This window comes from Capra hircus, chromosome 15, assembly GCF_001704415.2.
Source record: "Capra hircus breed San Clemente chromosome 15, ASM170441v1, whole genome shotgun sequence".
NCBI classification, from domain to species: domain Eukaryota; kingdom Metazoa; phylum Chordata; class Mammalia; order Artiodactyla; family Bovidae; genus Capra; species Capra hircus.
Genome location: NC_030822.1, coordinates 34,265,686 through 34,337,774, shown reverse-complemented (window position 1 = coordinate 34,337,774; position 72,089 = coordinate 34,265,686). Strand labels below are relative to the sequence as shown.

The 72,089-nt window shown below is 39.2% G+C and overlaps 7 protein-coding genes across 7 annotated transcripts; 1 reads left to right on the top strand and 6 right to left on the bottom strand.

Annotated features, from left to right (window-relative positions):
* Positions 3,573–4,521, top strand: LOC102180409 (olfactory receptor 51I2-like). The gene is given in 2 exon segments (XM_013969666.1): positions 3,573–4,300; positions 4,302–4,521. Coding segments are annotated over 2 exon segments (948 nt in total).
* Positions 13,055–13,999, bottom strand: LOC102180689 (olfactory receptor 51Q1-like). Its single transcript, XM_005689903.3, has one exon. It carries the CDS (start codon positions 13,997–13,999, stop codon positions 13,055–13,057), a length of 945 nt encoding a protein of 314 aa, XP_005689960.3.
* On the bottom strand, positions 23,767–24,720 carry LOC102180954 (olfactory receptor 51J1-like). The gene has a single exon (XM_005689904.3). It carries the CDS (start codon positions 24,718–24,720, stop codon positions 23,767–23,769), a length of 954 nt encoding a protein of 317 aa, XP_005689961.3.
* LOC102173673 (olfactory receptor 51I1-like) lies at positions 32,414–33,328 on the bottom strand. The gene has a single exon (XM_013969716.2). It carries the CDS (start codon positions 33,326–33,328, stop codon positions 32,414–32,416), a length of 915 nt encoding a protein of 304 aa, XP_013825170.2.
* LOC102181226 (olfactory receptor 51L1-like) lies at positions 43,249–44,783 on the bottom strand. Its single transcript, XM_013969667.2, is given in 3 exon segments — positions 43,249–44,020; positions 44,022–44,142; positions 44,702–44,783. Coding segments are annotated over 3 exon segments (975 nt in total).
* LOC102173953 (olfactory receptor 51M1-like) lies at positions 46,831–47,793 on the bottom strand. The gene has a single exon (XM_005689810.2). It carries the CDS (start codon positions 47,791–47,793, stop codon positions 46,831–46,833), a length of 963 nt encoding a protein of 320 aa, XP_005689867.2.
* On the bottom strand, positions 57,618–58,604 carry LOC102181521 (olfactory receptor 51M1-like). The gene has a single exon (XM_013969702.2). It carries the CDS (start codon positions 58,602–58,604, stop codon positions 57,618–57,620), a length of 987 nt encoding a protein of 328 aa, XP_013825156.2.

The following is a 72,089-nucleotide window of genomic DNA, read 5'->3' as shown; positions in this document are numbered from 1 at the left end:
AAGTCTACCTCTCTGAGGCTAGTACCTGCTTGAGGTTCATTCTGGAAACATTGTGAGCTCAGGTTCTTTGTCTTTCAAGCCAACTCTCCCTTCACTGAGCTCTTTCAGGTGAGTCTGAAATCTATTTGTATGAGCACAAGAAGTGTATTTCAGTCTATAATTCTCTCTGTGCCCCTGTGTGGTTCCCTCAGCCTCTCTCAAGTCCCTGTGTCTTTGAGTGAATTTCTGTCCATGCTTTTATATTTTCTATCATTTGTTTGGCTTATGATGGAAGGGTTTAAAACAAATAAAAATAAAATTCCCTTTTGTCGGATTATTCTGTTGGATCAGTTGAGATGATCTTGGTTGCTTTCCTTCATTCTATTAAGATGACATATCAGATTGATTGAGTTTTGTCTGTTGACTCATTCTCAAATTCCAAGAGTGGATCCCACTTGGTCATAATGTATAACTCTTTCAATGGAAAAAAAATTAAAAAAAAAAATTCCAAAATCTTAGTTTCATGTATATTTTCCTAAAAAAGAAGAAAAAAAAAAAAGAGTAATATACCTTCCAGCACCAGGTGTCCTCCAGGACAGCACTTTTAGATAAGGCTACAAAGAGGGCTCTATCAGTGAAGGACACATGGCAATCCCATGACAGGGACTGAGAGTTTGCCTGTTCTATTCTACACAGAACTGAAGTCATGATATTGTCAGCATCACAGACCAGGAGAGATTTTTACCTCCTGGAACATCAGGCCCAAGGGCAGAAGGAGACTTGAAAGTGCCTTTAATCCCAGTTCAGCAGCTGCTGGAATGCTAGCCCCAGCATTTCCATCAATGGTTACACAATTGTGATGATTTTTGCTTGAACATGCTCACTGATAAAAATTTATTGTCTCATCTTGTAGCTTTGACTCAGAAAAATCTTCCGTACCTGGACCCTAAATTGTCATCTTCATCTCTATCTGTCACTCACTACCTCTTATACCCATCCCCAACCATCTCTGCTGCAGTCTCTTCTTCTCAGAAAAAAAAAAAAAAAGCATCACTGGTTCCTTCAATGCTCTTTATATGACTTGGTCCCCTCTATCTCTGTGTGTGTCCCGTTGGTTTAACTTTTATCTAGAGAATGGAACGGAGAACTGAATGTACTTCAGTTATGACCCTGAACAATGTGCTCATCATGCTTTTATTAATTCATGAATTATTGAGCATGTCTTTGTGTTAGAAATATGAAGCAGTGGGAGGCAAGAATGAACCAGACACAAGTTTACCTAAGATTCCAAGGGAGAGCAGAGGTGTAAAGGCACGTCTCATAAAATAAAAAGTATGTATAAAATATTTTAAAGTCATAGATGAGGCTATTATTTCCACTTAAGTAGTAATAGGAAAAGCTGCAGAAAAAATAAAGGTGTTGACTATGAATGGCAGTGAGAGTTCAAAAACAAGGAAGAGGAGGATAAAGCAAGTAAATCTCCTAGTCTGCTTAGGAGGCAGGAAAAATAAATCTGTCTGCCATTCTCTACTTTGCTCTGCCTGTGAAGGTGAAGATGACCAACTTCCCAATATCTCTACCTTCTTCTTACTTCAGTTCAGTTCAGTTGCTCAGTCATGTCTGACTCTTTGCGACCCCATGAATTACAGCATGCCAGGCCTTCCTGTCCATCACCAACACCTGGAGTTCACTCAAACTCAAGTCCATCAAGTCGATGATGCCATCCAGCCATCTCATCCTCTGTCATCCCCTTCTCCTCCTGCCCCCAATCCCTCCCAGCATCAGAGTCTTTTTCAATGAGTCAACTCTTTGCATGAGGTGGCCAAAGTACTGGAGCTTAAGCTTCAGCATTATTCCTTCCAAAGAACACCCAGGGTTGATCTCCTTTAGAATGGACTGGTTGGATCTCCTTGCAGTCCAAGGGACTCTCAAGAGTCTTCTCCAACACCACAGTTCAAAAGCATCAATTCTTCGGTGCTCAGCCTTCTTCACAGTCCAATTCTCACATCCATACATGACCACTGGAAAAACCATAGCCTTGACTAGACAGAACTTGTTGGCAAAGTAATGTCTCTGCTTTTGAATATGCTATCTAGGTTGGTCATAACTTTCCTTCCAAGGAGTAAGTGTATTTTAATTTCATGGCTGCAATCACCATCTGCATTGGTTTTGGAGCCCAAAAAATAAAGTCTGACACTATTTCCGCTGTTTCCCCATCTATCTCCCATGAAGTGATGGGACCAGATGCCATGATCTTCATTTTCTGAATGTTGAGATATGAGCCAACTTTTTCTCTCCTCTTTCACTTTCATCAAGAGGGCTTGATGTCATATGGTGTCATCTGCATATCTGAGGTTATTGATATTTCTCCCGGCAATCTCGATTCCAGCTTGTGCTTCTTCCAGGCAAGCGTTTCTCATGATGTACTCTGCATATAAGTTAAATAAGCAAGGTGAAGATATACAGCCTTGATGTATTCCTTTTCCTATTTGGAACCAGTCTGTTGTTCCATGTCCAGTTCTAACTGTTGCTTCCTGACCTTCATACAGGTTTCTCAAGAGGCAGGTCAGGTGGTCTGGTATTCCCATCTCTTGAAGAATTTTCCACAGTTTATTGTGATCCACACAGTCTTCTTACTTAGGTGGCTGCAATTTCAGAAGGCTGGCAGCTGGGTTTCATAGGAAGGACCACAGGACTTAAAGTTGAAAGAATTAGATTCTAGTCCCAATTTAGCCACTTAATGCCTTAAGGACAGTCACTTAACATGGTTTTTATGGGTCTGAAATAAGGCAGATTGGTAGAGAAACAGTTGCCCATCTGGTTATCCTTTCTAGCACACAAAGACTGAATTATTTCCCTGAAGATTTGTGCTCCTGGGTGCTGTTCTTACTCTTCACCATCATTCATGTTCCTCCTCCATGCCATGGGTCAGGGGTAGTGTTTATAAGCCTTCATTTTTACTCTTTGTGACAAATGAGGTTTGTCCATACATACCATATAATATCGTTTACTTTTACAATGTCCATATGCAATAGATATATTTTATTTTTCTATTTTAGATGTAGAAACACAGAGGCCTCGAAAAGTTAAGTTACCTGTTCAAGGTCACACTGTACGTAAACTGTAAATTGAGCTCCAAACTGAGGTCTGTGAGAATCCATTTGCAGAGCTCTGAAACACTAAACATATGAAGCCATTTTTTTCATTTATTTCTTATATCCAAGTAAGAGAATATTATTATTTTCACAAGTTAAATCATGTATTAACTGATTGAGTATTGATTTTGACCCATTTCTGATTTATTCCTGTGCTTCTCAATTTTTAAATAATGCTATCTTTCATAAGATTGGGTAGTCTCAAATATCTCTTTTATGCATTAGAGTTTAGGGCTCTCACTGTCAGGGGAATAGCAGGTGAGAATATTTTTACAAGGAATAATGTAGATGACTCCAATTTCCTCCATGTCTTTCCATCTGTCTCTTCTTCATTCTTTGAGGTAGGCTACTAAGGCAGAAGGCTTCAAGGGTGGGAGTTAACTGATTTTTTTTTTTTTTTCAAGTGGCAGGTAAAGACTGATCACTGCTGTTGGTGGCATGAAAGCTGAGAGCAATGAAAATCTTGACCTCCTATCTGTCTTCCTGACTGGCATTCCAGGATTGGAGGCCCAACATGGCTGGCTGTCCATCCCCTTCTTCACCATGTACACTGTAGCTATTGTGGGCAACAGCCTAATCATTGCAGCGGTGCAAGCAGATCCTGCCTTACACGAGCCCATGTACCTGTTTCTCTCCATGTTGGCTGTCACTGAGGTGGGTGTCTCTGTGTCCACACTGCCTACTGTCATGGGCGTCCTTTGGTTTGATGCCTGCCGGATTGACTTTGATGGCTGCCTTGCCCAGATGTTCTTCATCCACACCTTCTCCTGCATGGAGTCAGGGGTCCTGCTGGCTATGAGTTATGATCGCTTTGTAGCCATCTACAATCCACTGTGCTACACAGCCATCCTCACCCTGCCCCGTATTGTCTCCACTGGTCTGGTCATTACACTAAAGAGTGTGATACTCATGGCTCCCCTTCCAGTCCTCTTGAGGTTACTGCCCTATTGCCACCCTAACATCCTCTCCCACTCTTACTGCCTCCACTCAGACTTGATCCAGCTGCCTTGTGCTGACATTAAGCTCAATAGCATCCTGGGTTTGGCCATTGTCTTGGCCACTTTTGGACTGGACTCACTGCTGATTGTGGTCTCCTATATGTTGATTCTTTACACAGTGCTGGGCATTGCTTCTGGGGAGGGACGGTGGAAGGCCCTCAACACGTGTGTCACACATCTGTGCAGTACTTGTATACTACGTGCCTATGATTGGTGTGTCTGTGATGCATCGTACTGCCAAGCATGCCTCACCTCTGGCCCACACACTCCTGTCCAGCATCTACCTCTTTGTCCCTCCTGTGCTCAATCCCATCATCTACAGTGTCAAGACCAAACCAATCCAATGGGGAATTGTCACCTTGTTTTTCTGCAAGAGAGCATTACTTTGAGTCATTCCAAGGGGGGAGGGACTTTGAATCAGTCCATAAATTCTGGTGGTGTTTCTTCTGTGGGCTAAGCTCCACACCAGGATTTCTGGGGAAGAATAGGAGTGAGAAACATTGCCTCGGGCTTGAAACTGGATCACAGGAGTTACCTTGACCCCTTGCCATCTCACGTGTTATCCACATAGGTATGTCTGTATGTGCCCACACACATGCCCTCTCTGACAGTTATGGTCAACTTGAGATCTTGAATGCCCTTTGCCAGTTTTCCTCAAGGCTCACACCAAACCGTCTGATAAATAGGAAGTTACCTGTAGAGGCTTGAGACTTAATGATATTTGAATTGAAATATAACAAGTTCTTGCTTTGATGGGTCAGACAGATATTAAAAATCTACTCCCAGTAAAAGACCATCCTAGTAAGATGACTTTGAGCAAGATAAGTGTACTTTTTGGATTGTCCCAGATAGTCGTGATTTACACATTTTTCTCAGCATCGTTATTAACAGCAATCCTTCTTCCTCTCAAAAGTATCCTTGTTTAAACAGTAAATTTATGGTAAAACTACGTATAAAACAACTTCCTTAGTGTTCTATATGGAATCAGACTCTTCCCCCCAGCTTACTATCCAGTGGTGTCTACTCTCAGACTATTCAGTCTGTTTACAATAGTGGCTACCAACATTTTATATGCCAGGAGATTCTGAGGATGAAGAACAGCTGAGTAAATGGCCTTAACTTAGGTATCGAGTAAAATATGGACAACCTTACCCACCAGGTTTCAGATCTGAAAAATCCCAACAGAAACACCAACAGAATTCTGTTTTGGTAGAGCCTTGGGTCCTGTTTTTCTGGTGTCTGGATATTTGCATTCCCGGCTCTTATCCTCACCATGCCCTGAAGCAGGTATGCTTGGATCTTTCCTTCTGCTCCACCTCTTCTCTTTTACTGTCAGCAGAGTTCTAGTTGGCACTTCTTGCTTCTGCCTGTGGTTGTCTATGGTTTCCTGGAAACCTTCGGTCGAATGAGAGAGTATGTCTTCACACATCCTAAATAATAGAGGTCTGTGTATGGTGGATTGATAGGCTTGTGCTGCTTGATTAGTAACTGGCCTTGGATCTAAGCCTCTTACACTTTAGGGCTTACAAATGCAAGGGGAAATTTTTTTTTTCACCGTATGCTATTCTTCCTGAGCTCATTCACGTCATCAGGGTTACCTTTAATCAGTGAACTTTTTGAAATGCTTGGTCTGTTTAAAATAGTGGTTACCAAATTTTTACATTGTCTATATAAATAATTAATAGGTAAAAACTAGGTATCCTTTTAGGCATTTTCAGGTTAAAACCTAAAATTTTATCATAGATTTACATAGTTGTCGAGCACACATTTTGGATATATTGTAAACATACTGAGGCTTCCCTGGTGACTCAGATGATAAAGAATCTGCCTGCATCCCAGAGACCCAGGTTTGATCCTTGGGTTGGGAAGATCCCCTGGAGAAGGGAATGGCAACCCACTTCAGGATTCTTGACTGAAGAATTCCATGAACAGAGGAGCCTGGCAGGCTGCTATAGTCCATGGGTTCACAAAGACTTGGGCATGACTGAGAGACTAATGCTTCACTTTCATAAATATATCAAGTTTAAAATAAATTGTTATATCACAGTTTAAAATAACTAATGTAAACTAAACGCATATTTTGATACCAGACCTTATGAAGTTAAATATGCATGAACATATTCTTTAACATTCCATTCACATGTTTTTATGTTAGTCCATTTTCTCCTCAAACTCAAATTTGTATTTTACCTCCACCATAGAGTTTGTAATACATATAATATATTTTTCTGTTTGGAAAAATTTTAGTGGTTTATCTTTCACAATATTTTCCAAGAAATATATAGATATATATTTAAATTTTATGTTTAAAATTTGGTCACACATAGAGTATTGTTCTAAAAATGTATTGAGTTATTTTTCTGATGTTAATACTTAATTGATAAAAACAACATGAGCATAATACAAATTTTTATATATTAAAAGTAAAATTTGATTTCAATCCATCTCAATGAGCTGCATGATTTTATTTTTCTTGTATCTGGAAAATATTTATTATTTATTAATAGAATGAGACATAGGTCAATAACAATTCTGTTCCTACTTACTTTTTTCTTTTCTGTAAATGTGAAAGCTGTTAAGTTTGGTAACATAAATGAGAAAATTGCATTGGTACCATTCATCATTGCACAATATCATTTTTAATGCCTTTGGAATTAAATGATGAAAATGATATGAAAATCATGAAAATTATCTTAATGATATAATAAATGATATTTCCATTGGATCACTTTTTATTTTTGTTGATAGCAGTAAAATTGATACCATTTGTCTTAGACTAGAATATGCTATCATTGGTGTCATTCACTTCCTCAAAATCCATGTCAATATTTCCAGTAGTCCTTTCGATTGATATCTCAGAAATGTTTACTATTTGGGATATACGATGGAAATATTAAATGGCTTTAAGAACTATGTCTATTCATATTTTTTCCTTTTTAAAAATTAAAATTTATTATTATTACTATTTCATTTTTGTAAAGTGAGGAAATAAGATTGTAGAAAGGAAAAAAAATAGTGTAACAGAGGCACAGTCAAACCTCCTACATTCCCAGACAAAGCAATTTCAGTAAAGAAACTATATGGGTGTTTGACATCTAAAAATTTATCTTACAAAAATATTTGTGTTCAGGCATTCCCCAAAATATCTTCTTATTTCTCTAGAGGCACAGGTAATCAATTTGAAGGCCGTTAGGTTAGATATGCACATGAGTTTGGGTGGACTCCTGGAGTTGGTGATGGACAGGGAGGCCCGGTTTGCTGCAGTTCATGGGGTTGCAAAGAGCTGGACACGACTGAGCAAATGAGCTGAACTGAACTGAACTGAGGTTAGATATCCACCAATGACAGTGTCTATAAACTGTCTAAGAAGGTGAAATTCAAGGTGAATTTCTTAGATATTGATCAAATTTCACAGTCAATCATCAAGGAAAATTACTGCTTCTGGAGAGATACCCAAAGATTTGGGATTATAAATAATATGTATATCTTTCATTAATAAATGACTAATCATTTTCTTCATTTATCCAAATATATTTTTGAGTATCTACTATGTATAAAGGGTAGATATGTAATAATATTTTATTTTTGGATGCAGCATTGAAAATAAAATCTAAAAATTTAGCAAAGATGTTGCAATAATTCTTGGGACAAGTCAGATATTCCCTTCTAGGTTTTAGATGTCATCAGCAGATGAATCTACCAGTAAGCTGCAAGTCTAAAGGATGAATGCACTTCAACACACTTTAGATATGTAATCAAATCTCATTTTTAGTCACAGTTACTTTCAGAGTCACTTCTTTTGTCATAGAAACTATCACTTCAGAGGGCATGATTGACTAGCAGCAACACTCCAAATGATGTTCAGATTATTCTTTTTAACTAATCAATTTATTTTAGTTGGAGGATAGTTACTTTACAATATTGTGATGGTTTTTGCCATACATCAATGCAAATCAGCCAGAGGCATACATGTGTTCCCTCCATCCTGAACACCTTCTCTCCCAATTACCTCCCCAACCCATCCCTCCAGGTAGTCACAGAGCACCAGCTTTGGGTGCCCTACGTCATTCATCCAACTTGTACTGGTTAGCTAGTTACTTATGGTAATGTATATGTTTCAGTGCTATTCTATCAAATCATCCCACCTTCTTCTTCTCCCACTGAGTCCAAAACTCTGTTCTTTATGTCTGTTGTCTCCTTTGCTGCCCTGCACATAGGATGGTCAGTACCATCTTTCTAGATTCCATATAGATGCAGATTATTCTTTTTTATTATTTTATTATTTATTATTGATTTTTTTCACAGTGGTTCAGGAATCCAAATCTTAGAAAAATCCGAAGTGATAGTTATACAATTTATTTAAAGCATTATTTTATAACATTATCTAGTATATCTGACTCTCTCAATGGTTGTAACTTTAAATAACAACCTCCAAATTGCAAAATGCTTTGCAGTCTTGGTTATTGAGCTCTTGAAAAATGGCTAATTTGAATTGATATTTGTTGTAATGACATGCGGCCAGACTTTGGAGACTTAACATTTAAAAAAAACAAAGAGGGTAAATATCTTTTAATTTTTTTAAACATAGGTTACATGTTTAAATGATTACATTTTAGATATATTGGGTTAAATGATGTATACTTTGAAAATACTTTAACTTATTTCTGTTTACTTTTTTAATATAGCTACTAGAAAATTGTAACTAACATATGCTTGTCTTATGGATCTACTGGGCAGAACTAGGTTTGAAGCTAAATTGTGTAAATTAATAAATTAAGTAGAGCGATACAGTTCAACTAGCAATCAGAATTTCTTTGTTTAATGAATCACATAGGTTCAGGTTCACGAAATTTCCAACATGAATGGTAGAGAAAATGTCTTAGATTTAGATAACTTTACATACATTTATATGTATATAATACATTATACATATTTTTCTAATATTTATTTCTTTCACCTACAAATTGTGAAACATGATCAGCTTTATTATGGAGACAGGTATTCCTCTATATTTTAAATAATTTAAGCATGTATAAAGGAAGAGCATATTAGAAAGGGAAAATACATGCTTAAATTGTATTTAATTAAAGTAGGTTACCATTTTCTTCTCTTGGGGAATCTTCTCAAACCAGGAGTAGAATCCACATCTCCTTCATTGGCAGGTGGACTCTTTACTACCGAGCCACCAGGGAAGCCCCTGCAATAACTTAGCCAGCTTTTAATACCCATGATGATGCTACCTTTTTCTGCTAATTTATAGGGTAAAAGTTGTTACTGGAGCTTTTAGTTTTGCAAATATTACCTGGTATTTAATACACAGATACTATACCCACTTAAAATATTTATATACATATATTTATATATTTACTGAAGACAGTCAAGCCGTGACAAAAACCTAGCTTCTAAGATGAGAGGCAAAGAAATACAAATAGATAATAAGTTTTAAAAATCCATAGTCATAATAACACAATGACAGAATATGCTCATATTGACATAAATGTTGTGTAAAATGTTTTAATAGTTTATAAATAAATTCAGAAGGGTTGTACAAGTATTCAAATTTGCTTAGTATTGCTTGTAAGACAAGTTAGTTTGGCATTTTTACAAAAAAGTTTAAGTCTCTTGTTTTTCTGATATCATTTCAGCATGGAAAATAATGCTAGAATAACTTTAATTTATACAAGTTTTCAGTTAATTTTCTCCCTGGAAATCTAACAAATTTCAGCTTCAATATTTCCTGTACAGATTCCAAAAATTTTGAATTGTATGTGATATATGCAATTGTTGCTACTAGCTTGTCATTTCTTCTTGGTCCTCCCAGTTAAGAGAGCAAGAAAATATATGTCTGTATACTGACCTATTTATATACAAATATTTATAAATATGTTTTACTTAATCATCTGTATCTACATTAAGCGAAACACGACTTCATACTGATGTCTCCAACTCCAGTCCATGGATCATTCATGTTGCTCCCCTTGCTTTTCCATAACATCCCAGCCAAGCAGGGAGAAACTTGGTTCCCAGGTGGCACTAGTGGTAAAGAATCCAACTGCAGGAGACATAAAATATGCGGGTTTGATCCCTGGGTGAAGCATTTACTATATTTCATTTTGCCTTTAGTACAGATCCCACCCAATTCCAAAGGTCAGCATCATTTCCCTCCATCTTTTCCAGTGCAGTTGCTTCTTATATTCATAACAGAACTACATCTTAGCATATTGTGTCTTCCATCCTGAGTAATTTAAATATATATATATAATAAATATATATATAAATTATATACATTAATGATCACTCTGTGCTGCTATAAATTTCTATGAGTTTTAGCAAATGCCTAATGTCATCTGTGTACCATCACAGTATTACAGAATGATTTCCACAGTCTACAAAACCCTCTGTGCTTCACTAATTTCATACTCCACTCCCTTAAATTCTTAGTTACCACCAGTAAGTTTACTCTCTATGAAGTTTTGCCTTTTTCAGAGTTTTGTCTGTATGAAATCATAAATTTTTTTAAAGACCTGTTAGACTACCTTCCTTCATTTAGCAATGAACATTTAGGATTCATCCATGTCTTTATGTATCTTGATAATTCTCAGAAGTTGCTGTAAAGACGTTATGCAGAGGCTTGGCTGATGCTTTCTGTCAAACATTCTTTGTCTTTAATTGCTTAGCTTGTATTTTGCAATCATTCATTGGTCTTTGACCCCTGGAGAAGGAAATGGCAACCCAATCCAGTATGCTTGTCTGGGGAATCCCATGGAGAGAGAAGCCTGGCAGGCCACAGCCTATGGGGTCACAAGAGTAGGACACTACTTAGTGACTAAACTACCACCACTGGTCATTGAGCAACTTATTTTGTCCCCAAATCCCCCTTCATGTTTCTAAGCTCTAGTCCCTTTATAACCTAAATATTATTTTTTCTCCTATAGCTGACCTTTATTTCACAGTTTCAGAAATATAGTCTATAGGTCTTTGGTTGTATTAGTTTGCTAGGATGACCATAAAATGGGTGGCTTAAACAATAGAAATTTACTTTCTTCAAATTATGGAGGCCTCTAACAATTTCTCACATTTCTGGTTTCTTTGGGGCCTCTTCCCTGGCTTGCAGGTGGTTTTCTTCTCCCTGTGTCATCATTCTGGTCTTCCTTCTGTGCTTGTGTCCTAATAGTCTCTTCATATAGGGACATGAGTCACACGGGATTAGAGTCCACCCTAAGGACCTCATTTTAACTCAGTTATGTCTCTAAAGTCCCTACCTCCAAATGCAGTCGCATGCTAAGATACTGGGGTTAGAATTTCAAAGTAGGCATGTGTGGAGAATTCAGCCCAAGTCACTGTTAGATTGAATTGTCCTGAAGCTAATTTTGTTCTGTCTCCTCTACCTTCGGAAACCCCTTTTTGTCCTGGGATGTGTTTAGAGGGCAATTGGGAGCAGCTGCGTATGTGGATGATTCCCACTCGGCCACCCTAATTCCCGTTCCCACAATGGCTGCAAACATAAATGTCCTCATAGATGTTCTTATCCATAATCTGGAGCGTAAATTGTGGAATGAAGGAGAAAATAATTCACATAAGCTGAGCACCTATGAGGCTATTAGTAATGCAAGACTGTATCTTTTACATGGACTTCCCAGGTGGTGCTAGTAGTAAAGAACCCACCTGCTAATGCAGGAGACAGAAGAGATGTGGGTTTGATCCCTGGGTCAGGAAGACCCCCTGAAGGAGGGCACGGCAACCCATTGCAGTATTGTTGCTTGGAGAACCACATAAACAGAGGAGTCTGGCTGGACCACCAAAGAAATTCCATGGCTGCCCTTCAAATTGATATTTCTGAGAGAGGCTACCTGGTTTCCATAAAATAATTTTTTATGATCATTAAAGCCACATCTATTTTGTTTGTTTGTTTTGGCTGTGCAGGGTCTTCACTGCATCACACAGGCTTCTCTAGTTGTGGTGCAAGGGCTTAGTTGCCCTGCAGCTGGTGGTATCTTTGTTCCCTGACCAGGGATTGAATCTGTGTCCCCTGCATTAGAGGGCAGATTCTTTACCAGGGACCACCAGGGAAGTCCAAAAGCCACATCCTTTCTATCATAACATTTTCTAGTACAAAGTCCAGAATGCCAAAGGGAAACTGCCTCTAAGAATTTAAACCACATTAAGAACATTAAGGTTAAACAAAAAGAAGCCTATCATAGTGAGAAAAATAAATTTATATTCCCACAAATGTTACCTGCAGACATACTTGAAGTTTTGATCCCAAATACTAAGACCCTCTAGCAATGCAGGAGAGTTAGTCCAACGCTGGGGACTCTATACCCACCTCCATCTTTAGGCTCTTTGCTCATTGTGTGTGTGCTTAAATCATGCTGAGTATAGATTAGGTAATCTCAGTTGAATAGCTGAGAAATATCTTGATCAATATCCATACAGCCTGGATCAATATCCAAACAACTTGATCAATATCCATCTTCCCTCAAATATTTACTATTCTTTTGCAAGAGAAACTCAGAGCACACCTATCCATTATATGAACCAGAAAAGTGGAGTTTACCTGGAGTAAGTGGAGCTGCCTAGGAGAATATGTGGTGGGGGCAACAACAAAGGTTTTCATTCACATTTACTTAACTAAGCCCACTGGAGAGAACAATATTCAGAAAGGAAGAAAAAATTTAAACAGACCTTTACTCAGTCAATGATGCTTATTTCATTGGCAGATAAATGTGCTAGAATCAGATCACATTGGATCCACAACTCTTTTGGATAGAATGTTTGCTGCTAGTTTCTCCCAGAACAAAAATCTGATTAAATGCAAGATCATGTGGGATTTTTTTTACACTGTCCATTTAAAAAATTTGACTATACTCTCCCTGTAGATCTATGACTGCAATTTCTGTGTAATTAAGAGCATTCACTCCTTCACCTTAAATACATGCTTCTTTGAGAAATGAGGCGAAAAATTCCCTGGCGGATCTGCTTAGTCTTTACACTGTAAATGATGGGGTTCATCACTGGAGGTGCCAACAGGTAAATATTGGCCACAATAACATGAACTAGAGGAGGGGCATGCTTGGCAAATCGATGGGTCATAGATACCCCAACCATGGGCACATAGAGGACCAGAACAGCCAGCATATGGGACAGACAGTTATTGAGGGCCCGCAGTCGCTCAGTCCATGAGGCTGTGCACAAGATACTTTTCAGGATGAATGTGTAGGAGAGTGCAATGAGCAGAGGGTCCATCACAATAATGAGCAAAACCACAGCAAAGGCATACCAGTTGTTGACTCGGATGTCAGCATAGACCAGGCGAATCATATCCTGGTGGAGGCAGTAGGAGTGAGAGAGAAGGTGGGAGCGGCAGAAGGGCAGGCGCTTGAGTAGGAAAAGGGAGGGAAGAACAGCCAGAACACAGCGGCAAAGGATGGCTAACCCTATCCTGCCAACGACACTGTTGGTGAGGGTGGTGGCATAATGAAGGGGGCGGCAGATGGCCACGTAGCGGTCAAAGGACATGGCCAGTAGGACTGAAGATTCCATAAAAGAGAACGTATGGAGGAAGAACAACTGGGCAAAACAGCCCTCAAAACTGATGATCTGATTGTTAAACCAGAGGAGCTGCATGACTGTGGGCAGGGTGCTGAGGGTGAGACCCAGGTCAGTGAGGGCCAGCATGGAGAGGAACAGGTACATGGGCTGGACGAGGGATGGCTCTGTGCAGATGACAGTGAGAATGGTGGTATTTCCCATGATGGAGATGGTGTAGAGACAGCAGAAAGGGATGGAGATCCAGATGTGGTGGGCCTCAAATCCAGGGATGCCCGTGAGGATGAAGTAGAAGGTGTCTTGGGTGGTGTTAGCCATGCTTGATGAAGGCAAAACCAGCATCTGTGTGTTCCGCATAAGAATTCCATCAGCGTGTTGCTGCCATAGAGACATCTTCTATTTAATCCAGGCCCCAAATATGTGTCTAGGATTGTTCTAACACCATGGAGCAATATACCAGTCAGAGCACTAACAACAGAACTGTGGTTCTTACTGCCCTACATTCTTTTTTATTTTTTCCCAAACTTTTAAGAGTATTTTTTTCTTTTTTTTTTTAAATTTAAGTTCATTTATTTTAATTGGAGGCTAGTTACTTTACAATATTGTATTGGCTTTGCCATACATCAACATGAATTGCCACGGGTGAACACATGTTCCCAATCCTGAACCCCCCTCCCACCTCCCTCCCCATACCATCCCTCTGGGTCATCCCAGCGCATCAGCACCAAGCATCCTGTATCCTGCATTGAATCTAGACTGGCTATTCGTTTCTTGCATGATATTATACATGTTTCAATGCCATTCTCCCAAATCATCCCACCCTCTTCCTCTCCCACAGAGTCCAAAAGACTGTCCTACATTTTTATTTACAGGGACCTTTGGGGGACTTCCCTGGTGGTTCAGGGGCTACGACTTCATGATCCCAATGTGGGAGACCGGGCTTTGACCCCTGGCCAGGGAAGTAGATCCCGCTTGCTGCAACTAAGTGTTTGTATGTTGCAACTAAAGATCCACATGCTAAAATGAAGATCTAGTATGCCACAACTAAGACCTAGTGCAGCCAAATAAATAAACATTTTTTAAATAAATATATTTTAAAAATAAAATCACCTGTTTTTTCAACTTTCATGCCTGACCCTATACACTAAAATTTAGCATTACTCTTCCTGTAGATCTTGTTACACACTTCCCACTTACTTGTGTGTAAATATATATGTACATACAAAACTTACATGGGCTTCCCAAGTAACGTTAGCAGTAAAGAACCTGCCTGCCAATGCTGGAGACATAAGAGATGCAGGTTCAATCCCTGGATCGGGAAGATTCCCTGGAGGAGGGAACGGTAACCCACTCCAGTATTCTTGCCTGGAGAATCCCATGGACAGAGGAGCCTGGTGGGTTAAGGTCCACAAGGTCACAAAGAGTCAGGCACAACTGTAGTGACTTACCATGCTCACACATAAACTTAAGCATTTTCTAACTGAAACTTCTCTCATCAATATTTCAAATAACTTTCAGTTCAGTTCAGTTCAGTCGCTCAGTCGTGTCCGACTCTTTGCGACCCCATGAATCGCAGCACGCCAGGCCTCCCTGTCCATCACCAACTCCCGGAGTTCACTCAGATTCACATCCATCGAGTCAGTGATGCCATCCAGAGACTTATTTCAGTTAATCTTGTACTTGACACACAGAAAAATAAACTTCTGCTAACTACTTCCTTCTTTTCAGTTGAATGGAACTATTATTGAGAAAATAAATTATGACCATATCACAGTATTTTGTTTGAGCAACTGTATGGTTGCAAGAGTCAGATACGACTTAGCGACTAAACTACCACCATATGGATTATAGTCCCAATTACTTTTATTTGGTGCAGTAGAAGACGAGACGGGGGAAAGATTAATGGCTTGATTTGTACATGTTGAGTTTGATGTTCGTAGGAGCTATCTAAGAGAAATGACAAGTAGGCAGATGAATATAAGGCCTAAGAACAGAAAAGTTCTGTTGAGCATTTTCAGTCTTTGGCATATTGGTAGTAGCCAAGAACCTGGAAGTTGATGTGATTATATTGGCAAGAGATAGAAAAATGAAGGTTGAGGCGAGATCTAGATAAAAATGCAAGATTTAGCAATACAGTAGATGTAAAAGGTTGGAGAAGGTAGTGGCACCTCACTCCGTACTCTTGCCTGGAAAATCCCATGGATGGAGGAGCCTGTTGGGCTGCAGTCCATGGGGTTGCTAAGAGTCGGACACGACTGAGCGACTTCACTTTCACGTTTCACTTTCATGCATTGGAGAAGGAAATGGCAACCCACTCCAGTATTCTTGGCTGGAGAATCCCAGGGATGCAGGAGCCTGGTTGACTGCCGTCTATGGGGTCGCACAGCGTCGGACACGACTGAAGCGACTTAGCAGCAGCAGCAGCAGCAGCAGATGTAAAAGATAAACTGAAGGAAACTGTGAAAGACTGCCAGGGGAAGTAAGTAAAATACAAGGGAAATGGTAGTCACAGAGGCCAAGCAGGTAAAGAGTGTGGTCCATAGTCTAGCGCTTTGTAGATATTCAGTAAAATACCTACTAGAAATTGTCTATATAATTTAGGGATGTAAATGCTAGTAGTAATCTTTTCGAAAGACATTTCTGTAGAGAAATGGGACAAGAAGCTAAATTAAAGTGGTTTGAGAACTGAATTAATATGAAGGATTGGAGACAGTTTCCATATGTTTTGTATTCTAAAGGGGAAGCTATATTGTCCCTAGAAGATTAATAGAGACTTTTATTCTTTAAATACAAGGGTGAATGTAACTTGAGGGAATGAATGACAACTCGTGTTTGAAGTACACTGAGAAGGAAAGCTGTGAACCTTCTTGTGAGGAGATACATATAGCATTTAATGGGTTCCTGGTATTTGTGGTATCTGCTCAAACTCCCCGTAAAGTGCCCATAAATGCCAAACTAAGAATCCTTCAAAAATCATTATACTTATGAATTTAGAAAATAATTCAGAATAAAATTAGGGGATAAGGGGAAATAAAGATGAGTAAAATGAAGGAATTTTTCGATTAGGAAAGCAACGGGGAGGGAGGAGGGAGGGGGGTTCAGGATGGGGAACATGTGTATACCTGTGGTGGATTCATGTTGATGTATGGCAAAACCAATACAATATTGTAAAGTAAAAAAAAATAAAAATAAAAAATAAATAAAAATGAAAAAAAATTATGTGGTTGAAAGGATCTATGCAATCTGAATCCCTCTAACAAATCTGATAAAGAAAATGAAACATAGGCAAACATTTAGAAATGAAATGCAATGAAAGAAGTAAAACTGTTGAAGAATTGTGGAGGTCAATGAGAGGTCACCAATAAAATTTTAAATAATAAGAAATATTTGTAGGACTTAAACTGTAAACCAAAAGACAGGAGGTCAGGACAAAGGTTTTTTAAACAGCACCGAGTACTAATGGACTTGATTAACATAGTTGAGGTATTGGAAACACTTTTTAAGATATTCTAAGTAAAGAACATGCTAATCAGAGAGATGCATGGTCTTTATGGAAGCATAAGGGAAAGAACATTGTAGGTACAAATGGTGATGGTACCTATTCAAATACTCATGTCCAGACTCACTTTTGCACTTTTCTGTTCCTTCAGTGTTTCTGTGGCCTTTATTCTCTCCTCTGGCTGAGTGTGGTTTTATGCTCCTGAAGATTCCAGGCTAGATTGTAAGAGGTGGATGAAGAAACTTCTGAAAGAATCTTATAGGAATACGAGGACTGTGCTCTGAGACTTAAGGCCCCAAGGGACAGAACCAGGAAAAAATGACAGTAAATAGAATAGCTCACTTTTACTGAGTGCTCAACATATACCAACCACTGAGCTAGCTAACCCATGGAAATGTGTAGATTTTGTGAGGTGATGTGGAAAAGACATAGCCTGTGCTCTGGCAGATTTATTTATTTATTTATTTTCTCCTCAGCTATCAGTTCCCTTCTGCTTACTACAGTAAGAGAGGGACTATTATATTGGAATAGAGCTGCCCTTCGATGTTGTCATCTTGAATGTGATGAAACTCAGTTTTGATACAGCTAGATGATTTGGGGAAAGATATCCCAGATCTCTTGATAGATTCAGAAGTCAGACAGGCAAAATAGATTTTTTTTTTTCCTCTCGGGGTCTTACAGATATTAACCTAACATACATTGTATTTTACTTCTTCCCTAAGAAGAAATATCTAGAGATAACTGACCTAGGGTTTTATGTGTGAGTTTATTTAGAGTATGCTTTTCTTCAGACAGTGGAAATCAGCAACTGTTTAGGTATTCACTGTGAAATCTATTGTTTTCTACAACCAAAGGCAGTGTTTCCTGCAAATGTGGCTTATCTTTGTGATTTTTCCCGTACCTGGCTTACTTGACTTTTGAGACTTTTTTGGTTCCAGGGAAGACCCCTCCCACAGAAGACAGGGATTCGATCACTGGGTCAGGAAGATCCTCTGGGGAAGGGAATGGCTACCCACTCCAGTATTCTTGCCTTTAGAATTTCATGGACAGAAGAGCCTAGTGGGCTACAGTCTATGGGGTCACAAAGAGTCAGACATGACTGAGTGACAAACACTATTGAGTATTTAATTTTATTTATTTGTAATTTTAGTATTCCTATTTTATTTTTAATAGCTTGCAATTGAATTGCTTAAGTTCTACATCTCGAAACTTAAGTCCTAGACTATATTAATCAAAAATATTTTAATGTCTGTGTATGCTAACCCCAATACCTGGATCACTGTGGATCTAATCCTTTGTTTTCTTTTTAATCTCTTAATTTATGTTCAAATTTTGTACTTTGCATTCCTGTTTAGGTTTTAATGAATGTCATGAAAAATTATGAGAATAATTTGAAGTGTCGATTAATAACTTCCTGCTGAGAGTATTTAATTTTCCTTTTGGTTAGAGTGACCAATCACCCTAATTTGTGGCTAAGGATTTCCTAGGATATGGTACTATCTGAGATACAGTTAGGGAAGTTCTGAAAAACTAAATTGGTTGGTTACCCTAATTGTTACAGACAGAAGAGTAAAATTAGGTAGTGAGTTGACTTTATAAAGAAAACTATGTATTTCCCTGGTGGTCCAGTAGTTAAGACTTCACCTTCCTATGCAAGGGGTGTGGGTTTGATCCCTGGTTGGGGAGCAAAGATCCCATATGCCTTTCAGACAAAAATCCAAAACATAAAATAGTAGGAATTTTGTAACAAATTCAAAAAAGACTTTAAAAATAAAATAAAGAGAAAAGAAAATGTTTTTTATTTATTTATATAAAGTAAACTATTTGTTAGTCTAGCTTGTTTCTAAATTTCTCTATTCTAAGGTGAGAATTTTCTGAGATAAAAATAAATGCCTGGGCATTTATTAGTCCCCTCGTTCTTGGAGATAGTTGTATTTTTTTTCCCCTTTGCAATACAGCCCTTTGAGGATGCTGTAAGTGTTTCTGATTTTAAGTTATTACTTTTGAATTGACAGATTTCTTAAGTGGGAGAACTGCACAAAAACAGCCTCACTCTTTTATGTCTCCCTTGTATTTGGAATCTCATCCTTTACATCTTCCTGGCACTGGATGCTCTCTGAAGTCATTTACAAAGCATTTCTTTAACTTTTCTAATTATTCTTTATTTTGTATTAAAATTTTGTAATATAAATTTATTTATTTTAATTGGAGGTTAATTACTTTACAATATTGTACTGGTTTTGCCAGAAGTTAACATGAATCCACCACAGGTATACACGTGTTCCCCATCCTGAACCCCCCTCCCTCCTCCCTCCCCGTACCATCCCTCTTGGTCATCTCAGTGCACCAGCCCCAAGCATCCAGTATTATGCGTCGACCCTGAACTGACGATTCATTTCATATATGATATTATACATGTTTCAATGCCATCCTCCCAAATCATCCCACCCTCTCCCTCTCCCACAGAGTCCAAAAGACTGTTCTATACATCTGTGTCTCTTTTGCTGTCTCACATACAGGGTTATCATTACCATCTTTCTAAATTCCATATATATGCATTAGTATACTGTATTGGTGTTTTTCTTTCTGGCTTGCTTCACTCTGTGTAATAGACTCCAGTTTCATCCACCTCATTAGAACTGATTCAAATGTATTCTTTTTAATGGCTAATACTCCATTGTGTATATGTACCACAGCTTTCTTATCCATTCATCTGCTGATGGACATCTAGGTTGTTTCCATGTCCTGGCTATTATAAACAGTGCTGCGATGAGCATTGGGGTACATGTGCCTTTTTCAATTCTGGTTTCCTTGGTGTGTATGCCCAGCAAGTGGGATTCCTGGGTTGTATGGCAGTTCTATTTCCAGTTTTTTAAGGAATCTCCACACTGTTGTCCATAGTGGCTGTACTAGTTTGCATTCCCACCAACAGTGTAAGAGGGTTCCCTTTTCTCCACACCCTTTCCAGCATTTATTGCTAATAGACTTTTGGATAGCAGCCATTCTGACTGGCATGAAATGGTACCTCATTGTAGTTTTGATTTTCATTTCTCTGATAATGAGTGATGTTGAGCATCTTTTCATGTGTTTGTTAGCCATCTGTATGTCTTCTTTGGAGAAATGTGTATTTAGTTCTTTGGCCCATTTTTTGATTGGGTTGTTTATTTTTTTGGAGTTGAGTTGCAGGCATTGCTTGTATATTTTTGAGATTAATTGTTTGTCAGTTGCTTCATTTGCTATTATTTTCTCCCATTCTGAAGGCTGTCTTTTCACCTTGCTTATAGTTTCCTTTGCTGTGCAGAAGCTTTTAAGTTTAATTAGGTCCCATTTATTTATTTTTTATTTTTATTTTTCCAATATTCTGGGAGGTGGGTCATAGAGGATCCTGCTGTGATGTATGTCAGAGAGTGTTTTGCCTATTTTTTCCTCTAGGAGTTTTATAGTTTCTGGTCTTACATTTAGATCTTTAATCCATTCTGAGTTTATTTTTGTGTATGGTTTTAGAAAGTGTTCTAGTTTCATTCTTTTACAAGTGGTTGACCAGTTTTCCCAGCACCACTTGATAAAGAGATTGTCTTTAATCCATTGTATGTTCTTGCCTCCTTTGTCAAAGATAAGGTGTCCATAGGTGCATGGATTTATCTCTGGGCTTTCTATTTTGTTCCATTGATCTGTATTTCTGTCTTTGTGCAAGTACCTTACTGTCTTGATGACTGTGGCTTTGTAGTAGAGCCTGAAATCAGGCAGGTTGATTCCTCCAGTCCCATTCTTCTTTCTCAAGATTGCTTTGGCTATTTGAGTTTTTTTGTATTTCCATACAAATTGTGAAAATATTTGTTCTAGCTCTGTGAAAAATACCATTGGTAGCTTGATAAGGATAGCATTGAATCTATAGATTGCTTTGGGTAGTATACTCATTCACTATATTGATTCTTCCAATCCATGATTATTCTTGACAAAAGGATTGGTCAGAAACAAATCAATGTTCCCTTGATGAATGTAAAAATGCCTATATTTCATTCGGTTTTTGAAGTGTTCTGATTAGTAATTTAGCTTATGCCTACTTGAATATGAGGACACAATTTTGTCCTGCTGTGAGAATAAACAATCAAGGTGGTGTCAAAGGTCTAAAATTTAAGTTAAGATAGTAAACATAAAGGAAGAAAAATATAACAACAAACAATATTTTTTCATAGTCACATTGGATTCTACTTATTATTCAATTTTATAGACACCCGAAGACTTCCCATATGGATATGGTAAAGAATCTGCCTGTCAGTGAAGAAGATGCAGGTTCAGTCTCTGGGTAGGTGAGATCCCTTGGAGAGGAGAATGGCATCCACTTTAGTATTCTTGCCTGGAAAATACCATGGACAGAAGAGCCTGGTGGGCTACACTCCATGGGATCTCAAAGTGTCAGATATGACTAAGCATACACAGCACAGATACAGAGACTTCTAAATTATTTTCACTGTGTGATTTTCTAGAATTTTGTCTGATCTTAAAGTTGTGTTTAAGTCTGGACCTTAGGAAGATAGAAGGATTCAGACTGGAAAGATTGGAGCTAGCTAGACAAGGCATGGTGTACAGAGTTCTTTCTAGTATAGAGCTAAATTAACCATGATCTGATAACTAATGATAAACTCTAGCTATAACAGAATATAACTGTCTTTGATGGCCTTGAATATAGAATTAATAATATTCTAGAAGTCTGAGGATTCATCATGTAATCTGAGAGAGAAAATGGAAGTGAGCACATAAGATCTTCATTTTACGTCAAGCCACCTGACAACCTGGTCCCATCATCTCTTACTGAAACTTTTAGCTATAGAATATCTTTCTCCAGACACTCTAGTGATATCCTGGATTCCTTTCTCCTCCCAGGGAATCACCATTCGCTCACTTCTCTGATTATCTATGGGATGCCCCTTCCTGTGAGTTTACCTGCTTGGTTTCATTTGATGTTTCTAACTCATAATTCTCTTCAGCGTTCTACCATCCATCAGCAGGCTGTGAATCTAGGATATAGTTGCACACAACTGAAGACCCCTAGGTCAGAGTATATGGAAAAAGAGTATCTAGAAACCTGGTGGAAGAGTTACAGAATTAACTTTAAAAAAATCTTTGGATTTTTTTGGCATCTCTACAACATACAACACAAACAAAGATTTTAAAAATTTAATTCATATTCAAAAACTTTATTTATTTTATTCAAAAGTATTACAAGGTTTATTTAAAATTGGTTCTAAGCACCATTTTGGGAAGCATAAACTTGAACCCTGTAGTGGCAGAAAAAAAGTTTCTAAGCTCCCTGAGGAGCTTAGTTTCTTTTGTCCTCACATTGTACCTAGGGTCTAGATTTGTGGAATAAGTAAGCAAAGATAAATTTCTTTCTGACCCATTGAGTTTGTTCAATTAATGATATCTGACTGACTACTGAGAGGATTCAAAGAGCTTCAGTTCTTGCTTAGTTGACAGTATAGTTTAAGCTTTTATGCTGGAGTTTGATCCAACTGGATTCCACTGCTAATTTTTAGATGTATAGGCTTCAGTAAGACACTATATCTAAGCATCAGTTTTCACCTGAAAAATAATAATTGTATTGAATATAACTCATAGGATTTTTGTGGGGAGTAATTGAGATAATAAATATAAACTTCCTAGTGTACATTTTCATCTCAAAAGTCTGTTACTTTCCATAAAATATAAATGTTAAATGTTTACATTAGTCCAAATATCTGCAAAGAAATATCAAATCAGATAGAGCATATTAATACCCACAAAGGGAATTTTGCTTTTTTGAAAGATCATGTGTTATGTGTGGGAGACCTTCAGACTTTGCATCATGAGCAAGATTTGTAATCTTCAGACTCCCAACTTGGGAGTCTTGGTAAGAATGAGTGAATGCTACGTTGGAGCCAGTACTGAAAGTCTACTCAGAGTGAACTCTTAGTATGTCCTTCTGTTATGGAGCTTGTGTACAAACAACTCAAGAAAATGTAAATCCTTGCACTTTCTCTTTGCCTAGAACAGTTGACTCAATAATTTCCCAGGACATCTTCCAATTTCTGATTACTTTTTTTCCTTATGTGGAGTTCTATGTCTTCATAAACAATCCTTCTGGCATTCTTGTTCCATCTATGCAAGGTATTGCACACAACATGTTTTAAAATGACATCAGTTCTTTACACTGTTCTGTCATACATAACCCCTTTCCACTTGCACCCCAGCTCCTGTTCACTGCCATATTATGGATAACCTCCTCTTGTGCTCAGTCACTTCAGTTATATCCGGCTCTTTGCTACCCTGTGGACTGTAGCGAGCCAGGCTCTTCTGTCCATCCGATTCTCCAGGCAAGACTACTGGAGTGGGTTGTCATTTCCTCCTCCAGGGGAGCTTCCCAACCCAAGGATCAAACACACATCTCCTGAGGCTCCTGCATTGCAGGAGGATTCTTTACTATTGAGCCACTAGGGAAGCCCAACCTCCTGTTAGATACCATATTTTAAGGTAACATCATTTGTATAACATGCAAGTTGGACCACTTGTGACTATAGAAAAAGTCTCTTTCTACTTTGTCCTTTGTCTAAACTCTGGCTTTCTTCTCTGATAATATCCAGGAAATGCCACGACGGATTTCCTTGGTCTTAATGCTGTAGACAATGGGATTGACAACAGGTGGTAAGAAGAGGTAAGCATTGGCCATCATAGCATGGAGCAAAGGGGACACATGATATCCAAGGCGGTGCACCATGGACAAGCCAATCATAGGCACATAGTAAGAGAATACAGCACAGACATGTGAGCTACATGTGCTGAGTGCTTTCCTCCGCCCCTCCCCAGTGGCAATGCTTAGTACAGTGTGGAGTATGAACCCATAGGAGACCACAATGAGGAGTGAATCAAGCCCAAAGGTGGAAGTAACGATGAAAAGCCCATAGATATTGTTGATAGTAGTGTCCCCACAAGGCAGGTGGATAAGGTTGGGGTGAAGACAATAGGAATGGGAGAGGATATTATGACCGCAGAAGGTCAGGTGCCTTAGGAGAATGGTCAGTGGGGCCATGAGCACAATGCTTTTCAACCCAATACTAGCTGCCATGCCAAAAATGCGGGGCACAGTTAAAATGGCTGTATAGCGCAGTGGGTTGTAGATGGCCACAAATCGGTCAACAGACATGGAGAGCAACACAGCAGACTCCATAATGGAGAAAGAATGGATGGAGAACATCTGGAGAAGGCATGCACTGAAACTAATCTCGGTGATACCAAAAAGGAAAACACCTAGCACCGTAGGCAGAGTGGATGCAGAGACACCGACTTCAACCAGTGCCAGCATGGCAAGGAAAAGGTACATGGGCTGGTGTAGGGCAGTGTCTGTCCTGATGACATGAAGAATGGTGCCATTCCCAAGGAAGATGATAGTGTACATCAAGCAGAAGGGGATGGATATCCAGATGTGCTCTGCCTCCAGTCCTGGGATGCCAACCAGAATGAACGTTGTAGGTAGGGCCTCCAAAGTACTACTGGAGTTCCTCATGTTGAAATCTCATTCAGTAAAGTCAGTGCTTCCTTGATAATTAAAGGCAAACTAGTGAGATGACATTATAGTGGAGACTGACTCCTGGACACTAAGGAAAGGGAAGAACAAGACAAAGTCACAGATTAATGTGGTTAAATGTCTCATGCTTGAAAACTGATGATCATTATCTGGGAATTCCCACTTACAAAGAGGTGATAGTATCCAACAGAAGGAAGTTCAAGGTTAGTAGAAAATTTTCCCTATAAATGGTAGTGCCCCTTGAATCTGCTAAGGGAGAAATGGCTGTCAAGTCGGTATGAAAATGCCTGAGCCTGGAAAGCTGCTGGAGAGAAGGCATGTGTAGGCAATCTCAGCATACTGTCTGCTGTGCTTAGTCACTCAGTCCTATATGACTCTTTTCTGTCCATGAGGATTCTACAGGCAAGAATACTGAAGTGGGTTGCCATGCCCTCCTCTAGGGAATCTTCCCAATCCGGAGATTGGACCCAGGTTTCCATTGCAGGTGGATTCTTTACCAACTGAGCTACTAGGGAAGCCCAGCATAAGATATGGGATAATGTTAGTAATAGATGAATACAGATATTTTTGGAAAGTATCTAGATATAAGGCAAAAGGTCACTATATAAAAAAAGTGAAAAATACCTGATAAACATATATAGATATATAAATAATTGAGTTCCAAAGCAAGCCTGAGAAGTGGTGATGACCAGAGCCTGGAGCCAGAGTCCAAAAAAGTTAAACTAGAAAAGAATAGAACTTGGACACTCGCTGGTGTTAGCTGTTTTGGGCTTTGAAAGGACTAGGAAGCACCATCATAGATTATGCGTAAAGGACAGAATAAGGTAGGAACAAAAGTTGGTGTATTAGTATGGAGACGTTCTGGTTCATGAAAAGACTGCTATGATGGTCTTCACAATCTTTCAAATCACGGTTCTCAGAGACAACTGATCTGACCCACTGGGACTTCTTTCTGGTTCAGACAAATCTCTGAATATATTGCAACAAAAATGGAAACCTAAGCAGACTGTCAAGGAAGGTTTTCTTGGGCAGGAGAGGAAGGCAAGATAAAATGACTTCTCTAAATTGAGTCCGTTGAAGCTGAGCACTGTCTAGATCAGAAATAACAATAGAGTTCTAGACTGGCAGGGTAGGAGAGGCTCTACAGGCATTTTTCAACTCATTCACCCAACACACAGACACATACCCACACACATATCTACTCACATGTTTGCACATGCACATATTTCCACCCTTACTGAAATCCTGTCTGAACTTCCATGATGTGAACTATTATCCAGCCACTGCTGAATAAAGGACCATGGCAACACAGATTCCTGGAGAGATCTTCCCAGAAAATCTCGGCAACTTTCAACTGCAGGTCAAAAAACATACTTTCCCCTATAAGTAGTCAAATGCAATCACCAAATGCCCTGGTCTTCTCTCTAAGCTAGTTAAATTATGTTAAGTGTTGCAAAAGGAAAGTTCATAATACAATGAGAAGGAACTAGAAGGAAAAAACCTACTTTATTCTAAGAGTCAGGGAAACCTATCTCAGAAAGTAACATTTCAGCTATTTCTCGAGGAATTAACGGACATTTTTCAGGCTAAATGAAGAATTTAACTGTAACAAAATATAGAAAAAATTACCACACTGTGAGTACATAAGGCCCTACATTGTCAAAGACTAAAATAATTGAGGAAGTGAAAACTATTGATGTAATATGATAACAAAATTGTTGATTTTCCCATAATTTTACTTTCATGAAAATATGAGAAGAAAAAATGAAATAAAAGACCATTGTCTGCCTAAATCCAGGATCCTTGTGCACCTGTCTTGGTCTGATGCAGTTTACCTCATTAAGTATTAGCTTGGGTAAAACTCTGTGTCATGGGTTGTACTAAAATTTAAGGCATGGAATTTCAGGAACACATTATTGACCTCAAGAAATTATCATTCTTATCAGAACTTCCTTTGGTTGAGAAACTTGAGAGATACTTCTGAACCCTACTTGTAATGATCTTTTCCCTGTTCTCTCCTCACCTCCAGATGGCTAACATAACTTTCTTTACCCTTTCAAGGACCAAATATAGGTCTGTCTCTGGATAGAATCTGCCTGTCAATGCAGGAGACACAAGAGACTCATGTTCGATCCCTGGGTAGGAAAGATCCCCTGGAGAAAGGCAAGCGATCCACTCTGATATTCTTGCCTGGGAAATCCCAAGGACTGAAGAGTCGGATGCAACTGAGCACATACCACCGAGAAAAGCGGTTCTTCTACGTGTAGCCTCACTGTACTCTTAATCCTACTGCACCCTATTTCTTGCCTATCTCACTCCCAGTGACCAGATATTTGGAAGGGACAGTCTTGAAGGATACTTGAATCTAGGATTTCCCCTCCCCTGTTAGAAGCTGTCTTCTCTGCTTCTTCATGCTCTCTTTTGTTTTCTTTCTTTTTTCCCTTACCTTTATTTATTATTATTAGTATTGCTGTTTTTCATTCTTCCTATCTTCAAGAATCTTCTCAGACAAAATTCAGGTCTTTTTAAAGAAGATATTAAGAGGCAATGATTCCCCTGAGTTTAGGATTTGTATGACAGGAGTGTTTCAGTTTTAGAGAGGTTAAAAGGCATAATTTAGTCTATTGCACCAGAGAAGGAGAAGGCAATGGCACCCCACTCCAGTGTTCTTGACAGGAGCCTGGTAGGCTGCTGTCTATGGGGTCGCACAGAGTCGGACACGACTGAAGCGACTTAGCAGCAGCAGCAGCAGCAGCAGCAGCAGCAGCAGCAGCAGCAGCAGTCTATTGCACACATAAGAAACAACAAATCCTTAGAAAGAAAAGTATGCAATCCAGTTCATACTACATCTCTGAAAGTGAACAGAATTAGAAATGAATGCTATGTGCAGAGTACCTTTATTTACTTAAGCATCTGTAAAGCTTTATTTCTTTATGTTTAAAGAGAGAGATATTAATACCTACATCTCAGGGTGGCTCTAGGTGTTTAATGTGAGCTTTGAGGAGTCACTGAATGTTATTACCCCTTGCTCTTTCTATCTCCACCCTCAGGCGTTATCAGAAGGAGTCATCCAAAGTCAGTTTGTCCCCACATATCTATTAATATTGATATATTTTTGTCTTTGTCTCACTCATACTCAGACTATATCTGTGAGGGAAACAAGGACACAAGGACTTTCCACTTAACAGATGAGAATATAAAGAAGACATATACATTGCATGGCCAACTGAAGATAGTACGATGACTAAACTCTTTCTGAAATCCATGACAGTTGGATGTTTTTATTTTGTTCTTCATCTGCTACCAAGTTTAGAAAAATCTCATCCTGTCACACAGGCTCAGGAAGCTAGAAAAATGGCCACTGACTATGGAAATATATAGAGGGCAAATTGCGAGGTAGAGTTGAGACTCTTGGCAACTGCTTCTGAAAGCTGCTTCAGGAGGCAGGGCTGGAGATTATGGGCTTGAGTACTCACCGCAAACAGACCTGACCTCTGAACATCAAGTAGGACTAGGGAGCTCAGTTTACCAAGTCCCAGCCATCTTGGCTTTAATACTTCCCTCATCCTAGGGTGATGCTGTGCCCTTCTTTGTAAGCTGATCAGCTCTGGTGAGTGGAGGAAGAGAGAGGGACTTGGGTTCCCTGAGGAGAAATTGCTTAGGTAATTACATCACTTCTTTTCAATGTCCAGGGATCCTTGAAAGAAACAAGTAAGTGTACTGAGTCAGTACCTCTGTGAAATGAGTATAATAATAGTAGTAATAATTGAATGCATCCTGTATGAAAATGAGATAATTCATATATACGGATTGCTTAGAAAAGTGTCTAGATTATCAGAAGTACATCATAAGGGCTAGCTATTATTATAACTATTATAAGAAAATTATATCCCAGAGAAAGTATATATTCCTCTACTATGATCATTGACTATGGCTTTCACAAATATATATTTGATATATAAGGACCAAGGTACAAAAATGTTGATATCCATAAATATCAAGGATGTTTAATATCAGGAGATGACAGGATCCAAGGGGTTATATTATTGTGAGAAAAAGTTCCAGATTGAGTTAGGGTCAAGGGAAGGGGAGATTGGTCAGAAAGGTATGATGAATAGGGCTTCCCAGCATAAAATGACAGTGGAAGAGCTAGTAGAAAGTGAGCATTTCCAGAATCCAATGTTAAAATGATTTAAAATTGCTGAGCAAAATGAGTTTTGATTATATGTAGATGGCTGCTTCATTTGCTAATTTTCTGACTGACAAGAGGGAAAAAAAGAGTTGGCTTAGAAATTCTACCTTTTATAGAACCTTTTTAAAATTATTGAGGTATAGTTGGTTTACAATGTTGTGTTAGTTTCTGCTTTACAGCAAAGTGGAATATATATATGTGTATATATAGAGAGACCGCAGCCTGCCAAGCTCCTCTATCAGCGGGATTCTCCAGTCATGAATACTGAGGATTACTGCTGAGGACAAAAAAAAAAAAATGAGTGTGACTGCTCATTGTTAATGTACCTGGTCAATATAGTGCTATAATTGCAATATATAGTGATTCCTCTAATGGTTCTGGGAAAAGGAAATTGAAAAAAAATTTTCTGGAAATTATTCACCTTTTGAGATGCCATTAAGAACATTTTTAATTCATGGGAAGAGGTCAAAATGTAAACATTAACAAGAATCTGAAAGAAGTATTAACCCTGAGTAATTTGGAGGGGTTCAGGACTTCAGTGGAGAAAGTAAGTCCTGTTAAGGTCGATTTAGCAAGAGAGCTAGAATTAGAAGTGCAGCCTGCAGATGTGACCAAACTGCTGCAACCTCAAGATGAAAATTTAATGGATGAGGTGCCACTTCTTAGAGATGAGCAAAGAAAGTTATTTCTCAAAATGAAATCTACTCCTGGTGAAGGTGCTTTGAAACTAAAACAAAGAATTTAGAATATTACATAAACTTAATTGATAAAGCAGTGGCAAGGTTTGAGATTGACTCCAATTTTGAAAGCAGGTATACTTTGGGTAAATTACTATCAGAAATCAAACATACTATAGAGAACTGCTTCATAAAAGGAACAGTAGACTGATGCACGTTAATGTACTTTACAAAAATTGCCACAGCCTCCCCAAACTTCAGCGACCACCACCCCGATCAATCTGCAGCCATCAACATGGGGGCAAACCCCTCCAGCAGCAAAAAAATCAAGACTCACTGAAGGTTTAGCTAATAATTAGCATTTTTTTAGTAATAAAATATTTTTATTAAGCTATGTACATTGTTCTTTAGACCTAGTTCTATTGCACACTTAGTAGACTATGGTATAGTATAAACATAACTTTTTGTACATTGAGAAACCAAAGAAAAAATGTGTGACTTTTTTTTATTGTGATATTTACTTTACTGTTGTCTGGAACCAAACCCACAATATCAGCAAGATATGCCTATATATTGTATTATGAAATCATGTATTGACCTTTTTATTTTAGTAGTAGACAAATCTGTTAAGAGAAAAATAACCTTGATTAGAAACAAAATTCAGATACAGCCTAATTAAGTAAAAAATAAAAATTATCCATATCTTTCTTTGGCTGATATAAACATAAGAGATAAGGAAATATGTGTAGACCTGTATTCATTCATTCAATAATTAATTTATTCATCCACCAAATATTTACCAAGTAGCTAGTATATTTCAGGCATGTCTGGAATCACTGGAGGTACCTAATGAGAAGAGAAGACACAGTCCATGCCTTAATAAAATTAAAGTATAGTGGACCAGAGAGGCATTTAAAAGGTAAAGCAATATAAAAATAATTACTTGATTACAACTGTGATGTGTGGGATGAGACAAACAGTAAGAAGTAACAAATATGACTAGTCTTCATAGCCACGAATGCTACTATGGGAAAGATAGAAACAGGCCAGTAGGAATCCAAGAAAAATAAGGTATCAGAAAAATTTCCCTTCCCATATTACCTTGCTAACATTCAGTCTACAATGACTCAGACTCAGTCAGCTTCTTGGGGCTGGTGCATGGGGATGATCCAGAGAGATAATATGGGGTGGGAGGTGGGAGAGGGGATTCAGGATTGGGAGCTTGTATACACCCGTGGTGGATTCATGTCATGTATGGCAAAACCAATACAGTATTGTAAAGTAAAATAAAGTAAAAAAAAAAAAAACCCTCACATTTCAAAATCTCAAGTGGACAAAGGATATCCTAGCATTAACAAACATCTCCTCTGCTTTCCATGTCATCATCTTCATAAGACATTTTCCAATAAGGTCTTAGCAGGAGAATTGTGGAGGAGCTGGAAGGCTTTAAGCAATACTGAGAACGTATTTGCTCCACTCATGATGAAGGTTGGAAGCTGAACGAGCATAACAAAGGGTTATGAGCGTTCACCGAGTACCTGAGGCTGGGAACGGATAACAAAGTGTTATACGCCCGGCCTTGAGCCGTTCGAAGGCTTCCTTCTGACCACCTGTTTCTGGGAGCAAGGACTGTTGTTTCATGATGAGACTCCCTTTAGAGTTTCACCAAAGCTATGTTATGGCTTGGGCGGTAGGAACTGTATTTTATGCTTGAATGCTTTGATGTTTTATCGAGAAAGGCTACGTGCAAGTCTGCTTTATGCTCTGTTCCCTGAGACCATATATTTGCAAAAGCTGGATAATAAAATTTGTCAGTCCACTAGAGGCTGTCCCTGAGTGTCCCCTTCAGAGTGCGGCCCTCCGAGCTTTACGGAGAATTAGTCTTATTCCCCAAAGTCAGTATTCCTCAAGAAGTTTGCAGACTCCTGATTCACAAAACTCTTCCCTCTAGGCTTATTCTCAGTTATAGGACTTTGGTTTTAGTACCTAGCTTGATTCTAATTGTCCCAAAGTTTGAGCAGGTTTCCAGTATAAACACAGATATAGGAACTGCCCACACTATGAAATATTCTCAGGAAAAAAATCCAGATATATAAGCAAGAAAATAAAGTAAAAAAAAAAAAAAAAGAAATAACAAATCACACACACACACACATACGTTTGATAATACTTTTTGTACAACAATTTGACCACATAAAAATAGCAATTTGTTGGTATATGTAATAACACATACTAAATTGATAACAGTAATAAATCTTTTGAAGGAGTCAAAAGGAATTCTCTATGTGTATTGTTTATAAAATTTAAAGAATATAACATTCAACACTCTCTTTTGTTATAAACATAATAAAATCCTCCTGTTGCAGACAGATTCTTTACCATCTGAGCCACCAAGAAAGCCTTGTGTACATACATAATAGATACATTATATATATATGTGTGCATATATATATAATGCATATATATATATATATACAACAAAATAGAAAAAGCATGAAAGTATGAATCTAGGGCTGTGCTAAGATTTGGAATTTCTGTCTTAAAGATTAGGTGCCTTTTAAGTTGACATATAAATAGTTGACAAAACACTAAACAGTACTATTTTAGATGACAGCATGGAGTACAGGACAATGAACAGTCTCTCTAATACATATTCATCAACATGCAGTTTTATCAAGCTTTCCAACTTTGAAGGTGATGAGTACCCCCTCCCTCCCTGAACCCCTTGGATGATGACACTGAATGCTTTGAGGGTAACCCTCTCATTGCCCCAACTCCGTTCTTATTTTCTTTGAAGAAAGAGTCAGATTAGCCCCTGGCGAATCTGCTTGGTTTTAACACTGTAGATGATGGGATTGAGCACAGGAGGCACCAGAAGATAGACGTTGGCCAGGAACAGACGGACAGCAGGGGCAGCCTGCTTCACAAAGCGGTGCACCAGGGCCACACTGATCATGGGCACGTAGTACACGAGGACCGCACAGATATGTGAGGCACACGTGCCAAGGGCCTTCCGTCGTCCCTCCCCTGAAGAAATGCCCAGCACTGTGTGCAGGATCAGCATATAAGAGATGACAATGAGCAATGAGTCCAGTCCAAAGGTAGAAGTCACAATGCAGAGCCCCAGAATGCTGTTGGTGCCAGTGTTCCCACAAGGCAGCTGGATTAGGTCTGAGTGAAGACAATAGGAGTGGGAGAGGACATTGTGGCCACAGAAGGGCAGATGTTTCAGGAGCAAAGGCAATGGAAACATGAGCATCACACCTTTTAGTCCGAGAACAGCAGCAGAACCAGCAATACGGGGCAGGGTCAGGATGGCGGTGTACCGAAGAGGGTTGTAGATGGCCACAAAGCGGTCCACAGACATGGCCAGCAGAACTCCTGACTCCATGATGGAAAATGAATGTATGGAGAACATTTGGAAAAGGCAGGCTTCAAAGCAGATCTCATTGGCACCAAAAAGGAAGATGCCCAGCACAGTGGGCAGGGTAGAAGCAGAGACACCAAGCTCTGCAAAGGCTAGCATAGCTAGGAATAGATACATTGGCTGGGGGAGAGAGGTATTTTTCTTGATCACTGTCAGAATCAGACTATTGCCCACAAGAGCCACAAGATACATGGTACAGAATGGAAAGACAAACCAAGGGTATAGGGGCTCCAGGCCAGGGAGACCAGTCAGCAGAAAATATTTTGGGGTGAATTGACTACTGTTGAACATTTTCCTATGTCTGGAGTCTGGGGAGCTTGACCTAGGAAGATGCCAAGGATGCAGCCTGGGGTGAGACACAGAAAGGTTATGAAAGGCTGAGAAGGATCGGAGAATTACCTGCCTAGTACTATCTGCAAACCTATGCCACTTCTCCTATCATGACCAGCTCCATTTGGTCTTCCATACTAAATAAAAATGTGGAGTCATCTTTGCAAGTAGATATAACTCCAGAATAAGGAAATCCGGTAGAATACTTTATAATTCAAAATTAAAATTAACCCCTTAGTGATGTCACTGTGAATATTTGGTAGGAATTGGATGTTTCTCATGTCTCTATGAAGAGATGATATTGTATAGTTTAAAGAAGGTACTAATAGAAAGAAACTTACATAAAGAAAGCTGTAATCTATCAGATATTCTATAGATCCTGGTTAGAGTATGTTGGATTTTAAGTGACTGATGGGAATAGGAGTTAAGAATAAAATTACTTCGGCATTAATATAGAATCTATACTAGAGATTCTAAATGTCCATGCCTGCCCTTCCAAGTAGCATCGGAAACTGCCCTCCATTGGAGAATTATCTACCTTTACCTGACTCAACATCCTTGAAAGGGGCTCAAATCTCTATGTTCATTTCACAAGCTCTCAGGGGTCCTCAATCTCCAGGACCTAATGTCTAATCATCTGAGGTGAAGCTAATGTCATAATAATAGAAATAAAGTATACAATAAAGGTAATGTTCTTGAATCATCCCCAAATCATCCCCACCCCAGTCTGTGGAAAAATAGTCTTCTACAAAACTGGTCCCTGGTGCCAAAAAGTCAGAAACTCCTGTGATTACTTTGCTTCTTATACATCATTGGGAGAGTATAGAAAAATGACAGTGTTATAAAAGTTGATAGAAAGACGTTTTCACCACTTAGAATTCTTATTAGTGGGGAAAATATTCTATTCATTGGGAAATTCTTCTCCTGTTGTCAGTCTACACATTGGCACATGGTTAATCGATGTTTGCTGTGTATACGAGTTCAGCAAACAAAAGTCCGGGAATATGTTCCCTTTAACCATGTTTCTTTTCCTTTTTTGATAAAATATTTGCTTTTATTTGGAAATACAAGAGCTAGATGTCTTCTAATACACCATGTTTCTGAAACAGGAATAATGACAAACATTTTTATCCATAATGGCCCAACTTAATAGTGTGCTGTCTTCTGAAACCCTTCCTTGGAAGGCTATCTGTATCTGTTTAAGTTATCCAAGAGAAAGATATCTTTTCAGGACAGAGGAAAACAACCTCTGCCTAACAAGGAGACATATCTATGAGGAAACAAACACCAACGCCTCAGGATAGAAGGTCAATCAAAATCTCTGTGTTAGAAAAAAATATGAGAGGAATAAAATGTCTCTCTTCTCAGGTCAAGCAAACAGATCTGATTCCCCACAGGAAACAAAAAACTGCCTGATACAGGGGAAAATGTACTAGAGATAAAGAAGCTGCATGTATTGAAAGGTGAGCTACAGTTGAATCTGCAAACATGATTTTAAACCTTTGATTTCTATTAATAGTTTTTAGCAGGCTATTCTTTGAGCTGTAAAATGGAGATAATTATAATATATAGCTCCATAGGCTTGTTTTGGGGCTTAAATAAGTCAATGTAAGTGGATGATTAGTGTATGATGCACTTTCAATAAATGTTACTATTGTTGGTGAAATAATAATAATGACAATAATAATATCAATACCAATCAGGGACTTAAGTTTTATAAAATTAGTTTTTGTGTAGGCTTTTATCTTCCCTCTTTTATGAGTAATATTCAGTTTTTCTTTTGCAATTAAGCCATTTCTTAATCGCTTTAATTTTTCTGGTTGATGACACCAACTTTATATCTTTACCCCAAGATACATTACAAGTATCTGGAGTGTCTCTAAGAAATCATTTAACCCTGTTTCCTGATTCATCAGGGACACTTCGTCTCACACATATTAAAAAGTCTGCTGCTTTCTATATCTCCTCTGTGCATTAATAACAAAGAAGTAGAAAAATGTTTTCATGAAAAAAGAGTCATTAGTTAGAACCATCAGTACTAAGTGTCACCTGTCAAGTAAAAGGAAGCAGCCGTATGTTAGCTTCATGTTTGTCATCTTTTTTTTTTAATCATCTAAATGCTCAAAACAACCAAGTCACACCCAATTTACAACTTGAGAGAGTGAGAAATTGGTATTTAAATTGACTTGGTAAATCACTGTTGCAAAACTTAAAGTTAGGAGAGGAGAAAGAAAAGAAGAAAAAAAAAATACAGAAGAAAAGCCATACAAGGAAAATAGAGATAATGACTAAGAAGGGGATGAAGATAAAGCCAATCAGCCAGAGAAAGAAATGAACTGGTGAAGCGTAGGTCATCCATGGAGTTGGGTTTAAGAGTGACCATGCCTTAAAGGTCATGCAGCTGCCTACAAGGGTTGGAGGGGACAAGGCCTATTTATTGGGTGTGGAAGGTGAAAAAGAGGAGGATAAATAGGCATAAGAAAGGAAGATAGATTTAAAAAGAGTTGCATGACTATTTAAAAGAGATGGATTTGAGGAAAAAATGGAGGCTTCCTTGTCCCAGGTTTCCCGAATTAACAGAGAGGAAGTAAACAACACAGACTCCAAATGTTTCTCAGTCACACTGACTTTCTGGACAAAAGTCTGTGTCTTATGTTTATCAGAGGGGGAAGGGTAGGAGGGCAGGGATAATTAGGCAGTTTGAAATGGACATGTACACACTGCTACATTTAAAAAGGATAACCAACAATGTCCTACTATATAGCACAGGGAACTCTGCTCAGTGTTATGTGGCAGCCTGAATAAAAGGAGAGTTTAGGGGAGAATGGATACATGTATATGTGTGGCTGAGTCCCTTTGCTGTTTGCCTCAAACTATTACAGCATTGCTTGTCAGCTGTACTCCAATACAAAATAAAAAGTTAAAAACAAAAACCCAAACACCAAAAAGTCTATGTCCTCCAAGGTAGAGTCTTTCATGACATGAAGAAAGAGAAAATAAAATGTATACTAGAAATGAACTGCATGTCAGAGCAAAAGCCCCAGGTTGAGCTTGCTTGGACAAATTTCTCATCCTCTTGCTCCTATTGACTGGACTTCCAGGCGCAATTCACTCATCTATGAAGACCCAGTGTGGGTTGGTCTCAGACTTTCAATGGGGTTGGTCTCCGGCCTGGTCTCTAGGTTGCTAGTTGGAGGCAGGAGTAGGCTGGCCTTCTTATTAACTGTGACTCCAGAACCAGCCCTCTCCTTCCTCCATTTTTGTTAGTCTGTCCCCTGGGATATTCAGACAAACCAGCCTCAGAAAAATATGCTTCCTCTTACTGGACCTGTAAGAGAGAGGTAGGCCAAGAGAGAAGAGTCCCAGAGGGAACAAATTCAAAAACAAAGTCAAATTCTGAGAAAATATAGAATGAGATGATGTATGTAGGGGCATGCATATGTGTATATACCTGTCTGTGTAACCATGTTTTAATGTACATAGGCACATATATAAATTTATGTAGATGAACATATGAACAAACCTCTATACATGCATAAGAATACAGGTATATCCATAATCATGTGTGGAATTTTATTTGCAAGTTTTCATGGCTGTATAAGCTCTAATATCTTTCCACATAGATATTTATCATCAGATGTGATACATTCACATCTATGGATGAGAATGTATGTGTTGCATTTCTCTAGATATGTCTTTATGTAATAATATATGATTTCTTGAAGAACCTTCTAAAATACTATGATTATTGTCCCTAGCCTAAACCTGATTGATCAGATATATCCCACTGGCAAAGTCTGATCTAGCGGGCCTTTGAATTTGTACCTTTCATTCAAATCTGGAGGTTTGTTCCTTAGGTTAGCAGCTCCAGGGCATACCTCTGTCATCGTACCATCTGTTATTTTGATCCCCTCAATCTCAGTTTTTCTCAGTTTGGTTATAATCTAGGCTTTTATGTTTCTCCTGGCTAAATTTTACCTGTTGTTTGGACTCTGAGAATGCATTCACTGTGATGTCTATTTCAGAGCCCAAGTTATTTTGCACCTGGAGTTGACATTTCCTGGATTAACCACAGAACTTGAAGTCAAAGCACCTGATTTCACTGTCTGTTTTCTCTCTTTAATGTTACTTTTTCATGGGACTTCACACTAGTGGTCCAGTGGCTAAGATTTCACACCCCCAATGCAGGGGGCCCAGGTTCAATTCCTGGTCAGGGAACTAGATCCCACATGAGGCAACTAAGAGTTCGCATACCACAATGAATGATCCCATATGTTGCAACTAAGACCCTATGCATCCAAATAAATACATAAATATTTTTTAAAATTTTACCTTTTCATTGAGAATGTATGAATGGTCTCTGCACTTATTTCCTCCCCCTTAATAATGTGAATGATTGTGCTTGTTTCAAAGAACAAAATATTAGTATTTTAGTTTTTGAAAACTTAATTAAACAAAATTAAGTTCAATTAAGTCTTTAAAAGTAGTAGGTACTCAAAATGTTATTCGGCTGTTCTTTTCCATCACCAGCAGAATCCCATTGCCAAAGAAATCATTCCCAGTTCTCTCTAAAATTAACCCTTGGCTTGCGCTAATTCTCCTCTTTCTCTGACCTTTGCCCCTAGGGACTGCAATTGAAACTTTTTTTTCTTGAATCAGGCGCTGACTTTGCTAGTCTGAGGTCTGGTCCTGATGGCATTCTTCTTAGATGACCACCTCACTTAGCCTCCCCTGAGGTAGAATCCACCATATCCAGATTATGCAAGGATTTATAGCCAGAGTTATTGGGATGATTTTCTCATTTTCAGCTGCTCACTTTTTCCTGTGTTCTGAACTATCACCAAATTATAGAAAATCTAGTTTTATAAGACACTCATCTCATGGCAGTGTCCTAGGCCGTGTTGTATTCTAAGGCTCATGCCTTGGGTTTCCTTTGGTAGGATTCCCACCCAGGCATAGTTGCAAGGAGATATACCCTTGATTTCCCTTCATAAGCAACCTTGATTCATTTAGGTATTGCACCCATCGTACTTCTCAGTGTGCCTCTATATACTTTGTGGCATCTATAATCCCTTGTTCCCCAGGGATAGAGAGAATGACTAAGCAGCTGTGTTGGGATGGGGAAGTCTTGGCAAAACCTTGTGCAGCATTCAGGTTTCCCAAAAAATGTTTAGAGGTAAGCTTTCCTATGCCTCCTCAACAGCTATCTCAACTTACACCCTAAGGAGAGTTCCATTCTTCTTTCCCCAAAATAAAATAGATTAAATGTCTCTGTTTAATAGCAGCTTATGTATGTGGAGCACCTATTATGGTCCAGCTAGAGCTTAGAATCCTATCATACATCCACCCTCCTACTCTGCATAAACATTACAATCTGCCAAACAAGAGCTAGAACATAACTTTTATAAATGAGAATCAAGAAGGATAAATACTTCATAGATGAAAAACTAAGAGATAGAGCAAACACATTTCAAAACAGTTATTTTATTGTACTTTTTCTCACCTATTCTTACATGCTGTCCACTTTATTCTTTAGAGTCCTTGGCATATTATTCATAGCTCATTTAAATTTCCCATTCAAGACTTTCAGCATTCTTGTCAAATCTGATTCTGATTCTGGTTCTGTCTTTTAAAATTGTGGGATTTTTGCCTTTTGGTATGACTTGAACTTTTTTTCTTGATAACTGTTCATGATGTACTGGGTAAAAGGAACTGTCATAATTGAGCCACTAGTAATGTGGTGATGAGGTGTGAAGGTAGGAAAAGCATTCTATAGCATTATGATTAGGTCTCAGCCTTTTAGTGGGTCTGTATCTCTGGACTGTGAACCCCACAAGTGCTTCTTTTTTTTTTTTTCCTTTCTCTCCCCTTAGGTGGGACAGGATGGGTTGAGCCAGCTGTGAAGTTTGTTATATCCCTTCCCCAGTTAGTTAGACATTGATAATATACCTTAGCAGGTTTGGTTAACTAGTTTCTCTTGAGGACAGGCTTTATTAAAGAATAAATAGTGTTCTAACATATCACAGCATGGTTCCTTTTCCTCTTCTGATGATGAAAAAGCCTGAGATAATTTTTCTCAGATATTTATTGTGGACTCAAACAGAGCTAGTGGGGGCAAATCTCTCCTAAGATTTAATCCTTTGGGATTTTTTTTATTCTGTTGTCCCCACTGAGTCTTCAGCAATATTCAATTACAGATCAATTTTTCTTGTCCAGACGCTGGTGGCTGCACTTGCTTCTGCTCAAGGATCTCTGCTCTGGTAAGCCATGACTTATTTATCTGTCCATCTCTTCATTCTTGGGAACAGCATTTTACTCTGTGTCTTCCCCTCTCTTATGGATCCAAGAAGAGTTATTGATATTTTTCAGTCTGTTTTGCATCTTACTTTTTAGGATGGAGTGATGCAATCAAGCTCCCTACATGTGAAATCAGAAAACAATAATCCTTTTCTCCATTTTTAAAATAATTTCCTCTTATGAATTTTGTGACCCCATATTATATTGTTCCTCTTGTCTCATTAATCTTCCCTCTGGTCTCCTTTGCTTGATTGTATTCTAACAAAATCATAAATATTATGGTTCTATTAAATAACATAATAAATATTATGTTCTATTAGTATTCTGTTGAAAACTGTTGCAGCTGTCTATACTTACTTTCCCTAAAGGTCATTTCCACTTTTATGAATTTCAATACCAGCTATATGCTGATGACTCACAAAGTTATAATTCCAAGCTTGAAACTCAACTGTCCAAATATGAATCATTCAAATATGAACAATGAGGATAAAAAAGCAGTGTTGGAAGTTCAGTTCAGTTCAGTTCAGTCGCTCAGTCATGTCCAACTCTTTGCGACCCCATGAATCCAGCACACCAGGCCTCCTTGTCCATCACCAACTCTTGGAGTTCACTCAGACTCACGTCCATCGAGTCTGTGATGCCATCCAGCCATCTCATCCTCTGTCGTCCCCTTCTCCTCCTGCCCCCAATCCCTCCCAGCATCAGAGTCTTTTCCAATGAGTCAACACTTAGCATGATGTGGCCAAAGTACTGGAGTTTCAGCTTTAGCATCATTCCTTCCAAAGAAAACCCAGAGCTGATCTCCTTCAGAATGGACTGGTTGGATCTCCCTGTATTCAAAGGGACTCTCAAGAATCTTCTCCAACACCACAGTTCAAAAGCATCAATTCTTCGGTGCTCAGCCTTCTTCACAGTCCAACTCTCACATCCATATATGACTACTGGGAAAACCATAGCTTTGACTAGACGGACCTTAGTTGGCAAAGTAATGTCTCTGCTTTTGAATATGCTATCTAGGCTGGTCATAACTTTTCTTCCAAAGGGGAAAGCATCTTTTAATTTCATGGCTGCAGTCACCATCTGCAGTGATTTTGGAGCCCCAAAAAATAAAGTCTGACACTGTTTCCACTTTTTCTCCATCTATTTCCCATGGAGTGATGGGACCGGATTCCATGATCTTCGTTTTCTGAATGTTGAGCTTTAAGTCAACTTTTTCACTCTCCTCTTTTACTTTCATCAAGAGGCTTTTTAGCTCCTCTTCACTTTCTGCCATAAGGGTGGTGTCATCTGCATATCTGAGGTTATTGATATTTCTCCTGGCAATCTTGATTCCAGCTTGTATTTCTTCCAGTCCAGCGTTTCTCATGATGTACTCTGCATAGAAGTTAAATAAGTAGGGTGACAATATACAGCCTTGACGTACTCCTTTTCCTATTTGGAACCAGTCTGTTGTTCCATGCCCAGTTCTAACTGTTGCTTCCTGACCTGCATACAGATTTCTCAAGAGGCAGGTCAGGTGGTCTGATATTCCCATCTCTCTCAGAATTTTCCACAATTTATTGTGATCCACACAGTCAAAGGCTTTGGCATAGTCAATAAAGCAGAAATACATGTTTTTCTGGAACTTTCTTGCTTTTTCCATGATCCAGCAGATGTTGGCAGTTTGATCTCTGGTTCCTCTGCCTTTTCTAAAACCAGCTTGAACATCAGGGAGTTCACAGTTCACGTATTGCCTAAGCCTAGGTTGGAGAATTTTGAACATTACTTTACTAGCGTGTGAGATGAAAGCAATTGTGCAGTAGTTTGAGCATTCTTTGGCATTGCCTTTCTTTGGGATTGGAATGAAAATTGACTTTTTCCAGTCCTGTGGCCACTGCTGTGTTTTCCAAATTTGCTGGCATATTGAATCCAGCACTTTCACAGCATCATCTTTCAGGATTTGAAATAGCTCTAGTGGAATTCCATCACCTCCACTAGCTATGTTTGTAGTGATGCTTTCTAAGGCCCACTTGACTTCACATTCCAAGATGTCTGGTGTGATGAGTGATCACACCATCGTGATTAGCCGGGTCATGAAGATCCTTTTTGTACAGTTCTTCTGTGTATTCTTGCCATCTCTTCTTAATATCTTCTGCTTCTGTTAGGTCCATACCATTTCTGTCCTTTATTGAGCCCATCTTTGCATGAAATGTTCCCTTGGTATCTCTAATTTTCTTGAAGAGATCTCTAGTCTTTCCCATTCTGTTCTTTTCCTCTATTTCTTTGCATTGATCACTGAAGAAGGCTTTCTTATCTCTTCTTGCTATTCTTTGGAACTCTGCATTCAGATGCTTATCTTTCCTTTTCTCCTTTGCTTTTTGCCTCTCTTCTTTTCACAGCTATTTGTAAGGCTTCCCCAGACAGCCATTTTGCTTTTTTGCATTTCTTTTCCATGGGAATGGTCTTGATCCCTGTCTCCTGTACAATGTCACGAACCTCATTCCATAGTCCATCAGGCACTCTATCTATCAGATCTAGGCCCTTAAATCTATTTCTCACTTCCACTGTATGATCATAAGGGATTTGATTTAGGTCATACCTGAATGGTCTAGCGGTTTTCCCTACTTTCTTCAGCTTAAGTCTGAATTTGGTAATAAGGAGTTCATGATCTGAGCCACAGTCAGCTCCTGGTCTTGTTTTTGTTGACTGTATAGAGCTTCTCCATCTTTTGCTGCAGAGAATATAATCAGTCTGATTTCGGTGTTTCATTTAAATCTACAACAAGGTTACTTTGATGAAAGGATATAATAGAACTATTACATTATGAGGAATTGTGGTGTATCCATTAGTTAATCCAAGGAATGTGAAATGATGATTCAACTTTCCACATCATCAGAGTAATTTATCATTAATGCCATTATTATAGAATTAATATTCTAATAAATCAGTAGAAGATAAAAAAAAAATCACTTTAAGGGCTTCTCTGGTGGCTCAGTGGTAGAGAATCTACCTGCCAATGCAAGAGACACAGATTTACTCCCTAATCATGGAAGATCATATGTGCCATGGAGCTATTAAGCTGGTGAACCCAACTACAGAGCTTGTACTCTAGAACTCAGGAGCTGCAACTATTAGAGCCCATGCTCCACAACAAGAAAAGTCACCACAATGAGAAATCTGTGCTCCACAACTAGAGAGCAGCCCCTGCTCACTGCAACTAGAGAAAAGCCTGAACAGCAATGAAGACCCAGCACAGCCAAAAATAAATAAATAAAATTATAAAAAATAAAGTGTTAATATCTCATGCAGTTTATAAAAAAGGAGAAAAAGAAGTAACTTTAAACTTGCAGACATTTATGTAAAAGACAATCATTTTTATGTAAGAAAATGTTTTACTCTATATTTGTAACTATATATACAAGTAGCAATATAAGTATATACAAGCAGCAATAAAGATACATGTTATCTTAACATTAGAGTGAATTAATGACGTACAGTCAACAGATCAAACTAAATGAGCAGAAATTGTTTTGTGATAGGAAGACTCTAGAAAGAAGCTTTACTGCATATCTCATTTTAAATTGCCCTGGTCCATCTCTACTGTCTCACTGTATCTTCCCTAGGTAGAGCGCCTTGAGGATGGCTCTGCGGATCTGCTGGGTCTTGATGCTGTAAATAACAGGGTTCATCAAGGGTGGGAAGAACACCGAGACACTGCCCATAAGGATGTGCACCAGGGGTAAAGCGTGGCTCCCAAACCTGTGTACGATGGACAGACCTAGCATAGGCACGTAGAAGCAGAGCAGGAGGTGGGAGACACAAGCGTTGAAAGCCTTGAGCCTCTCCCCAGCAGAGGCCATGGCCAGCACAGTACAGAGAATGATTGTATAGGAGAGCAGGATGAAAAGAACATCAGAGCCCATGGCCAGCATGATGATGCACAGTCCATAGAGTCTGTTGAAATGTGTATCTGAGCCGGTCAGGTGGATCACGTCCTGCTGAATGCAGTAAGCATAGGGCAGTGCCCCACGGTGACAGTAGTCAAATTTCAAGAGATGCAATGAAGGTGCGGCTGTGATGGCAGCGCTCTGCAGGCCCAGCAGGACCCCGACCAATGCCACACGAGGCCCCGTGAGCACAGATGTGTAGCGCAGTGAGAAACGGATGGCCACCAGGCTGTCCAGAACCACAGAGAAGGGCACGGCAGATTCCATGAAGGAGGAGTGTAGGAAGCGCTGCTGCACAACGCACGGAACCAGGCCCACCATCCGGGTCTCTAACCACAGCGCACCCAGCACTGAGGACGAGCACAGGCCCAAATCTGTCACAGCCAGGATGGCCGGGAAGTAGTACACGGGCTGGTGGAGGCAAGGGTCGTACCCGATGCAAGACGGTGGCATTGCCCAGGAGGGCCACAAGGTAATGCACACAAATGGGCAGGGAGTTCCAGGGGTGAGCCCACTCCAGGCCTGGGAAGCCCGTCAACAGGAACGTAGAAACTCAGATTGGAGCTTGGTAAGGTGGGCACATCGTCATTCTCAAGAGTCCTCTTTGTTCTGTGAAAGCTGGCCATGGGTTCAAGTTTACTAGGCCAGGAAGCATGAGCTGTCGTGCTGTCATAGGAGAATAACGCCCTGCTGGCCGGTCTGGCCTCTGCTCTCCCTGGAATTCAATGACCTTGCAGTAAACCCCTGCCTTCACAGACAGCCTGTCCTTTTCCTGTTTTTTTCCATCTTTCTCTTATTCCCATGCAATCTTTTACTTTGATGACATCAAATCTCAGCAAGGGTTTTCTGTACTGTTATTCTAAACCAGCTAGTGAAAGCCAGTTTATTTTTTTAACCTCCCTTACAAAATTCTACATGGCTCAACCTTAACAGAATGCTCAGTTTCTCAGAAATATCATTACTCCCAAATTGCCTTCGTTTGACTTTACCACTTCAAGCTTTACCTATGGAAGAAATGATCTCTAAATTTTCAGAGTGAAGTAAAGATGCCCATAGAGTTTCCTCATGCAATCTGCTCTCCTCTCTATCTCTTTATTGCCATGATGTGAACCTCTCTGCATGTCCATGCGATCAGGAGAAATGGTATCTTGCTTCTCTCTAAACTTAATCTTCTCAAAAAACTCAGAGCTCATGGTTTCTAAAGAAAAGAAAAAGAAATATTTGTTTCCAAGGAGCTGACACTGTAATATCTTTATTTTTCCTTCCCAATCCAGGGATTGAACCCAGGTATCCCATATTGCAGGAAGATTATTTATTGTCTGAGCCACCAGGGAAGCCAAATCATATTATGTTTTCACACCAGTGTATGAAAATCCTTCTTTTACCATATATTTGTCAGCACAGACCTTCATTATTAACTGTTTTCTTCAATACTTACTTATTAGCATGATGTAAATATGTTAATTTGCATTTTAAATTTCAGCAAAGTAGAAATTTTAAAATGTTATTTTGTATACATATTTCCTAAGTTCAAAAATAAGAAAACTTCAGCGTTAGTGGCCTATTTGCTAGTAACTGACGGAAATTGAACTCCAACTCTAAATCTGAATTCTATTCTTTAGACCTCATTCTACTAATGGGATCCATAGACAGTTAAGTTCCACTCAATCTGGAGAAGAACATTCTGAGTCTTAGAGCTGCTCTTCAAATAGTGTGGCCTACAGTGTGGATTTCAATTGAAGTTCAGAGTGGAATCTGTTTGTGCAGAAGGTCTGCCCTGAAAAATGTCCATTAGGAAGCAACCTCAATGCTGAGACTCCAACGTGAATTTTGTTTAGTCAACAGTAGGGGAAATCTCTGCCATTTTTAGGTTCACAATATCATAAGCAACAGGTGCATGACTTTAGATGTACTTGTGGTAGTTTCCTTTATTAGAGCTTTGTTGCATTTCAGGTCATTGTGGAGATCTCACGATTAGAATACCCAGAAACAAACATTGACTTCAGTCAATGTCAGTAAATCCATATGAAAGATAAAATCAGAAATGATAAGAGCCAGGGGTGGGGTTCAGGGTGTCTACTAGATGAATAAGGCTAGAAGAAAGTACATCATCAGAAACATTTGGAGAAATTAAATTAGAAAAGAGTGCAGGAGTTCTGATTCTTCCAATGTGACTCAAGAGTCCAAAGGATATGGGTTATGTAGGATAGGAATATAAGAGAAGGATTGGCCAGCCGAGAAAGGAGGCAGTCCCAAGGAGCTGTGGAAGAAGGTACATTTTGTGAAGTGAATTTAAACAACTGACATTTACCTGTTCTCTCATAAGTTCTGTTCTATGTGCTTCTTTGTTGATTACTCTTCTTCAGTATTTGCTTGGTTTCACTTTAGTTTTTACACTTTGATAGCAACCTTCCTCTGGGCAGTTTTTGCTGTTACCGAAATATCTAAGTCTTATATAGAGAAGAAGGCATTATAATTCAAGCAAGAGAAGGTCAGCATCACCAACTCATAACCCAAGGAAGAAATTCACCCATATTTTATTTAGGGCAGTGGAAAAAAGCCTGGGGAAACAAAGGGTGTAATCAGTTCAGTTCAGTTCAGTCACTCAGTCGTGTCCGACTCTTTGTGACCCCATGAATTGCAGCACGCCAGGCCTGCCTGTCCATCACCAACTCCTGGAGTTCACTCAGACTCATGTCCATCAAGCTGGTGATGCCATCCAGCCATCTCATCCTCTGTCATCCCCTTCTCCTCCTGCCCCCAATCCCTCCCAGCATCAGAGTCTTTTCCAATGAGTCAACTCTTCGCATGAGGTGGCCAAAGTACTGGAGTTTCAGCTTTAGCATCATCCCTTCCAAAGAAACCCCAGGGCTGATCTCCTTCAGAATGGACTGGTTGGATCTCCTTGCAGTCCAAGGGACTCTCAGGAGTCTTCTCCAACACCACAGTTCAAAAGCATCAGTTCTTTGGCACTCAGCCTTCTTCACAGTCCAAAGCTCACATCCATACATGACCACAGGAAAAACCATAGCCTGACTAGACGGACCTTAGTCGGCAAAATAATGTCTCTTCTTTTGAATATACTATCTAGGTTGGTCATCACTTTTCTTCCAAGGAGTAAGTGTCTTTTAATTTCATGGCTGCAATCACCATCTGTAGTGATTTTGGTAATAATAGGTACTAAATACTTTCAATCTTTGGCCTGATTTGGGACTTTCTTCTGGGCACTCAGTGGAATTTTTAACCTAGGAGCTTGCTGATGACACGGCGAATCTCCTTGGTCTTAATACTGTATATGATTGGATTAAGCATGGGTGGCACAAAGAGGTAGACATTGGCCATCAGAAGGTGGACAGCAGGTGGAGCATTCTTCCCAAAGCGGTGAACCAAGGACAGCCCCATCATGGGCACAAAGAATACCAGCACAGCACAGAGGTGTGAGGTGCACGTTTGGAAGGCTCGGAGCCGCTCCTCTTTGGAGGTCATTCTTGCCACTGTGTGCAGGATGACCCCGTAGGACAGTGCAATGAGCACCAGATCTAGCATCACAGTAAAGACCACCAATGATAGCCCGTACAGGTTGTTGAAGGTGGTGTCTGTGCAGGCCAAGTGTATCACCTCCTGGTGCAGGCAGAAAGAGTGGGAGAGGACTCTAGACCCACAGTAAGGGAAAGTCTTCAGGAGAGAAACAATGGGAATGAGGGCCACGGGGCCCCGCAAAATGACAATGAGGCCTACCCTGACCACTCTTTGGCCAGTGATAATGACTGAGTACCTCAGGGGATAACAGATGGCCACAAAGCGATCAAAGGACATGACAAGGAGCACTGAGGACTCCATGAAGGAAAAGGAGTGGATACAGAACATCTGGATTTGGCAGGCTCCAAAGTAGATGCCATGGGACTTGAACCAAAAGATTCCCATAGTAGTGGGCAAGGTGGACACTGACAGGCCCAAGTCAGTGAAGGCCAGAAAGGAGAGTAGATAGTACATGGGTGTGTGCAAGCGAGGGTTGGTCTTAACAATGATCAGGATGAAGCAGTTGCCCGAGATGGCCACGAGGTACATCAGGAAAAAGAAGATGAAGATCCAGTGCTCGACGGTTTCCAATCCGGGAAAGCCAGTGAGATAGAGCAAGGGGCTGAGCTGCGTGAGGTTGGACAGGAGCACGATGTGAGAATGGAGGGGATACTGGGCTGTCATTCTTCAGGGGCTGAGCTGAGAATAAATGGAAGTTCTGGTTATTAATTCTTCAGTTTCATAAACATGCACACCATTATAAGCAGAATCATCACCATCATCAGCTTTGATATCCTCTATTTCATTGTTATCACTTATAATACCAAACTATCTGATTAAAACTTTCTTTGAATATAGCAGATTTTCTCTACATTTATATTTCTTAGTCTTCTTTCCTGACTTCTCTTTATTTCAGTTCAGTTCATTTCAGTCACTCAGTTGTGTCTGACTCTTTGCGACCCCATGAATTGCAGCACGCCAGGCCTCCCTGTCCATCACCAACTCCCGGAGTTCACTCAAACTCACGTCCATCCAGCCATCTCATCCTCTGTAGTCCCCTTTTCCTTCTGTCCCCAATTCCTCCCAGCATCAGAGTCTTTTCCAATGAGTACAATGCTGAAATATAGCTGCTTTTATCCTTGAAAATTTTCTGGCCTTACTCTATTATTCCTTCTCATACAACATCATTCCCATAATTATTTACCATACTTAAGCTGATGAATGTCAAATACAAAACTATAATTCTCCTCTTATTTTATATGTCCAGCAGTAGGCTGAGCATCTGCATCTAGGTATTTCACTGTTATTTCAAAAGCATGCTGAAAATTTTAATTATAGTCACATCCCCCAACAGGGTTTTCATCTATTCATTTTCATTGACTCATTAGTAGAAATGAGAAATGTGGGTAATAGAAATGTGGACTTCAGAAATAAGTTGAAGAAGAGATACATGTTTGAGAGGTATTAGTATATAGGCAGGATACAGTGTAGGGAGGTTTCCAGTATTGACTGTACACATCTGATATTTAGAGTTGGAGAAGAAAAGACTGCACTGAAAGAGACTGTGGGGAAAATGCCAGTCAGAATAAAATCAGAACAATGTGATCTTGTATCCATTTTAAGAAGGATTAATTATATATGATGTTGCCAAAGGGTCAGGGTTATAAGGACTGAGAACTGACTAAAGGATTGAGCAAGGTGGAAGTTACAGCTGACCTTGAGAAGAACAGTTTCAGAGTGGTGATGGTGGTTTAGTCACTAAGTCATGTCTGACTCTTGTGACCCTATAGACTGGAGCCCGCCAGGCTCCTCTGTCCATAGGATTTTTCCAGGCAAGAATACTTGGGAATAAAATCATCCCTGCCTACTCCAGAAGGACTATGACCTTGTCAATATTGCTACTTCCCTCTGCTGTGAGCATGTCAGCTTCTGATCCTGAACAATCGCAGTTCTCAATTATTTTCCACAGGACCACTTGAGTGGACAGCTGCACAGTATCAGTAAAGCAGTTCTTAGGGAGGAAAAGTATATTCATATCTTCATAAGATAAAGAGGAAAAAAATAGGAAGAGAGAAAATAGGTGTACAAGAGCAATATAGTAGGATTCCAGGCAGTGACAAAAGAATATCTGAGTTTTATAAGTTCAAAGTGGAACCAGTCAGTGCTTTTAAGTGTGTTCTTAATCACTACATTATCTAATTTCAAAGTGAGCAGTCCTAATAGGATGTGTTAATAATATTCCATCATTGCCCAGTCCTTTCTTCCTTTGGCATCTTTCCAAATTTATCTTTTATCTCCCACAGTTAACAAGCCTATGTTGTCTTTTTTTTTTTTTTTTACAATTCCCCATATGTGTTTTTTGTTTTGTTTCTAATCTTTATATTGCTTTATATTTTACTTTCCTAACAGAAAGCACCTTGTTTTTTTGACCAGTGAATATTTGCTGATCCTTTAAGACAGTACAGATATCATTTCTCTGACAAATGTCTCTTCATTTTCACATGTAGGCTTTAAGCAAATCCCTCTCTGTATGCACATAGTTCCTTTGCTATAGCACCATTAAAGTTGTAAATGCGTAGATATACATCTTATACATTATATATATATATATATATATATATATATGTTTATAAGGGCTTTTCAGGTGGTTCATTGGTGAAGAATCTGCCTGTCAATGCAGACACAGGTTCAATGCAGACGCAGCCCTGGAATGGGAATATCCCCTGGAGAAGTAATTGGCAACCCACTCCAGTATTCTAACCTGGGAAAACCCATGGACAGAGGAACTTGGCAGGCTACAGAATATGGGGTTGCAAAGAGTCGGACACAAATGAAGCAACTTAGTATAGCATAGCATAGAATACAGTCCCTATATATGTGTGTCTTTTTATAACCTGATTTTTATCCACTTAAAAAAAAAATTCAACCAGACCACTGGGGCCCACTGCAGTGTCTAACACAAGGGGATACCACTTTGTTTTTATGTGAAAAACTAAGCCAGTGCTTACCTCTTGTCCTGATTAGCTGTGTCTAGAGTTTGGGGTTGGGTCTTGTTTTCACAGACTTTAAAATAAGTCTGAAGATCTGGGGGAAATGAAAATTTTATATACAGACCATGACAGGGCTGGGATTATTCTTCCTGGAAAGGAAGTTCCAATGAGTTTCCCCTAGAAGTGAAAGATTGTTCTCTATGTTATGACACCCACAAAGTCCATTTGTCATTACATAGTCATGGCTCACAGTAATCCATTTTAAATATTCACAACAAAAGAGATGTAGGAGAGACCTAAAGAGGAAATTCATGAAAACAGTGATATTCACTATGAAGTGAGAATTAGATCTCTACCTCATCTGTATGTTCTAAATATTCATGTATCAACTCCATATATTCTATTTTAAAAAATAAATTAGTGGTGGAGACTGCTGCTCCTTATTTGTAGGAGAAGATGTAGATGGAGCCATGCCTAATCACAAGGACGTAGATCAGACATCTCACCTTTGAACGAGGAAGAACCTTCCCACAGTTGTCAAACTCCTGTCAACATACCTCTTATGACTGGGGTAGCAGAGGGCTATGAAAGAGAAAGGGTGGATCCCAAGTGCTGGGGAAGTCACAGGGGGTGTCTCTACCAATTCACAAAGACTGAGGCAGGACCATCTCTGCTTTAACTGATCTGCGACATAAAATGCACTTAATATGTGTGTTGTTAAATAAATGGCAATTTGATGGATAAGAGGAAAAGGGAAGGCTGTATGTACCAGCCAGCTCACCAGAGAGGAGTCTGTGGAGACTAAAGGGCTTGTGACATCCTGAAGGCATTTGGAGGCTGATTCCAGACAGGAGCCGGGAAGGAACTGGCCTGGCCATGAAGACCATGGTCAGGAGGAGAGGGGCAGCCCTCTCTCCAATCCAAGTAATATGATAGTACAGACTGTCACCCCCACTTCTCTAGGGGGAACAAGTCCTGATCCCCTCTCTGGCTCTGGGCCTGTCCAAACACACTGAATATCAGAAGTGAAAGAGCTGTGAGAGCCTGGATTCCAAGACTTCACTTTGCATTTGAAAAATTAAGCAAGGTCCAAGATAGAGAATATACCTGTCTAAAGTCTTTTAAGTGTTAGGAGAAGAGCCAGAACTCAGACTACCTCCTTTCAGGATCATTGCTTTCTTGGAAATCTATACATTCCCTGCTCCTTGTAGTTTCCCCCTTTCCTCTCCCATGACCCGCTAATACCCACCCCTGAGACCCTGGCACAGAACAGCAGTGGAGACTCACCAGCAGCTGCTAACTTTTAAAAAGAGAAGCCAGGTCATCAGTACTGAAAAAGGATGAGGGTAGGCAGGATGGCACCAGTGTCACTGAGGGGCATCAGGCTGGGTCTCTCATGGAAGAATTTATCCTCCTCAACTTCTGTGCATGTGGAACACTAGGGCTCCACCTGGGAGAAGCTGAGGACAAACAAAGAGTCCCCAGGGCTGGAGGCCCATGGGCAGGAGTCGTCACGACTCTCCTCTCCCTTGCCTTCATTCTTCGTTCCTTGCACGGGCTCACCTGAGGCTGGAGAGCCCTAAATTTATAGGATTCAGTCTCTAGGCTTTAGCGCCAGACATCTGCTGCAGAAAACCCTCTTTAGGTTACAAAACTGAATGTGTTTTTTGGAAAACTTAAGTAATGCAAAGATGGAGAAATGCACAACAATAAGTTATGTATAATATGTTTTTCTACGGGTGTATTTTAAAGCTTTTATCCAGCAGGTGTTTTTAAATAGATATTTTTAATTTTTTCACTTAATATTAGTGTTGAAAATGGTTTTCTAAGTATTTAAATATTATTTTTAAAAGCAACAATAATTTATCAAATGAAAATGCTAAAATCTATATAATATTCTTCCTAGATATCTGGAATGCTTATAGTTTTTTATTATTATGAATAATAATACAACTAACTTGTAATATTAATATATCTGTTATTTCAACAATATTTATTGAGCCTTAAGGTAGATATTGAAGTTAACTCTGTGACAAAACAGGATAACAAATATTTGTCCATAAAGAGCTTGCATCCTAAAACCTTTATTTTCCATTTACAATTACTTGATTAAAATAGAATTCCAAGTGTGGTATTTCTGAGACACAGTGTATGAATATTTTTAAGTCTTTTGATGTATTTTGCTCTCTACAGAAAACAAATCAGATTATGCTTTCACATCAGTGTATGAAAATCCCTCTTTCACGACATACTGGTCAGCACAGATCTTGATTATTAACTATTTTTTCAATATTTGATTATTAACAAGATGTTAATATATTTGCATTTTAAATTCCAGTAAGGTAAACCTTTTCAAATATGTTATTATCTATATAGATTTCCTAATTTTGAAAATAAGGAAATTTAGATGTTAGTGGCCTATTTGCTAGTAAGTGGCAGAAATGGTACTCCAACTCTCATCTCAATCTGAATCCTATTTTATTTATACTTCATTATACCATAGGATTTATACAGTAAATTTCCACTCAATATGGTAAAGAGCATTCTGAATCTCAGAGTTGCTATTCAAAATTGTGTTCTACCCTGTGAGTTTCAAATAAAGTTGAGTGGAACCTGTCTCTGGGCTCTGAGATTCAAACATTCCTTCCCACCCTCACCACCTGACACGCAAGATAGCACACAAACACAAATGCTTTCATATCCAGTTTTAAAATCTGTTTTTTTTTTAATTTCACTTTGAACTTTTATTTTTTCCAGAAGAAAAGGCTTCAGTTGTAAAATAAAGAGGATGATATAATGATCACTTGACTAAATGTTAATGTTTTAACATTTTGCCTATTTGCCTCAGATTTTTTTCCAGACAGAATTGACACCATTCATGCAACATTTTTCACTTCAGTTTGCTTCCTTTTTTCCCCAAGAGGAGCTTTCCAGAGTTCCTATTTATCATTTTCAACATGGTTTTTAATATCTTATACACACACAAACACATCAGAGACATGGCATTGCCTACTTAAAATACTCTATAAAAGTTATAATGTAAATATATATTTGCATTATGATTTATTCATGTTTATCATTTTGCTAAAGTCATTGGTTTTAATAGTGTATATTAGTATATATTAATTTATTAGTCTATTTACTTTCACCTGTTTTTTCTTTTATTGATGGACAGTTAGGTTATTTTCATTGTTTAAAAATGGAGCAGCAGTAACATTCTTGTACATATTTCCTTGCACAAGAGGTAAGAACATTTAGATAAAAGTCAGTAGCTGTATCATAAAGCAGGTGCATCTTTCATCTCTCATAGATATTCTCAAATAGATCTGCATATATTACACTAATCTACACTGACCATAAATTATGAATCATTACTTCACAACTGCACCAATATTTGGTATTATCAGGCTTTTACCATTTTTGCTATTTTTATTGGTAAAATATGGTATCTGTTTGTTATTTATTTTGTTTTCAATTTTTATAGTGAAGATAAAAGGGTTTTCATATCTCTGTTGGCACATTATTTTCCTCATTTCAGCATTGTTCAATCTCATTTGGATTTTCTTTCTTTTTTTTTTTTTAATTTTTACTAACTTAACAGACACTCTAGAAGTTCTGGATATTAAATCACAGTTACTCATAGATATATATTATAAATGTCATCTTTTAGTCTGTGGCTATCATTGTCTCTGTTTTTTTGGTATCTTCTGTCTTACAGTAGTATAACTACCTATTTATCTGTCTCTCTATCTATCTACCTATTTGTCCATGTGTCTCTTCATTCTTTGTGGTATTTCCTTTACACATTTTCAGGTTTTCTTTTCAACATTCATGTCTTTAATTGAATGTGGTTTTTTTTTTTTTGTACTCAACAATAATGATAAAATTTTATTTTCCACTAAAAAATAAAAGTGAAAGTCACTCAGCTGTGTTTGACTCTTTGTGATTCCATGGACTCCAGGCCAGAATACTAGAGTGGGTAGCCTTTCCTTTCTCCAGAGGATCTTCCCAACCCAGGGATCGAACTCAAGTCTTCCACATTGCAGGCGGATTCTTTACCAGCTGAGCCACAAGGGAATACCTTTATTTTCCATATGGATAACCAATTAGGTTAGCACTATTTCTTGAATAAGCCAATCTTTTTCAACTATTTCAATATTACTTCTTTTAAATATTATTATGAGTCTGTGCCTTTTTATTATTTTCTTTTTTTATATTTTATTTTATTATTATTTTTTTAACTTTACAATATTGTATTTGTTTTGCTATACATCAACATGAATCCGCCACCGGTGTACACATGTTCCCAATCCTGAACCCTTCTCCCACCTTCCTCCCCATACCATCCCTCTGGGTCATCCCAGTGCACCAGCCCCAAGCATCCTGATTCTTGCATTGAACCTAGACTGGTGATTCACTTCTTATTCTGTTATGTACTTAATTCCACACAAGCACTACACTACAACATGCTATAGCTTTGCAAAAACTCTCTGAGTCTGTTAGGGGTTGCTCTCATTCACAGTTTATTTTTAAATTGTTGTGGTTATCTTTGGCTATTTTCACAGTCTTATGAATTTCAGGATCACCTATCAAGTTCTACAGGATGATCAGTTGGAATTTCTCTTAGAAGTAGATTGATTTGCAGGTTAATTTTGAATAAATTGACACATTAAATAAAATAATTAATCTTCTTAATCATTAAGAAAATATTTCTCTCTACTTACTTATGCCTGTATATTTTGTTTCAGTGACATAGTCACAGAAAACTTGTTCATCTTTTGTTAAATTTATTCTTAAATATCTTATATTTTTGTCTATTTTTCAACTTTTTAGTTTTGTTGTTTAGTCACTCAGTTATGTCCAGCTCTTTGTGACACCATGGATTATAGTCCACCAGGCTCCTCTGTCCGTGGGATTTCCCAGACAAGAATACTGGAGTGGGTTGTCATTTCCTTCTCCAGGGTATCTTTCAGAACCAGGGATCAAACCTGGGTGTCCTGCATTGCAGGCAGATTCTTTACCTGAGCTACAAGGGAAGACTTTTAGTTTATTATTTGAAAAACTATTTATCAGATACCATATCTGGAAAAAGTGTTGTCTTCCATCCAGATTCAAGAAATATGGACGCCAAAAGATGCCTAGATCCTGGACAACCAGAAACTAAAATAACCAGGACCATAATATGAACTGGGAGCACTGGGAAGTACAGTATGTTACAGTGGTGTCTGATGTGTCTAACTCTACCAGGGTTATTTGTTTATTTTATGGCACTCAGGTCACTCTTTGTTGTCTGAGCAAGAAAACGAGTTGGCACAGGGCTATGATGACTCCAGGACTGTACAAAGAGGTTATTTTCACCCCTATTCTCTACATCTTCATGTGAAATCGTGAAATCGCTCAGTCGTGTCCGACTCTTTGTGATTCCATGGACTATAGCCCGCCAGGCTCCTTCATCCATGGAATTTTCTAGGCAAGAGTAGTGGAGTGGGTTGCCATTTCCTTACACATATTCTAAATATATAGACTAGTTTCTATTTTAAATCACCACCAACACTATCTGCTACCAGCATGTCTCCTCTTATTTTGATCAGACATACAGAAAAACAAACAAACAAACACATACACACAAAATTTGAATCAGAATCAAATATCAACCATTTGTATACCACTTTAAGAAATTCTCTCAGAGTGTATCAGCTAAGGAAAGAGAGAGGGGGAGGCTACAACATAGAGGCAAGGAAAGTTGCCTTGTGTAGAGCCTGGGAACATCTAAATTCCTAAGTTCATGGTAAGAAAGAGAGAATTGCTGAGTTGATTAAACTGAGTCAACAAGTTTTCTGTTGGATGCTAGATCAGGCAGGAGAAGTAGTAAATCACAGTTTTACAAGGTGTTTCATGCTCCAAACCTGTGAAGAGCAACTCTTGGGAGGACTTCCTGTTCATTGTAATTTTGATCTGTGGCAGAGGGGGCTTCAAGGACCATGAGCCCAAACATAGCACAACTAGGAAAAAGATGGGGAACCTCTTGTATGGATGCCATGAAAGAGTTTCCTAGGATTTCTGGATGTGAAGATGGGAAATTTCCTTGGAAAATAAGAGACATTCTCTTTCTTGGCTTTGAATCTCTCTCTGAGTGTGTTAGTCACTCAGTTGTGTCAGACTCATTGCGACCCCATGGACCCCCCATCAGGCTCCTCTGTTCGTGGAATTCTCCAGTCGAGAATACTGGAGTGGGTAGCCTTTCCCTTCTCCAGGGGATCTTCCCAACCCAGGGATCGAACCCGAGTCTTCCACAATGCAGGAAGATTCTTTACCACCTGAGCCACCAGGGAAGCCCTGAATCTTACTTTATGCGTATATTAATATATTGAGGAATGCATTTTAATAATTATTCCTTGAGTATCTGAGACAATTGTTGCATTTATGGAGATTTACTGATAAACAAGGCATGAATAATCCTTCTAAAGAGCTTAATTTAGGAATCCAGTGTGAAGGACCAAGAAAGAAACTGAACTAAGACACAGAACAGTCCATTACTATGAAACAAATGTTACAACTGGAAATGCAGGATTCTGAAGAAGAAGATAGATGGAAAATCTGCTTTAGTTTTAGAGAGAACCTGTCATGAAACTGTCCATGAGAAAGCAACTTCAGCGCTGACTCCAACATGAATTTTGTTTAGTCACAGTAGGAGCAATCTTCTCTGCCAATTATAGCTTCACAACCTCTTGAACAGTGGAATTATGACTTAGACTTGTCTGTGATAATTTCCTTCATTGGAGCTTTATTGCATTTCAGGTCATTAAACAAGATCTCACAACTAGAATGCCCAGAAGCAAAGACTGTCTTCAGTTGCTGTCAGCAAATCCATAGGAAAGATAAAATCAGAGATGAGAAGAGTCAGGGGTGGGATCCAGGGTGTCTATTAGATGAACAAAGCCAGAGGGAGCACATCATGAGAAATATTTAGAGGAGTTCAACCTGAATGAGCCATTAGGAAAGAGTGCAGGAGTTCTGATTCTTCCAGTATTATTCCAGAGGGCAAAGGATATGCTTATCCAGAATAGGAACTGAAGGGTAATATGCTGCCCAGGGAGAGAAGAAGGAAACAGTCCCAAGGAACCATGGAAGGAGGTATGTTACTCAAGTGTATTCAAACAACTGACATGTATCTGTGCTTTACTAGTTTCTGTTCTGGTTGCTTTTTAATTTATTGCTCCTTTTAAGTTTTTATTCAGTTTTCTTTAGTTTTAGTTTTTACACCAGGCTCAAAAGGTCTTCCTTGGAGGCATTTTTTGATGTTGCCAAAACATCTAGGTCTTATATATACATAGAATACCATTATAATTTAAGCAAGAGAAAGTCAGCATTGCTAACTCATAATTCAAGAGAGAAATTCATCCATACTTTATTTAGGGAAGTGAGTAAAAATCTTGGGAAACATAATTGGTACTAAATGCTGTAGATCTTTGGTCTGATTTGGGACCTTCTTCAGGGTACCCAGTGGAATTTTTAGGCTCATGACTCAGCACTGGCCTTTCTAAGACCCAGGAGCTTGCTGATGGCATGGCGGATCTCCTTGGTTTTAATACTGTATATGATTGGATTAAGCATGGGAGGCACAAAGAGGTAGACATTGGCCATAAAAAGGTGGACAGCAAGTGGGGCATGTTTCCCAAAGCGATGTATCAGGGACAGTCCCACCATGGGCACAAAGAATACCAGCACAGCACAGAGGTGTGAGGTGCATGTTTGGAAGGCTCGGAGCCGTTCCTCTTTGGAGGCTAGTCTTGCCACTGTGTGCAGGATGACCCCGTAGGACAGTGCAATGAGCACCAGGTCCAGCACCACAGTGAACATCACCAGTATCAGCCCGTACAGGTTGTTGAAGGTGGTGTCTGTGCAGGCCAAGTGTATCACCTCCTGGTGCAGACAGAAAGAGTGGGAGAGGACTCTAGACCCACAGTAAGGGAAAGTCTTCAGGAGAGAAACAATGGGTACAGTGGCTATAGGTCCCCGCAGGATGACAACCAGGCCTGCCCTGAGTACTCGCTGGCCAGTGATAATGACTGAGTACCTCAGGGGATAACAGATGGCCACAAACCGATCAAAGGACATGACAAGGAGCACTGAGGACTCCATGAAGGAAAAGGAGTGGATGCAGAACATCTGGACTTGGCAGGCTCCAAAGTAGATGCCATGGGACTTGAACCAAAAGATTCCCATAGTAGTGGGCAAGGTGGACACTGACAGGCCCAAGTCAGTGAAGGCCAGAAAGGAGAGTAGATAGTACATGGGTGTGTGCAAGCGAGGGTTGGTCTTAACAATGATCAGGATGAAGCAGTTGCCCGAGATGGCCACGAGGTACATCAGGAAAAAGAAGATGAAGATCCAGTGCTCGACAGTTTCCAATCCGGGAAAGCCAGTGAGGTAGAGCAAGGGGCTGAGCTGCGTGAGGTTGGACAGGAGCACGATGTGAGGATGGAGGGGATACTGGGCTGTCATTCTTCAGGGGCTGAGCTGAGAATAAATGGAAGTTCTGGTTATTAATTCTTCAGTTTCATAAACATGCACACCATTATAAGCAGAATCATCACCATCATCAGCTTTGGCATCTTCTACTTCACGACTGTTTCCATCATCCAACTACCTGATTGAAACTTCCTTTGAAAGTACCACACCTTCATCAGTTTTTCTCTGTATTTTTATTTCTACTCAATCTTCTTGGCTGGCCTCTTTTAACTGATGATCCCTGAAATATGATCATCCTCAACCTCAACAATTTTCGGTCCATGCTGTATCGTTTCTTCCTCAAACAACATCATCCTCAGGACTTTACTTAAGATCTTTATGTTCACAAATATCAAATGGCTATAATTCTCTTCTTTTGGTTTGAAGACTCATAGATCTTACAGTAGGCTAAGATTCTGCATCTAGGAATTTCATAGTTATTTTAAAAACATGTTAAAATTTAACTTATAGTCAGTTCCACCAACAAGCTTTTCATGTATTCATTTTCACTAACTCAGTAGTAGAACTAAGTTGGAGAAGAGATATACATTTGGGAGGTATTCATATACAGAGGAGGAAACCAAAGAAGTGAGGATAGAGAGAAGTTTCTAGTTTTGAGTCCTGGGCAAAACTGAAATTTAGAGTTGGAGAAGAAAAACCTCCACTAAAAGTGAAGGAGGAACATAAAAGCCATCTAGAAAGCAAATGAACAGGAGACTGTGGTCTTGTATGAAGTTTCAAAAGGTATTAATCATTCATACATGATGTTACCAAGGGGTCAGATTCACAAGGACTGGGGCATGACTAAAGGATTGAAGCAACATGGAAGTTACAGCTGACCTTGAGAAGAGAAGTTTCAGAGGAGGGGTTGGGAATAAAATCACCCTCGCCTACTCCAGAAAGACTATGACCTTGTTGATATTCCTACTTCCTTCTGCTGTAGTCGAAGCTGCTTCTGGGCTTGAATGATCACAGTTCCCAGGTATTTTCCACAGGGTGACTTGAAGTGGACAGCCATGTAGTATCAATAAAACATTTCTTAGGGAAAAAGTATGTCTAGATGTTTATGAGCTCAAGGGGAAGAGACAGAGGACAGAAAGATGAGAGCAGTATAGTAGGACCCAGGCAGTGATGAAGGCACATTTGAGCTTCATGAGTCCAAAGTGGGACCAGCTTGTGCTTAGCTGTGTTTTTAGCCACTGCACCACCTGGATCCAAAGGGGGCAGTCCTAGTATGATGTACTACTCTGTATTTACCCAGCCCTTTCTGCCTTGATATCCTTCTAAATTCATCTTTTTTCTGTTATAGACAAAAAGCCCATATTGTTTTTCTCCTACAGTTCCCCATACATACATTTCTTGTTTCTATTCTTTATATTGCTTTATAACTTGCTTTTTTAATAGAAACCACTCGCTTTTTTCACCAGTGAACATTTGCTGATCCTTTAAGATAGCACAAATATTTCTTCTAACAAATCTCTCTTGACTTCTTTGTGTAGAGTTAGGCAAATTCTTCTCTGTACTCCCTTAAAACCTTTGCTGCAGTACTATTGGAGTATAAAAGCACACACATATATCATATGTATACACATACATATATACTTAAATACAGTGTGCACTAATGATTATGTAAATATATAAAAATAGAAATATGTATAAATATAAATAACATATATAATGTATTTACCTATGTACACTATTTCTATAATGTAAACTGATATATAATATAATATTTGTTCTTTATATACATATATTCTTTATATAGTATAGTTATTCTTTTATATAAGAATCTATAAAAGTATAAATCAGCATAAATGTATGCTTAAACATATTCTTGCATATGTTTATCTTATATACAAAGTGTATCTTATATACAATGTGTATATTACATGTACATTATATATAGTCTTTTTATGTGTGTTTATAACTTATGATTTTAACCCACTTTTTTGTACCAACTAGACCCATGGAGCCCCATGCATTGTATAGTGCATAGTGGGCACCTCTCTGTTTTTGCATGAAAAAATTAAATGAATGAGTGACCGAGGGCTCACCTCTTGTCCTGATTAGTTGTGCCTGAAGTTTAGAATTAAGTCTTGTTTTTACTTCAGATTAAGCAAGACAAGGAGTGTGATCTGTGGGAAATGAGAATTTTATAGAGAGACCATGACGGGGCTAAAATTATTTTCCCTGGAAAGGGAGTTCTAGTGAGCTTCTCCAGGAAATGAAAGATTATTCTCTATGCTAAGGGACCAAGAGATATTTCTCCACTTCTACTAGGAAAACAGAAGTCCGTTCGACAGCACATAGTCACGGCTAGTGGCAATCCTTTCACAATATTCATAGCGCAAGAGATACGGGTGAGATTAAAGTGGAAATTCCTGAAAAGAGAGATTTTCACTATGCAGTGTGTGGCTAGACCTCTGTCTCTTCTGTATGTTGTAAATAATCTTCTGTTTCAATTTGATATACCCTATTTTAAAAAATGAGCTTGTGCTGGAGACTGCAGTTTCTTATGCATAGGAGAAGATGCAGATGGAACCAACCCTGAGCACAAGGATATGAATCAAACACCTTGCCCTTGAACCAAGGAGAACCTTCCCACAGTGGTCAGTCTCCTGTCAACACACTTCTTGTGGCTGGAGTGGCAGAGGGCTGTGAAGGAGGGAGAGTGTATCCCGGGTGCTAGGGAAGTCACAGGGATGCCTGTATTATTAGTACAGGGCAGAAGCTTCTATGCTTAATTGGTCTGGTACACAAAATGCACTTAATGTGTGTGCTGTTAAGTGAATAGCTGTTTGGTGGATAAGAGGAAAAGGGAAGGCTATATGTAATAGCCAGCTTTACAAGAGAAGAGTCTATGGAGACCTGAGGGTTTGTGACATTCTAATGGCATTTGAAAGCTGATTCCAGACAGGAGCCAGGAAGGAATTGGCCTGGCCATGGAGACTATGGTCAGGAGGAGAGAGGCACCTCTCTCTCCGACCCAAGAAACATTATAGTGCAGATAGCCACCCCCACTTCTCTAGAGTGAGCAAGCCTTGATCCCTCTCTGGCTCTGGGTCTATGCAAACACTGAATATCAGAAGTGAAAGCACTTCTGTGACAGCCTGGATCCCAAAATTTCATTTTGCAAATGAAAAAAGCTAAGCAAGTTCCAATATAGGGAATAAACCTGTCTAAAGTCATGTAAGTGTTAGGAGAGGAGTGAGGATGAGACTATTATAATTATTTTGGGCTGCTGCCAACCACTCTGATACAAGATGACAAAACTTTATCAGTAAATGTTCTGATAACCGCATTCTGAGTGCTCCACCTACAGGCTGATTCTCCGTCTCTCTCCCTCTCATTTAGCCTCCCTATTCTCTAAGATTCAACAATATTGAAGTCAAAAAATTAGCCCACAGTCATCACTAATTGTCTAAGCAAAAAGAAGAGTCACACATCTCTCACTTTAAATAAAAATCTAGAAAAGATTAACCTTAGTGAGAGAGGTGTGTAAAAGCAAAGATAGGCTGAAGACAGTCCTTTTGTGCCCCAAATTAGCCACTTTGTAAAAGAAAAGTTCTAGAAGGAAAGTAAAAGTGCTACTCCAGTGAACACATGAATGATAAGAAAGCAAAACAGCCGTATTGCTGATATGGAGAAAGTTTTCATGGACTAGATAGAAGATCAAACCAACTTTGACATTCCCTTAAGCTAAAACCAAATCCAGAGAAAGGCATTAATTCACTTCAATTTCATCAAGGCTGAGAGAGGTGAGGAAGCTGCAAAAGAAAAGCTTGAAGCAAGCGGTGGTTGGTTAATGAGGTTTAAAGAAAAAACCATTTCTATAACGTGAAAGTGCAAGATGAAGCAGCAAGTGCTGAAGTAGAAGCTGCAGTAAGTTATTCAGAAGGTCTAGCTAAGATAATAAACGAAGGTGGCTACATAAAGCAACAGAGTTTCATTGTAGATGAAACGGTCTTATTTTCAGTTCAGTTCAGTCACTCAGTCGTGTCCGACTCTTTGTGACCCCATGAATCATAGCACGCCAGGCTCCCTGTCCATGACCAACTTCTGGAGTTTACCCAAATTCATGTCCATTGAGTCGGTGATGCCATCCAGCCATCTCATCCTCCGTCGTCCCCTTCTCCTCCTGCCCCCAATCCCTCCCAGCTTCAGGGTCTTTTCTAATGAGTCAACTCTTCACATGAGGTGGCCAAAGTATTGTAGTTTCAGCTTTAGCATCAGTCCTTCTAAAGAACACACAGGGCTGATCTCCTTTAGGATGGACTGGTTGAATCTCATTGCAGTCCAAGGGACACTCAAGGGTCTTCTCCAACACCACAGTTCAAAAGCACAGCCTTCTTCACAGTCCAACTCTCACATCCATACATGACCACTGGAAAAACCATAGCCTTGACTAGATGGACCTTAGCTGGCAAAGTAATGTCTTTGCTTTTGAATATGCCATCTAGGTTGGTCATAACTTTTCTTCCAAGGAGTAAGCGTCTTTTAATTTCATGGCTGCCGTCACCATCTGCAGTGATTTTGGAGCCCAAAAAATAAAGTCTGACACTGTTTCCACTGTTTCCCCATCTATTTCCCATGAAGTGATGGGACCAGATACCATAACAGCTTGATTTATACAATATTTTTGAATACTAAGTTCCTGAAAGCTATAATTCTCAACTTTTTCTTTTTGCTTACATTTACTCATCATATTTCTGTCCTTAATTCCACCTGGCTAATACTATTCTTGTTGTTGTTCAGTTGCCCAGTCATGTCCGACTCTTTGTGACCCCATAGACTGCAGCACACTAGACTTCCCTGTCCTTCACCAGTGCCCGGAGCTTCCTCAAACCCATGTCCATTAAGTCAGTGATGCCATCCAGCCATCTCATCCTCCGTCATCCCCTTCTTCTCCTGCCTTCAATCTTTCCTAACATCAGGGTGTTTTTCACTGAGTTGCTCCTCTCATCAGGTAGCCAAAATACTGGAGCTTCAGCATCACCAATAGTCTCTCTAATTAATATTCAGAATTGATTTCCTTTAGGATTGACTAGTTTGATCTCCTTGCAGTCCAAGGGACTCTCAAGAGTCTTCTCCAACACCACAGTTCAAAAGCATCAATTCTTAAGTGCTCAGCTTTCTTTATAGTCCAATTCTCACATCCATACATGACTACTAGAAAAACCATAGCTTTGACTAGACAGACCTTTGTCAGCAAAGTAATGTCTCTGCTTTTGAACATGCTGTCTAGCTTGGTCATAACTTTTCTTCCAAGGAGCAAGTGTCTTTTAATTTCATGGCTGCAGTCACCATCTGCAGTGATTTTGGAGCCCAAGAAACTAAAGTCTGTCACTGTTTCCATTGTTTCCCATCTACATGTCATGAAGTAATGAGACCAGATGCCATGATCTTAGTTTTCTGAATGTTGAGTTTTAAGTCAACTTTTTAACTCTCTTCTTTCACTTTCATCAAGAGGCTCTTTAGTTCCTCTTCACTTTCTGCCATAGGGTGGTATCATCTGTGTATCTGAGGCTATTACTGTTTCTTCCAGCAATCTTGACTGCATCTTGTTCTTCATCCAACCCTGCATTTCATAGGATGTACTCTGCATAGAAGTTAAATAAGCAGGGTGACAATATACAGCCTTAACATACTCCTTTCCCAATTTTCAACAAGTCTGTTGTTCCTTGTTTGGTTCTAACTTGCTTCTTAACCTGCATACAGACTTCTCAGGAGGCAAGTCAGGTAGTCTGCATTCCCACCTCTTGAAGAATTTTCCACAGGTCTTAAACTATTTAAGAGCTGTAGAATACTGTTGATACTATTCTTATCTGTTAATTATTGTTACTTCTTGGCATCCATGATTATAACCATAGCATCTTCTTCAGGATTCCTCATATAGATTCTGACTTCATCATCTTCTGCTCTCTCTGGATAAAAAGACTCATTTTAATTAACAAGGAGGAAAAAATTCTCCTCTTCCCTTCAGGTTTTTATGGTTGGTGTAAAAATTAAATTGATATGAGGCAGATTATCAGGTAAAAATCATGTGAAAATTTAATTTCATGTATGGGAGAGAGCAGGAAAACTGAGCAACTCTTTGAAGTGGCCAAAGCCCTCAACTTAAATGCCATCCTCAGCTAAAGATGAAAGAGGATTTTGAGGGTAGGAAAAGTCAAATATAGAAGATTACCAGAAAAAGCACAGTTAGTAAGGTTGTGGTTGTGATTGTTATGGGGATTTAAGTAATTGCCTTCTGCATTGACAAGAGTTTCTGGTTATTTAGTCATCCTCAGCTAGGGAGATACCTTTACAAATGAAGCTTTCCCTTACAAATGTAAATGTTTCTTACAAAACAGGAACTACTACTTGGTTTTCAAATTTCTCTCATGCCTGTTGTTTCTTAAAAAATTGTATGCCAAAGAGACATATTATGGCATGGTAAATTCTGCTCATCTACCACACATGCAGTTGACCCTTAAACAACACAAGTTTCAGTTGCATGGATCTACTTATTCATGAAATTATTTCAGTAAATACATATAATAGTAGTACATGATCCAGGATTGATTGAATCTATGGATAGGGAACTGAGGATATGTAGAGATGACTTAAAGTTATACATGGATTTTAACTGCATGGTGGATGATGCCCTTAAATCCCATGTTGTTTAAGGCTTAATAGTATATTGTACAGATCTAACATGAAAAAAGAACTAGCTAAGAAGTGATCAAACAGTATAAAGTAGTGCTCAGTTCTGTAATTGGCCTAAATGATTTTGCATTATATTGGATTATTTAATAATAATCAAATCCCTCATTACCAAGCAAGTAGTTTTATTTGCATGCAAAGCTGTTGCTAGCCTAGTAATATAAATAATACTTTGTGTCTACCTTCTCTTTTTCCATACTTCTATCTTTTCCCTCTTTTTTTTCACTGTCTTCAGATTGTTTCCTCCAATAAAGTATTAGCCCATAGATTTTCCTCAAGTTTTGTTTTCTAAAACTTTCTGTTATTTTGATTTCTGTCATTCAGTTGTGGAGAAGGCAATGGCACCCCCCTCCAGTACTCTTGCCTGGAAAATCCCATGGATGGAGAAGCCTGGTAGGCTGCAGTCCATGAGGTTGCTAAGAGTCAGACATGACTGAGCGACTTCCCTTTCACTTTTCACTTTCATGCATTGGAGAAGGAAATGGCAACCCACTCCAGTGTTCTTGCCTGGAGAATCCCAGGGACGGAGGAGCCTGGTGGGCTGCCCTCTATGGGGTTGCACAGAGTCAGACATGACTGAAGCGACTTAGCAGCAGCAGCAGTAGCAGCTGCACTTTGTGAGGAGAAATTCTTGGACACCAGCCTAAAGTTGTAATCATTTATTATTGTATTTGTGTTTTTAAAATTTGCCTTCCTTGTTAAAATAGAAGCATCATCGAGGCAAAGCATACTTGCAATGGTAGATCCTTGGTAACTAGTACTTATTAAAATATAGGGACTTTCTGTTAAATAAATAAATGAATGAATAATTTTCATTGACTAATTGAATAAAGCAGAATGGATTTTTTTCTGTCATTAAATCTCAATGCCCGACAATGGAACAGTAACATATCAAGAAATGTGCCCCTCTGGAGATTTGAGTTTAATTTTCTCTATAAATGATACTGACCTGATGTTCCTGCCACTTCAGTCTATATAAATAACATATGTTATTCTGCCTCACTTTTCTGTAGCAGTTCCTGCCTTGGCCTGTTAGTATAAGAGGTAGATGTGTTCTTCACCTATGTGATGTCTCATAAGATTAATAATCCAAAGTCTGAAATTTAGGATTTACTTAAAAGATCAAGACTGTCAGTGATAGAAACAATAAGTATGAAAAGGCAAAAAGATAGGATATTGAAAGATGAATTTTCCAGGTTGGTAGGTGCCCAATATGCTACTGGAGATCAGTGGAGAAATAACTCCAGAGAGAATGAAGAAACAGAGCCAAAATAACACCCAGTTGTGGATGTGACTGATGATGGAAATAAAGTCCAATGCTGTTAAGAGCAATACTGCATAGGAACCTGGAATGTTAAATCCACGAATCAAAGCAAATTGGAAATAGTCAAACAGGAGATGGTAAGAGTGAACATCGACATTTTAGGAATCAGTGAACTAAAATGGACTGGAAAGGGTGAATTTAATTCAGATGACCATGGTATCTACTACTGTGGGCAAGAATTCCTTAGAAGAAATGCAGTAGCTCTCATAGTCAACAAAAAAATCTGAAATGCAGTACTTGGATGCAGTCTCAAAAACGACAGGATGAACTTTGTTCATTTCCAAGGCAAACCACTCAATATCACAGTAATCCAAGTCTATGCCCCAACCAGTAATGCTGAAGAAGTTGAAGTTGAATGGTTCTATGAAGACCTACAAGAACCTTTTAGAACTAACACCCAAAAAAGATGTCCTTTTCCTCACAGGGGACTAGAATGCAAAAGTAAGAAGTCAAGAGATACCTGGAGTAACAGACAAACTTGGCCTTGGAGTACAAAACAAAGCAGATCAAAGGCTAGCAGAGTTTTGCCAAGAGAACACACTGGTCATAGCAAACACCCTCTTCCAATAACACAAGAGAAGACTACATATGGACATTACCAGATGATCAATACTGAAATCAGATTGATTATACTCTTTGTAGCCAAAGATGGAGAAGTTCTATACAGTCAGCAAAAACAAGCCTGGGAGCTGACAGTGGCTCAGAACCTGAACTCCTTTTCGCCAGATTCAGACTTAAATTGAAGAAAGTAGGGAAAACCACTAGACCATTCACATATGACCTAAATCAAATCCCTTATGATTATACAGTAGAAAAATAGATTCAAATGACAAATAGATTCAAGGGATTATATCTGATAGAGTGTCTGAAGAACTGTGGACAGAGGTTCATGACATTTACAGGAGGCAGTGATCAAGACCATCCCTAAGAAAAAGAAATGCAAAAAGGCAAAATGATTGTCTGAGGAGGCCTTACAAATAGCTCAGAAAAGAAAAGACACAAAAGGCAAAGGAGAAAAGGAAAGATATACTCATTTGAATGCAGAGTTCCCAAGAATAGCAAGGAGAGATAAGAAAGCCTTCCTCAGTGATCAATGCAAAGAAATAGAGGAAAACAATAGAATGGGAAAGACTAGAGATCTCTTCAAGAAAATCAGAGATACCAAAGGAACATTTCATGCAATGATGGACAAAATAAAGGACAGAAATGGTGTGGACCTAGCAGAAGTAGAAGATATTAAGAAGTGGCAAGAATACACAGGAGAACTATACAAAATAAGATCTTCATGACCCAGATAATCATGACGGTGTGACCACTCACCTAGAGCCAGACATCCTGGAATGTGAAGTCAAGTGGCCCTTAGGAAGCATCACTATGAACAAAGCTAGTGGAGGTGATGGAATTCCAGTTGAGCTGTTTCAAATCCTGAAAGATGATGCTGTGAAAGTGCTGCACACAATATGCCAGCAAATTTGGAAAACTCAGCAGTGGCCACAGGACTGGAAAAGGTCAGTTTTCATTCAAATCCCAAAGAAAGGCAATGACAAATAATGCTTAAACTACCATACAATCGTACTCATCTCACATGCTAGCAAAGTAATGCTCAAAATCTTCCAAGCCAGGCTTCAACGGTTCATGAACCGTGAACTTCCAGGTGTTCAAGCTGGTTTTAGAAAAGGCAGAGGAACCAGAGATCAAATTGTCAACATCCGTTGAATCATTGAAAAAGCAAGAGAGTTCCAGAAAAACATCTACTTTTGCTTTATTTTTATGCCAAAGCCTTTGACTGTGTGGATCAAAAAGAATTCTGGAAAAGTCTTAAAGAGATAGGAATACCAAACCACCTGACCTACCTTCTGAGAAATCTGTATGCAGGTCAAGAAGCAACAGTTAGAACTGGACATGGAACAACAGACTGGTTCCAAATCAGGAAAGGAGTATGTCAAGGCTTTATATTGTCATCCTACTTATTTAACTTATATGCAGAGCACATTATGAGAAATGCTGGGCTGGATGAAACACAAGCTGGAATCAAGATTGCCGGGAGAAATATCAACAACCTCAGATATGCAGATGAAAGTGAAAGTGAAGTCACTCAGTCGTGTCCAACTCTTTGCAACGCCATGGACTGTAGCCCACTAGGCTCCTCTGTCCATGGGATTCTCCAGGCAAGAATACTGGAGTGGGTTGCCGTTTCCTTCTCCAGGGGATCTTCCCAACCCAGGGATCAAACCCAGGTCTCCCGCATTGCAGGTAGACGCTTTAACCTCTGAGCCACCAAGGAAGCTTGACATCCTTATGGCAGAAAGTGAGGAAGAACTAAAGAACCTCTTGATGAAAGTGAAAGAGGAGAGTGAAAAAGTTGGCTTAAAGCTCAACATTCAGAAAACTGAAATCATGGCATCCGGTCCCATCACTTCATGACATGTAGATGAGGAAACAATGGAAACAGTGAGAGACTTTATTTTGGGGGGCTCCAAAATCTCTGCAGATGGTGACTGCAGCCATGAAATTAAAAGACGTTTGCTCTTTGGAAGAAAAGCTATGACCAACCTAGACAGCATATTCAAAAGCAGTGACATTACTTTGCCGACAAAGATCTGTCTAGTCAAAGCTATGGTTTTTCCAGTGGTCATGTATGGATGTGAGAGTTGGACTATAAAGAAAGCTGAGCACTGAAGAACTGATGCTTTTAAACTGCTGTGTTGGAGAAGACTCTTGAGAGTCCCTTGGACTGCAAGGAGATCCAACCAGTCCATCCTAAAGGAAATCAGTCTTGAATATTCATTGGAAGGACTGATGCTGAAGCTTAGACTCCAATACTTTGGCCACCTGATACGAATAACTGACTCATTTGAAAAGACCCCGATGCTGGTTAAGATTGAAGGCAGGAGGAGAAGGGGATTACAGCGGATGAGATTGTTGGATGGCATCACCTACTCAACAGACATGAGTTTGAGTAAGCTCTGGGAGTTGGTGATGGACAGGGAAGTCTGGTGTGCTGCAGTACACGGTTTAGCAAAAAGTCAGACACGAATGAGTGACTGAACTGAACTGAATGATTATTGTCATGGTTGCTTTTAAGTCATGATTTGGTAGCCTGTAGCATTTTCTTCCAGAGAAGGCAATGGCACCCCACTCCAGTTCTCTTGCCTGGACGGAGGAGCCTGGTGGGCTGCAGTCCATGGGGTCGCTAAGAGTCAGTCGCGACTGAGTGACTTCACTTTCACTTTTCACTTTCCTGAATTGGAGAAGGAAATGGCAATCCACTCCAGTGTTCTTGCCTGGAGAATCCCAGGGACAGGGGAGCCTGGTGGGCTGCTGTCTATGGGGTCGTACAGAGTCAGACACGACAAGTGACTTAGCAGCAGCAGCAGCAGCAGCATTTTCTTAAATATTTTCTGTTTTTCTCCAAGAATCACCTGTAAATGCTCTACCAGCCACAAGGTGGCAGGAGTGTTTTATGGAACACCTGACTCACCTGGGGCCATCCAGGAGCCACTTTGAAGGAAGAATTTGCAGACGGATACAAGGAGGGTTGGAGATGGATGAGAAAGTAAGGTCTTTTTCCCCACTTCTTTTTCCCAATGGTAATGCTAAAAAAAAAAAAAATGTCGCCTTTCTTTCCATTGTTGACAGAAAAGACAACAAGCGCATCACTAAAACCATGGACTTCTTTGGGGATCTTAGTCTATATTCACTTTAACCCAAGAATGCACACAGCCAGCATTGCTCTTAGTGTAGTAAGATGGAAACAGCCCCACACAACTCCTGCCTTCAACCAACAAGACTGTATGTTTGAGTTTTTTATATACGTGTATCTAAGTGTGAAGAAACAAGGGCAGGGGGATTAAAAGAAGGAATTCTCTCTAAGGAAGGCATAAAGGTAGAAGTCAGGGGTCTTTCAATTTATTTTTAATGTGTATGAAGTATATCTATTATGTTATATTTGTATCATAGAACTATTTAAATTATTCTTGGAAATTTTAAAAAAGTCAATTATTTACTCGTTAAATGATCTTAAAATTTTTTAAATTACCAGATTTTTTAAGTAAAAATAAGATGTAAAAAATCTTTTCTTAATAATGAATCTAATAGTGCTACGTGTGGCTCATAGTGGCTGCTAAAATACCATGGCTCATGGACTTCTAACTATTAATCATCATTCTTTGCCTACCATCTCACACATAAGCACTTACATCTCTCATGCTGGCCTCATAGTGCTAGATAATAAGCAGGTGCTTAAGTTACATTTGTGAATGAATGAATGTGCAAATGTGTGCTAAGTCACTTCAGTTGTGTCCGATTCATTGTGACCCCATGGACTGTAGCCCTCCAGGCTCTTCTGTCTGTGGGATTCTCCAGGCGAAAATACTTAGTGGGTTGCTATGTCCTAGATACTTACCTTTAGAAACTTCATCCTTCTTATATGTCTAATTCTAGATCCTGATCATATAGCTATATATATAATGATATCCAAATATTCTAGCACAGATTCTACTTCAAAGTCACTTAACAAATGTTGATAAGTGAGGGTCTGTCTAATCTGGTCCACATAACTGACACATGACCTAGGTTTCTTGGAAGTCTATATGCTAGATATGTGAGGGTCACAAGAAAGACATGTTTTTGAGAAGAAAAAAAAATGTTTTTCTTTCAACATCCTCAGAAGAGAGTTCCTCTGATTCCTCGTGAAAATGTGCAAATCCAACATTCTACTCTCAGGAACACTTTGGCCTACAGAAGAAAGCCACCACTAGATCTGTAATCTTGGTTCTTCCTGTTTCTACGCATTAACAGCTTAAATCACTCAGTGTCGGGAACCTCAGAAACCTTCTCATAGGGGCTTCCCTAGTAGTCCAGTGGATGAGACTCTGTGTTCTTAATGCAAAGGAACCAGGTTCAATCCCTGATGAGGGTACTAGATGCCACACGCTGCAGAGAAGACTTTGTGTGCTGCGACCAGAGATCCCACACGCCCCAAGGAAGACTGAAGATCCCATGTGCTGCAACTTAGACCTAGTGCAGCCAAATAAATGAATAAACATTAAAAAAGAATCTTCCGATAAATTGAGCTAAAACCTCCACCAGCTCCCATTTTCTCACAGCGTCCTTGTAAGAATAGAATGCAAGTCTTTCCATTAAGATATCTCACTATCAAGAACTGTGCTTATAATCAAGTTTTGAAGAAGTCTTGGCTTTCTTTGGCAGATCAGATCAGGTGTCTCTTCATCCCGAATATCAAACGATCCCATTTTCACAAAATTTCTAGTAATAGTAATAATAATAACTAAACCATCTATAACATTTACTATGAGCCAGGAATGATTAGGCGCATTACATGTATTAGTGCATTTAATCATTAAAACAATCCAACACGTGAAAGAGACCAAACAGATTAAGTGATTTGCTGGAGTACAGCCAGAAAGTGAAAAATGGCATTCTACACC

What these genes read in the sequence shown, in the direction of transcription:
- LOC102180689 (XM_005689903.3), bottom strand. Translation starts at nt 13,999, where the DNA reads ATGGCTAACACCACCCAAGACACCTTCTACTTCATCCTCACGGGCATC.
- LOC102180954 (XM_005689904.3), bottom strand. Translation starts at nt 24,720, where the DNA reads ATGAGGAACTCCAGTAGTACTTTGGAGGCCCTACCTACAACGTTCATT.
- LOC102173673 (XM_013969716.2), bottom strand. Translation starts at nt 33,328, where the DNA reads ATGTTCAACAGTAGTCAATTCACCCCAAAATATTTTCTGCTGACTGGT.
- LOC102173953 (XM_005689810.2), bottom strand. Translation starts at nt 47,793, where the DNA reads ATGACAGCCCAGTATCCCCTCCATTCTCACATCGTGCTCCTGTCCAAC.
- LOC102181521 (XM_013969702.2), bottom strand. Translation starts at nt 58,604, where the DNA reads ATGACAGCCCAGTATCCCCTCCATCCTCACATCGTGCTCCTGTCCAAC.